This window comes from Oryza glaberrima, chromosome 1 (assembly GCF_000147395.1).
Source record: "Oryza glaberrima chromosome 1, OglaRS2, whole genome shotgun sequence".
Lineage (NCBI taxonomy): Eukaryota > Viridiplantae > Streptophyta > Magnoliopsida > Poales > Poaceae > Oryza > Oryza glaberrima.
Window position 1 is genome coordinate 3,374,402 of NC_068326.1, and position 57,207 is coordinate 3,431,608.

Genomic DNA, 57,207 nt, shown 5'->3' on the forward strand with positions numbered 1-57,207 from the left:
TGAAAATTTTCAAGTCAATATTTAAAAACTTTCAACTCAAAAAACACGTGTGCTAAAAGATTAAAAAAAGTAATACGAAAAAAGCACAAAAAACGCGAAAAGAAAAAACGCAGAAGAGAAAATGGAAAAACCGGCGCTAAAGATTGGTTAACGAAAAAAAAAAAATCTCGCGCCCGCGTGGACCTTGTGGGCCGGGAGTGCGCGCCGGCAGCGCGGGCGCGCGAGTTAGCAAAACCGATTGGGGGCCGCCGGCGCACCGGCGAAGATAGCAGGTGGCCGCCTGGCTGGCCCACGAACGGCACGACCGCGACCGTTGGGCCGCTGCCACATAGCTTATTATGGGCCTAATATCCACAGAGAAATCGGACCGGTGCACAAACTTGGGCTTCATTTTGGCCCAACAAGTCAACAACAGCTATGGTACCTTAGCTCATCATCAGACAGGGAGGCAGATGCTCGGCGACGGCAGCCGCCTCCGCCTCGACGGCTCAAGAGATTCTGCGGAAACCGCCGCCGCTTGTTCCGGGATCCTCGTGTGCAGACTGCAGGGTACCATCGCTTTGATGATGATTTGAGTTTTTCCCAAAACCAACTGTTTTTATCTCAAAACGCGAGACATTTGCAGCAATCATAGGGCAGCACCTGACGTGCGACGACAATGCAATATACTACTTCGTACACGCATAACAAAAATTGTTGTACCTTCTTCGTAAGCATTCAACAATGTTCTGATAATTGCGTGGAACTGAATCAACTGATACAATGTTCAGGGGTTGTGAGTAGCATCAGATAGATAAGGGATATACTAGTTGGTTTTCCATCGTAGAGGTTAGTGTGAGCGCGACAGTCAGCTGGCTGTCGATTGGTGAGAGTTCCGTGAAGTGCATTCTTTACATTTCATCACATATCCAACAAAATAGTGCAGCGCTAAGAAAAGTTCCTGCTTAGCTGACGATTATGCGGTTATTCTGCCTCACTGCTCATCTGGAGGTTTCGCCATTAATTCCCTAGCTTTCCTACAAAAGATTTGGACGACAAAAAATGTCAGTTATAACAACCCAAAGCGTAAAATTGACCCAAAGATGGAAGAATGGCATATAAAACCCAAAAAAAACAGTTAGAGTGTTGAGTTGCTTCAGTTGCAGTAAATGTGGGCATAATCACAACAGAATGCCAGTACTAATGGTCATGCCAGTACTCGAGCGAAACAGAAGATTACCTTAGTTCCCTCTCAATCTCGACATTCCCAGTATCTAATTTTTGCGCATCCATGAGAGCATCACACGCATGTTTGTACTCCTGGTTTTAGAGTAAATCAGGACACCGACCATAATACCAGGATCACAAAACGTTAACTGCAGTGAGTCTTACCTTGAGTAGCATGTGAGCTGCACCCTGACGGTAGCAAGCTTTTGCCCAGTTAGGCCGCATCATTCGGCATCTGTAAGCATCAGAAAGAGCACCTTCACCATCACCCATGAGCAATCTACAGATGCTCCTGTTTGCGTACAAAACTGCAGTCGGTCCGTGAGCTATTGCCTATGCTCAAGCATCAGATAAACAAATCATTCCCAAGCTTAAGAATAACATACAAAAACATTATAACAACAATAATTGATTAGCGTTAACAATCAGAAATAAGGTGCAAGAAATTACCAGATCATATATTTTTGCTGCAGCGGCGTAATTCTTCTGCTTGAATACCAAATCTGCCTGTGCCTTCAAAACGACTTTTCTACTCTCCTTCTGATGTTGATCCTAAACAACGTAAACAATAGTATCTTGATGCAAATCTGAAGTTAACTTTTGAAATTTTGAATATCAGAACATTTATTTAGGATTACAAAGCTAAACCAGTACTATTAACCAGTACTGTTAAGCCATGATCCTTCTATCTAGTACTATTAAATGCCGTTGATATGTAAGCTAAACCAGTTTTACAGCCTAACAAGCATCAAAGACGTGAAGTGGTGAAATAGAGCTCTGCAATGCAAAGTGCATGGTAAGCAACATGAAATATGAGCAGAGAGCATAGCAGGACCTTCAGTACAGAAAGATCAAAAGTGCATATCTGTATGAAACGTACCATTGGCTTTGTATTTTTGACTTTTGCATGAGCGATTATTCCATTAACACTCCAGTTTGGGACATTTGGAATTGGAGAAGTCAATGGAAATAGCATTTCAACTTCTTCCCTGCAATCACGTAATGCAGCATGCTCTATTGGCAACCAACCCAACTGCACAAGCACAACAGAATGAAGAAAAATAGTTTCATACAGCGTAATTCAGCAAGGAACCTAAAACAAACAATATTGGTGAAATCAGTGTATGGCCTATTATCACAATCTGTGGCTTTCAAGTTTCAACCAAACGACTCATTGCGTCCCAAAAAACCATGGTCTGTAGGTTCAAAGCTGGCCATGGGCTTTTTGGACATTGATATGAACTTCTATCAAAATGGTCTTTTGGATATAGGCTGGATTTGAGAACTCGTCGGTTGCTGAAAGGTCATCCATGCTTTGTACAACTCGTAAGATATACTTACACATACAATAAAATAAAAGAACACAGGTTCAGATAATCCATAGGAAACTACAAAATATGCAAATCATAAGTGCAATGTTTTTGTTAAATTAGGCCCTCTTAGGATGTGACAAGGATGAATATTAAATATGGGACACGTAAAACAAGAAAACCATTAGTGTATGATTAATTTAGTTTTAATTATTTTAAACTTGAAAATGGATTTATTTGATATTTTAAAGCAACTTCTATATAGAAAGTTTTCGCACGAAATACATAGTTTAACAATTTGAAAATTTTGCTAACAAAAACCGAGGTAAAATCTGTATCTTAATCATAAACTGACATGACCTTAGACAAAACATTAATAAAACACAAAAGAATCAGACTTATAGACCAAAGTGGAGAAGCAACAACTGACTCAGAAGAATAGAAAACATACATCATCAGGAATATTGGGGTTTGCTCCAGCCTTCAGAAGAAACTGAATGAAGTTAGTATAGCCTCCCTGCGACGCAGCAAGCATCAAAGGGGTTACAACTGTACCCTTGCCATTAACATCAGCACCAGCCTGAGAAAAGCATTGTGCAATAGAATATTTAGCTCCATAAGTTCATGGAACAAATGTCTTGAGTTAGCAAAATTAAAACACAGCATTAGTTGACCAAATATAGACTCAATAAAACACTGACCTTTATGAGTAGCTTCATACACTTCAATGATCGGTAGATAAGGGAACTCATCAGGGGACTACCGGCTCCATTATTGATAATTACGTTAGGCTGAAAGCAGAATATAAGTATTTAGCCTAAATACAGCCTGAAAGCAGAATATGTGAAAGAAAAAGGAAAAGCAATATAATGCTCTAACTTTTTTTTTCTGATTAGCGTTTGCCACTTTTTATAAGTCTAACTGTTGAAGTTAGCAACTTTCGCTGTTGAGAATTAAAGTTGCATTATGTGCATATTTTACAGACTTTTTACTACAATAGAAAAAAATATTACACATGAAACCATAATTATTATAATCAGAGTTCAGATGTAGTCAATGCCACATTTACTCAAATTTCATGAAGCCAAACTGAAGCTACTGCATTGGAATAGAAGAGATTTTAGTGCACATTTAGTGAAGTCAATATCGAACCAGAAGGTCAGCAATGAGGTAGATGAAGGTACAAATATGCCATGATGATCCTAAAGCATTTCAATCATTAAAGAGATGAGTAGATAAAAGAGCAGGATAATAGCTTATATAAGTGCCATGAATTGAACACCTAAACTCCCATGCTCTTTCCCAAAAAAACATCAGCCAACCTTATTTAGAGCATGCCAAATGGCAATTTTAGGACTTAGGAGTATTACTCAAAGGTCAGCGGTATAATAATAATCACAATGCAGGTGGAAGATGCTATGTACGCGGTGTGGCCGCGTCGATCAGGGGCCTCAGTAGCGTGTGCTACGTGTGGTATCCTAACTCTCGTCACAATAATTCATTTCATAACCAAAAAAAAAGAAAGAAAAGAAATAATCCTTTTTAAGACCTAGAAATCCCATATGATCTAAGATCCTCTATAAAATGTCAAAATAAAAACCAAAAGGATAGATTATGCACTGCAATATCTGAGAATGGGTCAATCCAAGCAAACAGAACAGTCCCATCAGTGCAGTGGCGCAGGCAGCGTGGGGGCTGGGGGGTCTATAGACCCCCTACCCCCCTAATAAATCATTAGAGCCCCCATTAAGACCCCCCTAAAATTTAAATCCATATATCTATTAAAGGGGGCTAAAATAGACTTTATCTTAGATTGTTAGAAGGCCCAAAAGGCTGAGAAGCCCCCACTATAATTTTATCCTGGCTCCGCCACTGCATCAGTGTACATCAGCTAATAAGCTAACTATCTAAGTGGAAAGCAAAACAAATATCTATCTATCCAAACTAGCAGTGAGAAAAAGGAAGAGGAAATAAGAAATAGTGGCAACTACATACATCTGCCTTGTGATCCAACAAAATCTTCAGTGTCTTATCCTTGCCATTGTTAGAAGCATGAAAGAGTGGTGTTCCAAGGCCACAGTCTATGTCAACAGGTATCCCTTTTGAAAGCAAGAACTCTGTTACCTTACAGCATCCTGCAGTGAATGAGATGGGCCATAAATCATGGGGAAACTATATAAATTGAGTTATTTGAATAAACAGTTAGTACCAGTACAATGGACAAATCACAATAGATTACATGTGAGATGTGACCGAGTATAAACAGAGCAAACCTATACAACTTTGAGTGGTGATATATAAACTAAAAGTATCTAGATTAGCAACACAACAAAAGATAACTGTGACGACATGGTTGAATTAAATGTAATCTATTAATAGTAATGCAGTATCGTAGAATCTTGTACAACAATATAATTGGTAATATAACAAGGAATTGGATAGTGTTCATATCAAGGGAGACCTGTGCCAGCAGCATGGTGGAGAACTGTGCATCCTCTAACATCTGCTTTTGTTACATCACCACCATGATCAAGAAAATACTGCACCGTAGGAACATCACCAGACTCAGCAGCGGCCATAAACGGTGTTATATCTGTAATAAACAGCACATCAGTACACTTGGCACATTATACTGCCAAAACATAGACATGGCAGCCGCCAATTTCATGAAAGGATGGTAGAGTTAGATAATAACCTTCTTTTCCAGCAATATTCACGTCACCCCCCAATTCCTCCACCAAGAACTTGCAAACATTCAGATGGCCCTGGCATGCCGCGGCGTGCAGCACCCCAATCCCATGCTTGTTAAGAGCTAAGACTGCATCCTGGGTCTTTCCTTTCTCGATCCCAAGGCTCTTTAAAATACCTTCTCGCAAATAAGAACAAAAAGAAGTCATCACAGTGAGGAAGATAATCTGCGAATGAACAGATTAACTAGGTAGAACTCGAAAAAGTGACGAATACGTGCAACGTGCAAGAACCTCACTGAGTCATGTGAACATATACTTGCCACTTGAAAAACATTTGTGTAGAGTACTACCTGCTACTCATCACGCATTACCACTTGGAGAGGTAACTGTAATAGAAAGATGATCACAACGTTGTCGCATTTATCCAACGCAATTACGCAAGGACTTGCTACGATAAAAGCCTGTCAGATTTTGCAATTTCTAGATAAAATGGCATGCATCTCCAGTAATCCATAGACCTGGCTGTTAATTCCTTCACGCAGGGTCAAAAATCCACGCAACCTAAACATAACCGAAAATAAAATGCGGGAAATTCCCAAAGGCAACGAGTGCTAGATACAGCATTTGCAGCAACGCGGCAAGCCTAAAACCCTTCCTTCCAAAATTCCATGGCCAAATCAATTAACAGTACAGCCATCGCCAAGCGCTCCACACAAGGACACACATGCATCACCCAAACCTAAGGGAGGAAAAGCACGCAACGCAGGCGCATGCAAAAGGGGGGCCAATGTATAGACGCATCGATCGGGGGGGGGGGGGGGGGGATCGACGCGGCGGAGAAGAAGGGGAGGAGGAGGAGGAGGAGAGGAAGCAAGCCTACCTTTGAGGCGTCCGAGGTTCCCGTCGAAGGCCGCCCTCAGGAGAGCGCTCTGACCTGCGAACAAACCGAGAAATCGCCATTAGACCACATGGCCGAGGAGCTAGCGACCCGATCGAGCTAGGAGGAGATGCGGAGAGGTGGGGGGAGGCTGGACGAACTGGTGCCGTCGTCGGTGGGGCGGCAGTAGACGAACGGCGCCGCCATGGCCGCGAGGAGGGAGGAAGCTTGCAGGAGAAGGAGGACGAGGAGCGGAGTGGGTGGGGGTGGGGGGTTTTGGTTTGGTTTTGGTGCACTGGACCCGGTGCACTCGTGGGCCTCGTGGACAAGGTGCACGGAGCCGTTTTGCTACACTCGCTCTCGCAGATGGATGGTCTATGAGTATGACATAGGTGGCCCATTGCACGGGGGTTGGGCCCTGTTTAGTTTTTGAAAAAAAAAATTCACACTGTCACATCGAATATTTGGACACATGTATGAAGCATTAAATGTAGATAAAAAATCAATCACACAGATTACATGTAAATTATGAGAAGAATCTTTTAAGTCCAATTGTGCCATGATTTGATAAGTAGTGCTCCAGTAAACATTTGCTGATGACGGATTAATTAGGCTTAATAAATTCATCCCGCAGTTTTCTGGTGGAATCTGTAATTTATTTTGTCATTAGACTACGTTTAATACTTCAGATATATGTCCGTATATCCGATGTGACAACCAAACCCAAAAACTTTCCCCAACTAAACAGGGCCTTAGTTTCGGGAAAGAACCGACCCCCCCCCCCCCCCCCCACCTTGGCAGAAATAAAAGAGAAAAAAACAGGTTGTTTTATGTCGAACTCTCCTAGGTTAGACTCTTTTTCTTTAGACGTAGAGAGTATATCAGTGCAGATCTTATTTATGTGCATCCCTTGCTATGACTAATCTTGTCTACAAACCTACGGTGGATTGGAGTGCAGTAGCCCCTCCCCTATCACGCACTGAAATATGTCCCCTTTACCCCTCTCTTTGCTTGCATCCATTTGATCCCAATACAACAGATCAGAGAGAAAAAAAAATCAGATCCTTCAATCTATATAGGTATCAAGTACTCCATAAATGCCCAAACAGCACCACCCCTGTTGGGGCAAACAAAATGCCAAGCCATTCGATTTAGGGATTTGCTACCCATTACAAATACACCAACAAATCAAACCCTTAATTAGTTGCCTCCAAAGTGTAGAAACGAGACTCATGGTGACGACTATATATAGCCATCTCGTCGACGGTGTTAACCTCCCGTCGGTGCCTTGGTGGATTCACGAGGAATGTACTAGGGTCTCATATTTTCGCTTATACTTATATTTATTAGTCAAAATTTAAAATTTCAACCTTAAATTTAGAGCTAATTCTAAAGGTTTTTTAGGGTTAATTGGATCCATACCATTATAATTTTATCTGTTTTGAGATATACCATTACTATTTACAAAATTGGATCCATGCCACTATTATTTAACATGTGTTTGAGATGTACCACTACACACCCTTTCAATGCAAATTCTTTTTTTTTTACCAAACTGCATACCATTACTATTTGAGATGTACCACTACATACCATTACTATTTTTTATTTTACAGACCCCTTTGCCGAGATTGTGCCCTTAAGCAGGGGCGAACCCAAGGGGGTGCTGGGTGTGCACCGGCTTACCCAGAAAAAGTGAAAAGAAATTAGGCTGCGTTCGGGAGGAGGGGTTCCTCCCCGGCACGCAAAACGAAGCACGCGTTATTACATAATTAATTAATTAATTAAGTATTAGCTAATTTTTTAAAAAATAGATTAATTTGATTTTTTAAACAACTTTCATATAGAAACTTTTGCAAAAAAATACACCGTTTAGCAGTTTAAAAAGCGTGCGCGCGGAAAACGAGGGAGAGGGGTTAGATAAGAACAGAGCCTTAGGGCATCCACAATGTGACCAAAAAGTAGTCCTTATAACTCTATATAGGTACCTTTACCATTGTGAGAGGTGGCATTAGAAAGAGCCATATGATAGGGCATCACCAATGTATATGGACCAAGTAGTCCATATAGGTGGGACCCACATAAGTGGTCTTTTGTTATTTCTATTTCCACAATGTATATAGATAGCAATTGACATTAAGATGGGACCCACACTCTAAAAAAATTACTTCCAAATGCTATAGTTCTCTCATGAAAGAAGCAAAAGGAGAGAGATAGTATATTTTAATCTATATGGGTGGTCTTTATAGCTATGGGTAGCTTATTATATGGCTCTTCCTAATGCCACCTCCCACAATGGTAAAGGTACCCATATAGAGTTATAAGGACTGCTTTTTGGTCATATTATGGATGCCCTAAGCTACCCATAGCTATGAAGACCACCCATATAGATTAAAATATATCATCTCTCTCCTCTTGCTTCTTTCATGTGAGAGAACTATAGCATTTGAAAGTATTTTTTTTAGAGTGTGGGTCCCATCTTAAGCCAATTGCTATCTATACACATTGTAAAAATAGAAATAATAATAGACCACTTATGTGGGCTCCACCTATATGGACTAGTTGATCCATATACATTGTTGATGCTCTAGATCTAGTATTAGAAAGTGCGGGAAAACAATACTGGGTGCCTCGTTGTATGAAGACCAAATCCCGAGAGCCTATACTTGCTCCACACAACCCACCATTCGAGCAAAAATGTTTGCAAGTATGATGCGTTCGTTCGTTCTCTGCCTCTTTGTTTTCGCACACAGGGTTTCTCCTTTCTCGTGCTTCTTGCGGCGTTGGCGCGGCGCCAAGGCAGCAGCGCGAGCGCGGCACATCAACCGGGCGACGAGCCAACGAGACGGCAAGGCAACAACCAACAGTACGAGGTAGCCGCCTTGCCGGCAAGGACACAGGCGCGCAGGGCGGCACCACGGCCGCGTCCAGGTCCAGCAACAGCAAGGCAACCAGGTACAGCGAAGCCACACAGTTCAGCACTAGTCTCTAAGATCCAGCCCTTCAACAGTCCAGCTAGCCTCCATGTATACCATTTCAGATTTTCAGTATTTCACTTGGAGTCTTACATTACGAGGGAAATCAATTAGAATTTGAGAGTTGAAGACATATTTTTCTGATTTGTAGGCAGAGAGCAATTTGGATTAATCACATATGAAGAGGAACATAGGGTGTTATTTCTTTCTTTAGCAAAAAGAAGGCACCAAAGAATTCAGATTCCACATCTCCTAGATCATGTACAGGTCTTCACATTTCTGATGGGATGGGGAAAATGACAGGAAATGAAAGAAGATTAGAAATGAGACTTTGCAATTGGTGTTGTTTATGATGTGAATCCAAGAGCATCTAATCCATTTTTAAAGTGAGGAAGTGGTTTATGATCCTGAACTTCAACATGATCCATCAAAGAGGATGCCCATCTTTACTATGATGTATTGTGATAAATTAAGACTAAACTTACTTTTGATTGTGTGGGCACACCCAGGATGAAAATCCTGGGTCCACCACTGCCCTCAAGGCCTCAATTTAACCACTTGTTTACTCAAGTAATCAAGTAGAGCAATACGACTGTTTACTCATATATATAATCAGGTTGAGCAGTGCCACAGCAACAAAAATATGAAAATAATAAGAACAAAGAAACAAAGAAACACAATCCATAATCCTGTTTTAGCGTTCACGAGCAAACATATAAACATAAATATGGAGGTGCCATAATCTGCCCAAGATTCTTTCCGAACATATAATTTACTGTAGCACGCAGGAGCTCACATCCTAGTCTGTTTGATGTATCCAATCTTCAAACTGGTAAAACAATTCCTCAATCTCCAGTTATATTCCTAGTTTATCAACTTCCTGCCTGAAATTAAGATTCAGAGAAATGGTTCAGTTATATTTTTTAAAAGAAGTTCATGCTTTTCTATAAACTGTTGAGAAGACGAAATAAAAACATGCAAACAAACATCGATTTTGTATAAACTGTAGCATGGGTTATAGAGGGATTCAGGACCAAGTAATTAAAGGGAGCAAGAAACGTTGGTGCTGCTAAATAACTAAATCCTAGCCACAATTATATTCATCTAAAATCATGCTCTTGCCTGATCAAGCGATCACAACGTCAATGTTGTATAAACATAAATGAGCAGAACAATTCACTTCAAACTAGGAAAATTCTGTACAACATGCAACCAAAAGAACAGTATGGCATGCATTTTGGAAACTAGACATGAAATTATTACCTTTTCATGGTTTGTCCAGACAGGTAATATGGCATTTCACTGGAGATGAAGGAGAGTCTCTCAGACATCCTTCTGGCAGTCATGTAGGTGGTGTTCTGATGAGACGAGCTTCCATTCTTAGAATAACCAGTACAATCTAGTAGAATCTTCTTCTTCATGTGGACCTTGATCATCCATGTTGTGGCTTCAGGGACAATGTAGTTGCCCTCGTTCAACAAGAAGCAAACGGTGTAAGGGTTTTCCATGTCAACAATAGGGAATTCTGGTTGGACATTTGGAAGACGGTTTTCACAATCGAGGTCCCAAAGTTGGGCAGCATCCAGTGTGGCATCTTCTCTCCATGTTTCGTCCTCGCACCACGACCACAGGGTTATGCTGAAACTGCCACCACATTGGTTGATATTGACGAACTTGATGCCATGGTGGGTGGCACACACATTACGGGAAGCTTCAGGGCATCCTCGCCCACGCTCACTGTCATAAGGGTTCCCCATAACCGGATCGACCGGAAGTGGTACATACCATAGAGCAGGCTCCTGTGGGTCTCCTCCTGGATGTGCCATTTTGGCAACAATCATCCCTCTCAAGTAGTCCACCCAGATCAAGTAGCGACGTCGGTAGGATAACACTGAATCAGTTGACCACCAGCCGGCACCATGGATATGGTCAATCCGCACATCCCTGAAGACTCTCCAGTCGTCGGAGCCAGAGAAAAACATGTAGATGTTAGCTGCAGAAGGTTGGTATGACCTTCTCTCCATCTCGGCCACAACGAACGAATCCTTGCTGCAGGACAGAACACCCATGGCCACCCTACTCATGATGCGTGGCCGAGGATTGTCTCTGCCCGAAGCCCCCTTCCAGTAGCAAACGGGCAGCCGCATCAAGGAGGGTTCCCCGCTGGCCTTGGCCTTGTAGACGAAGTAGTCGATGTCGATGGGGCGAGGGCACTTGGCGGTGGAGATGATCTCGAGCAGCACGATGTTTGCCGTGCGCAGCGATGACGTAAGGGTAGGACGTGGTCCCCTCCGATGGGCGGGGCCCTTGCGGCCAGTCGAGGGTGAGGAGGGAGGTCTCCGGCGGCACCGCGAGCTCGAACGAGACGGAGATCTCCTTGCCGCCGGAGGTGTGGGAGGCCGCCGACGTGGTGCGGTCGCCGCGGAAGGAATCCCTCCGGGCACCGACCCGATTCAGGATCACCCAGGTTGGGTTGGAGTCGCCGGCGCCGTCCAACGACAGGGTTGAGGAGGACCGCTTCGGCCGCCCGTGGCCGCCGGGAATCTCCGTCTCCTTGGTCGGCGGCGTTGGTTCGCGATGGGATGCGTCGGCCCTGGCCGGTGATGGCCGGTGTACGGCCCGCGAACCGTCGGACGATCCCTTGCGCCGCCTGTGGCTGGGAATCCGTGCCCCCGTCCCCGTCTCCGTCTCCGTGGGGATCCGCATGGCGGCGGCGGCGGCGAGCGTTTGGTGTTTGGTGCGCGAAAGGGGAAAACAAAGGCGAGAGAAGCCGCGATCAGTTTTCGGCTCGGGCCCGAAAGTTGGCTCGTTGGGGTTAAATACACTCTTCATTGCAACCCCATACGGATACGGGGTGACACTGTCCGATTGATTTTCTTTTTTTTTATTTTTGTTTATCAGCAGAATTCCTGACCGTTCATCTACAAGATTGGTGCTTTATCCGGGGTCGCCATTTTGCATAGATAGAACCCCGTTTTGTCTCCCCGTTCCTCCTCCTCTACTCTACCTAAGCGAAACGGTATATTTAAAAAAAAGTAATTTGTGAATAAAATTTTTATAAATGTGTTTTTAGTAATCTAAAAGCAAAGGCTAAAAAATAAACTTTGATAAAAAAGGGTTAATTGGATCCATGTTTTGAGATATGCCATTACTATTTGCGAAATTAGAACCATGCCATTATAATTTAACATATATTTAAGATGTGTCACTACTTACCCTTTCAATGCAAATTCTAAATTTTTCGGACCAAACTGCCCTCGTCTTCTTCCTCCATCTCTCCTTCGTTCCCCTCTATTCTCTCTTCTCTCACCTCCGGCAAACTGAATCATTTATTCTAATTTGACATGGCCTTGGTTATTAATCGTTAACTATGCGCAATTGTGCAATTAATGTGCATACATAATTTACATGTCTAGCCATGCATTTTTTTTGACGCTGAGCCATGCATTGACGAGAAGAGTTCAATTTATCTGAACACATCGCTGAGATTAGCTTGCTCATTGACCTGTTACTGCCGCAGGCAGAGGCATCCATGACGCTGCGCTGGAGCTCAAGCAGCAGCAGCAACTGCGGCGAAGCTCCGGACCCACTCCCTCCGCGGAGCTTATCGCCATCGACGACCATCCCTGGCCTTACGGCAAGTGCTGATGCGTGCGGCTTGCCTAAGGTGAGAAGAGAGGGGGGAATGAAGGAGAAGATGAGGGCAGTTTGGTAAAAAAAAAAGAATTTGCATTGAAAGGGTATGTAGTGGTACATCTCAAACACATGTTAAATAATAGTGGCATGGTTCCAATTTCGTAAATAGTAATGGTATATCTCAAAACAGGTAAATTTATAATGGTATGGATCCAATTAACCAAAAAAAAATAAGGATGGGATTCTGTTAAGCATGTGATGATTTGTGAATTGGTCAATTCATATCAAAATGTTGGGATCCTGGATAAATGGATTCATAGATGGGAGTAGCTTTACATGGTAGTGCTGCACCGTATCCTTTCATAATCTTCTACTACGGTACTGCTGCATCACATTCGAATCAACTTCATATTGGTACTTCGGCGACTTCTGTGATCGAGGCCTCGAATCTTTTGTAACAGTTTTAGCGTTGCCGAGCTTCACCGGCCATGCGTTGCAGCGATGTGAAATGTTACTATCAATCGATGGCTACTCCACAATTGATGATCCCATCTGCACTCGTATTCACACTCTTTCCATTGATCAATGATATCAACCGCATTGAACCGACCATATCATTATAACTCTATTGTTTCTAAAAAATAATGGCTTATTAGTAACCCAAAAAAAATTATAGATAAAACTTAGTAGCATTCAAAAGAAAATGCCATGAAATAAACTAAAAATAAAATCAATTTTAAAATTAAGTTTTAAAATTTAAATTTTAGCTTATAAGTATAAGCGAAACGCTAGGGCTCTTTACTCCTGAGAATTGATGAAAGAAACAAAAAATAGATGTTTATGAAATAATCTTCAGGCCTTCCTCTCAATTCATTCCAGAACAATTCCAGTCAAAAAAAAAAAATCATTCCAGAACAAAATTTCCAGAATTCCCTTGCGTGATAGCAGCATGCGTCATAGCAGCATTAAACACCTGGAAGCAGAGAAAAAACACAATATTTTAACCAACCAAGTTTCAACTCTTGGAAATGAAGATTCACTGATCATGTGCTTCTACAAGCTCACAGAATGAAAGGAATTCTGGAACAGATCCAAACTCTTCCTTAATTGTCCCTTCGCCCCTTCTAAAGCTAGCCTTTCCTTTCCAATCTTAGTACAGTTTTCTTTTTTTTTCCTTTTCCTGATGTACTTTTTATCTTTTAACATATTACTACCACAATAGGGGTTCCCCCTACTTATTTCCCCCCAAAAACAGAATAGAGGGCTATACCACAACGAGGGATTACTGGTAACTGGGGGCAAGTCCCCCACCATTTTGATTTGGCTAAAGAAAGAACCAGAAAAGCAAAAACTACATCAAACATTACAGCACATGAAAGGAGCAGAGAGTTCAGAAAAATGTTTTCTTACCTTAGTGCTCAGACTTACATTTTTTGGAACTACGCCTCCGCGAACTGTTCTTTTGGGTAGAGTGACTTCTCTTTCTTTTCTTGGATGGGTTACCAGAGGTGCTGCTGTTACAATAACTTGAACACCTTTGAGATATTTTTCTTTTGCAACTAACTGAGTTCCTTCTTTTTCTTTTCCTTGGTGAGGAACCAGAAGAGCTACTGTCTGAAGAAGAACTGCAAGAGGAGCTACTGTCTGAAGAAGAACTGCAAGAGGAGCTACTGTCTGAAGAAGAACTGCTATAGCTAGAGCTACTGCCCGAAGACAAGTCACTGATGTAGGGCTCTAGAGCAGAGCAGGTCATTAACCTAAATAAAAAAAATCTTTTAGATTAAATTAATTTAAATTAACCTATATAAAAGAAAATAATAAGCTAAACTAATTCAACTAAAATATACATACGCGTATATTATATCAAATTTTTCTTGAATGAACATAACCATAACTTCAGCAAGAAAATCTCCCAGATACTTTGGCACCATTAGCTCAACCCCGCTATTACACTCAAACCATTGATAGGCTTCATAAATGGAATCAACTAACAAATCAATCTGCAAAAAATAAGATTCATGTTATTATTCCTTTCTCTCTCTCTCTCTCTCTCTCTCTCTCTCTAATTAATAATTACAAACATGAACTTTATGGGGTTATAATCACAAAAGAAACTATGAAATTATTATTAGAAACATGAGCCAAGATTAAACTTACCCACGAATGTTCTGTCGCATGAGTGTTATAATTTCTCACCAAATTAAAAGCCCCCATACCATTGGAATTGTATGTGATACTTTTTTTTTTTGCCCTTCTACAATCACATCGCGAAACAATGGAACATATATCAAATCATTGATCAAATTTGCTGGTAGCTTAAACTTGTTTGCAACTGCTCTGAAACGCAGTTTCTCATCTTCATGCCAACCTTCATAATTCCTTTTAATTTGATATACCAAATTCACTCGGTTCAGAGACAAGAACAATGACATATGTAGGTCAAAAACAAGTTGATGTTCCACCGTAAAAACGTCCACAGCTAAAGCATCAAACATCCGCAGAAGGTGCAGCAAGTAGGGAGGATGACCATTCTTTCAGACAAACATCTCTCTTATCATTGAAGCCAGCTTGGTGCAGTCATGATGCAGCCTGTGTGAGTTGAGCTTTTTCCACGGTTTTTTCTTTGTTCTAACTCTGCCACGGACCACTTTGAAACTATTCATGTCAAAGATCCCATCCCATGATTTCCCAGCAACAAATAATGTAGTGAACAGGTGTATCAAACTTGAAAGAATGATGCATCCCAGTTCAGTTAATTCTACACTAGTTGATCCATCTGGCAGTTTAACAGTCTTTAAGAATTCCTCCCCATGCTTGAGATAAAACTGAGATAGTGTTTTAGACTTTCTTTGACCATGGAACCTTTTTCTATGATGAAGCTTTCTTCCACCATGGAACCTTCGTCCACACCACGAAGCCTAGCGCGCATACAAATATTGGAGTCCTTTTCTATACCATAAGATGATAATGGCTTTCCTGCTTCTATTGTACTCAGATCATACATGAAGAAGTACCCAGAGATATCTAGATGCATCCGTTGCTCTACCTCCTCTCTTAAGAACTCTACATCTTTGTTGGTATCAATCTGCAATGATAATGTTCCATGTGGATGTTTCACAAAAACCTGGATAAATATTATAAACATCTTGAAGTTAAAAACATATGATGATATCTTAAGTATACATTTAAGTAACTAAAAGGAAGTATCAGCAATCAACATTCATATTGCATGCTCTAATAATAAGGATACTTAAAAACATATGATGATATCTTAAGTATACATTTAAGTAACTAAAAGGAAGCATCAGCAATCAACATCCATATTGCATTCTCTAATAATAAGGATATTTTGGTAACACTTACTTGTGTTTTTTTCATAACAGATGAAACATTTGGAGGTTTGTCTCCATAACTTGTAGTAGGCTTCTCATGATGTTCATCCTTGGACTCCATATCCTACAGATGGGAGGTGAAAAAAAAAACTTGAAATAAGAATTCATTGATAGTACAAGGAAATAGAGCTGAATAGATTAATTTGTGCCAAATAAGAAACCATAGAGCCAACACCATTTGGAATAAACAACGTTATCACTCCCAAGCTTAAGAAGAACGCATGAAAACTTTATTTCAACAGTCATTGATTTCCATTAATTTAATGCAATCCAAAGTGGATATTTGAAGTTTGAATAGCAGAACATTTATCTAGGATGATTTCCATTTATAAAGAAACTTAGCATTTTTATCTCCAACATTCTTCATAATTTTGTGGTTAGGCCTGTGGCATTCTTATGACGCAACTCAGGTGTGCTTGATGATATCAATCACTAAAAAAAACATCTAATTTTCACAATAACGTATGGAAAAGCCTGTGCATTAAACAATATTTAGTATGGAAAGACCAAAAGATCATTACTGTACATAAGTACATAACGTACCGTTGGCTTTGTATCTTTGAATTTTGCATGAGATTATTCCATTGATATTCCACTCTGGGACATTTTGAATTGGGGAAGTCAATGGAAATAGCATTTCAACTTCCTCCCTGAAATCATGTAATGCAACATGCTCTACTGGCAACCAACCCAACTGCACAACAGAATGAAGAGAAGTCATATCATACAGCGTAATTCAGCAAGGAATCTAAAAGACACCAAAATTGGTGAACGCCAGATTAAATTCAGAGTACAAATTATCACAAACTGTGGCTTTCAACCAAACAACTCCATATGTCCCCAAAAAAACCATGGTGTGTAGGTTAAAAGCTGGCCATGGGTATTTTGGATGTTGAAAAGGCCTTTTGGATATAGGCTCGATTTGTAGAGTCATTGGGCACTAAAATGTTATCCATGCTTTACACAAACTTTTTGTACTCGCAAGATATACTTACACATAAAATAAATAAAGAACACAGGCTCTGGTAATGATAGGAAACCACAAAGTGCACCTTTTGGTATAAATATTCAAATGATAAGTGCAATACAGCTAGCATAGTCAAAGCAGCCTCAACTTATAATCATGAGCCAACCTTACTTCTAGAGAAGGCCAAATTAAATGGCAATTTTAGGAGCTAGGATAATCCTTGAGGGTAAGAGATATAATAATAATCACAATAATTCATTGCATAACATAATAAAGAAAAATCCTTTTAAGACCTGGAAATATAACTTTTAAATCACATCATCATATGATCTAAGATCCTCCATAAAATGTCAAAAGTAAAAAACCAAAAGTATGGATTATGCACTGCAATATCTTGGAATGGGTTAGTCCAAGCAAACAAAGCAATCTCATGCAAACACGCATCAGTGTACATCAGCTATAATCTAACTATCTAAGTGGAAAGCAAAACAAATATATATCTATCCAAACTAGCAGTGAAAAAAGGAAGAGAAAATAAGAAATAGTGGCAACTACATACATCTGCCTGGTGATCCAACAAAATCTTCAGTGTCTTGTCCTTGCCATTGTTAGCAGCATGAAAGAGTGGTGTTCCAAGGTCACAATCTATGCTGACAGGTAATCCTTTTGTAAGCAAGAACTCTGTTACCTTACAGCATCCTGCAGTGAAATGCAGTGAATGAGATGAGCCATAATCATGGGAAAGAAGTATTATACGAATTGAGCTATGCGAGTAAACAATCACCAGTACAACAGAAAACTGGCAACATATTACATGTGACCAAGTATAAATAGAGCAAACTTATACAACTTTAAGTGGCGATACATAGAAACTAAAAGATACCTAGATTAGACACACAAGAAATGATAACTGTAAAGTTATGATTGAATAAACGCCATCAATAGTATTGCAGTATTGACATATTGTGTAGAGCCTTGTGCAACAATACAATTGGTAATATAATAAGTAACTGGATATCGAGGGGTACCTGTGCCAGCAGCATGGTGGAGAACTGTGCATCCTTTATCATCTGTTTTTGTTACATCACCACCATGATCAAGAAAATACTCTACAGTTGGAACATTATCAGGCTCTGCAGCGGCCATAAATGGTGTTAAACCTGTGATAAACAGCACATTAGTATATACCCACACATCATATTACCAAATGTAGACATGGAAGCCAGCAAACTCACGAAAGGATGATTGAGATAGATAATGACCTGCTCCAGCAATATTCATGTCACCCCCAAATTCCTCCACCAAGAACTTGCAAACATTCAGATGGCCCTGGCAAGCCGCAGCGTGCAGCAACCCGATCCCAACCTTGTTAAGAGCTAAGATTGCATCCCGGGCCTTCCCTTTCTCAATCCCGAGTCTCTTTGTAGCACCTTCTCCCAAAGAAAAACCACAAAAACGCCATTACACTAAGGAAGAGAATGGACAGATTAACTAGTTATAGCCTATAGAAGCCTAGAACATGAAAAGGGAATGGCTAATGTGTGCAATTCGAAACAACCTCATTGAGTCATGTGCACCTATAACCTGTACTTTGCGACTTGAAAACATTTATATACCAGACTATACATCACATATTCACACTTGGACAGGTACAGGAATATGAAGTAGAAGCTGATAACAACGCGTTGTTGCATTTATCCAGCACAAGGGCTTGATACAATTAAAGCCTCAGATTTTTTGCAATTTTTAGATAAGATAAGTTGGAAACATCCGCTAATCCACAGGACAAAGTGTTGCGGCCTTCACGCACGATCAAATCCAGGCAGCCATAGCATCACGGAAAACAAAATGCGGCAAAATTCCCAAAAGCAACAGCGCAGCGCTCATGCAAAAACCCATCAATACGACCATCGCAAGGCACAAGCGCAACACGATCGATCGAGTACACAAGCGACGACAAGGGAGGCCGGAAAAGCACACGCAGGAACATGCAAAAAGGGGGCCATGTATACAAACATCGATCGGGTGGGATCGACGCGTCGGAGAAGAGGAGAAGTCCCAAGTTCCCGTAGAAGGCCGCCCTCCTCAGGAGAGTGCTCGCACCTGCGTACAAACCGAGAAAGATCGCCGTTAATTAGAAGCAGGACGAAGAGAGCCAACCAAGAGGTTAGAGAAGGTGCGGGATCTGGACGTACCGGTGGTGCTGAGGTAGACGAACGGCGGCGGCGGCGGCGGCGGCGCCATGGCTCGCCGCTCGCGGCGAGGAGCGGGGGATGGAGGAGGGAGGGATGGGTGGGGGAGAAAGCTTGCAGGAGAAGGAGGAGCCGAGTAGGTGGGGGGCTTTGGGGCGTGGGTTTTGCGGTCTACTGGACCCGGTGCACAGAGCTCGTGCTCGTGTCGTGTCGTGTCGTGTGGACCTTGAGCTCTCTTGAGTGTACCAAGACCCGGTGCATGGAGGGAGCCGTTTGCTCGGTCAGGAGGTGGGAGAGTTTTTTTTTTCACTTTTTGAACAATAGGCGAGGGAGTAGGAGACTTTGGCCTGTTCACTTTGATGCCATTTTCAACCGTACTAAATTTTGGTAAAATTGTCAAAAAAAAAAGTGGTTATATTTAGTTTGCTGCTAAATTTTGGTAGGATTTCTTATATAGTTACCAAAATTTGGTACCCTTGGAGACATAGTAAAAAAACCAGAGCGGCCCGGCGGTTCGACCGAAAAAAACGGGAACCAAGGACCTCGCCGGTTCGGTTTGCTTCCGGCGAACCGGCTGAACCGGGCGGCTTTTGTCCAGTTTGCTTCAAGGACCGTTCATGCAGTCGACCCGGTGAGAACCGGCTGAACCGGGCGGCTTTTGTCGAAAACCGGTGAACCGGCTGATTTTTGAACCGGCGGTTCGATTAGTGGGCCAAAGAGATAGGGCATGCCTTGTGGGGGATCGAACCTGGTTGGCTTGGTTACAAGCACTCACGCGTTACCATTGGGCTACACTGCTATACTTGTTTAGATGACCTAGTGAAATGATATACACGATAGTAACTAGTAGTCCGGTTCTGCAATTGACCCGGATGAACCGACGGTTGGACCACTGACCCGATGACCCAGCAGCCGCGACGGTTCAAGTACCGGTTTGGTTTTTTCTACTATGCTTGGAGAGACCATAGTTATTAGGACTGGATCGGATGTTGAACCGGTCGTAGCCTTAGTTCACGGTTTGATTGGTCCGACCGATTGAACCGTCGGGCCAACACGGTTTGAATAAACTTAGATACATAGTCTAACCACACAAGCATGCATAGCTCACTGGTGGGGTTCCTTGAGTCTAAAGGGGAGGTTGAGGGTTCGAACCACCTTTTTCTCCTATTTTCTTCCCTCTCCCTCACATTTCAAACCGCGGTTTTTACGCTCGCTCTCGCAATAAGATATAGTCCCTATTTACCCATGGCAATTAAGGATAGACCATGAGTGATAAATTTTAACTGCTATAGCTTAAAAGTGACAAAGGTGCCCATCGGTTGGCTTATTTATGGAATAAGCCAGACGGCATATCTGTGTAATAAGCCACCGTGTTTTGTGTTTTGTGCGCTCGCACGCAAACACATGGCATCATCATTTGGCTTATTTAGGAAAAAACCAAACAACATATTTACTGAAAATGTCAATTAGGCCTAGAGGGGGGGTGAATAGGCTAATTCAAAAAATTCAATTAAAAGCGGAAGCAGTAATTTTCGGATATTTTTGAAATTTTCAGATATATCCGAAAATTTTCGGAGTCAGCACAAATAGCAAAGTAAATCCTAGATCTAGTTGCCTACAACAAGAATATGCTAGCACAAACAGTAACTAGACCTATAGCGGCTCAAACAAGCAAAGCTAGTGGAGAGGGAGGAAGTAAAGTCACCAAAGATGAAGCTCACGAAGTTGTTCCCGAAGTTCGAATCCTTAGGGGATTCTACTCTCCGTTGAGGAGCTCACTAAGAGCCGGGTCTTAGCTAACCCTTTCCTCCGAGAGGTTGCACTAAGCATTCCTCCTTCCACTAAGGGTGTCTCTTCCCTTTCGGAGGTGAGATCCGACATTCACAAACTTCTCCTGGCCAATCACAAGTAGATCGGTGGCTCGGGAGCGACACCTAGCCACCTAGGAGTCCTCAACCTCCAAGAGTAACAAATGAAGCAAAGAACTCCCAGAGATGATGCAAGTGCTCACAAATCTTCACGAAGACAACAACAAGCACTCGCACAAACTCGAATCCACAACTCTCTCACACACACACCAAATCCAAATCGCACACGGGTGAGAGGGGAAACAAGAAAGCAAGGCTCAAAAGTGCTAGAGAGAGAGCAAGCCAAGGGCATAAATGATTGGAATGGAACCAGCAGCACTCACAAGTGAGGGGAGGGGGCTATTTATAGCCACAGCCCAAATCCTGCCCATTATGCACAATAATTGAGATTTTCGGATATTCCGAAAGATTTTTGGACATGTCCGAAAATTCTAGCTCAGCACCAACAGCGAAGTCAACGAAAGATTTTTCGGACATTCCGAAAACTTTTCGGACAAGTCCGAAAATTTCTAGTACTACAAAACATCGTTCTGGATGTTTTCGAAAAAGTCCGAAAATTGCTTTCGGACAAGTCCGAAAATATACAGAAGAGATTTTTGACTTTGCTGAAGTTTTTCGGAAACTCCGAAAATCAATTTCAGAAAAGTCCGAAAATAAACAGAACCACATTTGCCTTCACAGTCATTTTCAGAAAGTCAGAAAATGTTTTTCGGACATATCCAAAAATTCCCAGAAGCGAAAATTGGTTCTGTGCATTTTCGGAAAGTCCGAAAATGGCTTTCGGAAAACTCCGAAAATTTCCAGAACACACCAAACTGAGGAGAAACACTTTTAAAAATTGATTTTGAGCACTTTGATCACTCCTCATATGTCAATGTATCATCCCTCTTAATAGTGCGTCATTCCTATTGACTCAAACGAAAGAAAAAGGTACAATATACCATTTGCTCATTTGCCGCATCACACACATCAATGTTTTCGGCGGGATATGCATTACGCTAACTCATTGAGGACATAACAACATTCACATTTGCTTAAATAAAAATGTTAGTCCTCTCTAATCGTATTGTAATTAATCACCAAAATCATTAGGGGTATAGATGCACTTTCATTTACAATGGAAAATAATTCGTGAATAAAATATTTATATACGTGCTCTTAGTGATTTAAAAGAAAATACCAAAAAATAAACTACAATGAAAAAAAAAACCAAAATCAACTCCAAATTTAAGGGTGAGAAATTCAAATTTTGGCTGATAATCATAAGCATAAATGAAAAGACGAGACTCGCAGTGAGAAAGTGATATATCACAATTCACATGTAGGACGAGCTGCGTCTGCCCACAAACCCACATGTTGTCCGCTGGGCTATTTACAACCATTCCCACCACCCCACAAGCAAACCCACGTATCGTTTACATCATATACTGCCCTTGAACATCAACGGCAATAGCTCAAGGAATACATTCATTTGAGGTCCTCATCTTAATGTTGAGTTCGTATTACATCATTAAAACGTAATATAAGAAATGTTGAGCCATTATCTTTAAAAACCGGGTTACATAATATTAGATCCTAAAACAATATGGGCGATAGTTTTAGTTGATATGGCATCCTAGTTAGGAAAAAAAACACGTGAAAGCATGTAAGTGGATTTGCACCTTAACGGTAGATTTGTGATAATGGAGTCTCTAAAACTATAGTTTTATGAGACAATTTCTTAAATCTATAGTTTTTTTTTGATAGATTGTGCAAAATACCTATAGTTTGTGAAATTTACTCTTTATTATATTTTGGGATGAATGAGGGCCTGTTTAGTTAGGGAAAGAAAATTTTTAGGTGTTACATCGGACGTTTAACCGGATGTCGGAAGGGGTTTTCGGACACGAATGAGAAAACTAATTTCATAACTCGCCTGGAAACCGTCTGACGAATCTTTTGAGCCTAATTAATCCGTCATTAGCATATGTGGGTTACTATAGCACTTATGACTAATCATGAACTAATTAAGCTCAAAAGATTCATCTCACGATTTTTCTCCTAACTATATAATTAGTTTTTATTTTTATCTATATACTAATGCTTTATGTATATGTTCAAATATTCAATGTGATGTTTTTTTTTAAAAAAATTTGTGAACTAAAGAGGCCCTGAACTCATGAATGTATACTTCTAGCGGGAGAGGAGACCGAACAAATGGCTCTATATGAACCGGGGTCTACCTACACACGCCCCACGAGTGCACCCGGTCCAGTGCACCAGCAAAACCCACGCCCATCGTCGTGTTTCCGTACGAAGCTACGATGAGTAGTAAAATCGAGGAAGGCCAAACACCCCCATGGGCCCACCCACCCACGCACCCCCAAGCCAACACAACGCTAGCTCCTCGCCTCCTCTTCCTCCTCCCCACCCCACCCCACCCCACCCCACCCCACCCGTCTCTCCTCGCGGCGAGCCATGGCGGCGCCGTTCGTCCGCCCGCCGCCCGACCGACGACGGCACCGGTTCGTTCAGCCTTCCCCCCCGCCGCACCTCCTCGTAGCTTGATCGTCGCTTCGTCGGGGGGCTCCGGCTTGCTCCTCGGCCTGTGTCTAATGGTGATTTCTCGCTTTGTTCGCAGGTGCGAGAGCTCTCCTGGGGGGCTGGGGGTTGGGGCGGCCTTCGACGGGAACCTCAGACGCCTCCAAGGTTGCTTCCTCTCCTCATCTTCTCCTGGACCCGATCGATCTGTGTAGGCATGATGGGAAACTATTCTAAACATATATTCTTTGCTATTTACGTGCCACTCGAATGGTTATAATTTTTCTAAAAGAATTTAATAAGATAGATGTGATAGACCTACGTTAACTAGCTATAATTTAATTTGTTTTTCTCGTTGAGTCTTGTAGAAGTTGAATTTTAACTTTCATGTTTATTATGAAGTGATATATCACATTAACCTATCTTCTCAATTTTTTTCGTAACTATTAGATAGCATGCAGACAACGAGGGGATGCCCTTTCGCATGCTCCTGTGTGCTTTTCCGCCCTTAGGTTTGAGTGATGCTTGTGTACTTGTGTTGCGTTTGCATGCGATGGTTGTATTGTTGATTTGAACATGGAAGGAAAGGTTTTTGCCTAGCTGCGTTTCAGCATCTAGCACTCTCGTTGCCTTCAGAACTTTGCCACATTCTATTTTCCGTGTTGCTAGGCTCTCTAGATGGATTTGATCGTTTGTGAAGGCTTTTAACTGTTTAATTCCCAGGTCCATGAATTACCAACTTATCTTATCTAGAGATTGCAAGATTTGAGGCTTTTGCCCTAGCAAGTCCTTGCATTTGATAAATGCGACAAATGAGTGATTATCCTCTATTACATTTACGCCTCCAAATGTGAATGTTTGTGATGTGTAGTCAGGTAGTAATCTGAACAAATGTTTTCAAGTTGCAAATTACAGGCTTACAGAGACTCAGTGAGTGTATAGGTGCACATGACTCAGTGAGGATCTTGCGCATTACACATATTTGTTACTTTTCTTTTCGTGCTCTAGGTAGTTAATCCATCCATTCTATTCCTCAATGAGATGACGTTTATTTTATTTTTTTTTCTTTAGGAGAAGATATTATAAAGAGCCTTGATGTGGGGAAAGGAAAGACCCGAGATGCGGTCTTAGCTCTTAGCAAGGATGGGATCAGGTTGCTGCATGCCGCAGCATGCCAGGGCCACCTGACTGTTTGCAAGTTCTTGATGAAGGAATTGGGGGGTGACATCAATATTGCTGGAGCAGAAGGTCATTATTTTTTCTAACTCTATCACCCTTTCGCAAAATTAGGGTTGCCATGTCTACGTTTGGTAGTATGATGTGTGAAGTATACCAATGTGTTGTTTATTACATGTTTAACACCGTTTATGGCATGTGCCTAGTTTGGTGATGTTCCTACTGTGAAGTATTTTCTTGATCATGGTGATGATGTAACAAAAACAGATGATGAAGGATGCAAAGTTCTCCACCATGCTGCTGGCACAGGTCCCCCTTGATATTTAGTCCTTCTTATATTACAATCGTATTGTTGTACAGGCTCTATAATACTGCAATACGTGAATGGAGCATGTTTCAATCACAGCTTCACAGTTATCATTTCTTATGTGGCAATCTAGATACCTTTAGTTTCTATATATCACCACTCAAAGTTGTATAAGTTTGCTCAGTTTATACTTGATCACATGTAATCTGTTGCAAGTTGTCCGTTGTACCGGTCATTGTTTACTCACATAACCCAATTTATATAGTCTCTCTCCCTGGATTTATGGCTCATCTCATTCACTGCAGGATGCTGTAAGGTAACAGAGTTCTTTCTTTCAAAAGGAGTACTTGTCAACATGGACTCTGGATGTGGAACACCCACTCTTTCATGCTGCTAACGAGGGCAAGGAGAAGACACTGAAGATTTTGATGGATCACTAGGCAGATGTATGTAGTCGCCACTATTTCTTATTTCCTCTTCCTCCTTTTCACTGCTTGTTTGGATAGCTAGATGTTTGTTTTTCTTTTCACTTAGATTGTTTGGTTATTAATTAGATGATGTACACTGATGCATGTTTGCATGGGATTGTTTTGTTTGCTTGGACTGACCTGTTCTTAGATATTGCAGTGCATAATCAATCCTTTTGGTTTTTATTTTTTGATATTTTTTATAGATGATCTTTTTCACTGCTTGTTGGACAGCTAGATGTTTGTTCTGCTTTCCACTTAGATCGTTGGGTTATTAATTAGATGATGTACACTGATGCATGTTTGCATGGGATTGTTTTGTTTGCTTGGACTGACCCGTTCTTAGATATTGCAGTGCATAATCAATCATTTTGGTTTTTATTTTTTGAATTTTTTTATAGATGATCTTAGATCATATGATGATGTGATCTAAAATTTGGATTTCCAGGTCTTAAAAGGATTTCCCTTCTTATGATACAAAATGAATTATGGTGATTATTATACATCTTGACCTTTAGTAATACTCCTAAGTCTTAAGATTACCATTTGGCATGCTCTGAACAAGGCTTGGGTGATGATTTTGGCGGAAAGAGTGAAAAATTGGGCATTCAATTCATGACACTAATAAAAGTTATCCTGCTCTATGAGCTATTCAACTCTTAATGATTGAAATGCTTTTGGATTTTCATGTCATGTTTTGACCTTCATTAACTTCACTGCTGATCTTCTGGTTTTATTTTGACATCACTAAATGCGAACTAAAATCTCTTCTAATGCGGCAACTCCAGCTTGGCTTCATGAACTCTGAACTCGGATTTATAAAAATTGGCAAACGATAATCAGAAAAAAAAAACAGTTAAAGCATTGTATTTCTTTCCTTTTTCTTTCACATATTCTGCTTTCAGCTTATAATTTTCATATTCTGCTTTCATCCCAACGTAATTGTCAACTATGGAGCCTGTAGTACCCTTATAAGTGCTCTTGACTGCCGTTCATTGAAGTGCATGAAGCTACTCATCAAGGCCAGTGTTTTATCTAGTCTGTATTAGTTCAATTACTGCCGTGCTTTTATTTTGCTAACTCAAAACATGTTCCACAATGCTTTTCATGATCTCAGGCTGGGGCTGATGTTAATGGCAAGGGTACAGTTACTGGAGCAATCCCTAATATTCCCGATGGTGTAAGTCTGTTATTCTTGGAGTTCTGTTACAGCTCTGATTATTTTACCAACAAGTTGAGGCTACCTTGACTTATCCATAGACAATCCTAAGCCATAGAGATAGCTTTCATGACCTTCCATTTGAACATTTATACCAACAATGCATTTTTGTAGATTTCTATGGATTATTGACTCCTTTTTCTTGTATTTTATTTTATTTTATGTGCGAGTATATATATTGTGAGTGTGAAAAGTTCGTGCAAATCATGGATGCCCTTATAGTGACCAGTGTGTCCACAAATACAGCCTGTTTCTACTGTTTTTCCTTTTTTGTAAGAAAGTCATGTCATGGTGTAAATGTCCAAAAATCCCACGCCCAGCTTTTAACTAATGCCATGGTTTTTTGGCAAACAATTCCAGCTTTCACCAGTTTTGGCATTTTTAGGTTCCTTGCTGAATTATCTTGTATGAAATGAAATGACTTTTCTCCCTTCTGTCGTGCAGTTGGGTTGGTTGCCAGTAGAGCATGTTGCATCACGTGATTGCAGGGAAGGAGTTGAAATGCTATTTCCATTGATTTCCCCAATTCCAAATGTCCCAAACTGGAGTGTTGATGGAATAATTTCTCATGCAAAGGTCAAACATACAAAGCAACACAGTAAGTTATGTATAGTTGCTCTTTTCATACTAAATTTTGTTTGATGCTATGCTCTCTGCACATATTTTCTGTTGCTTTCCATGCACTTTGCATCACAGAGCTCTATTTCACCGTCTCACTCACGTGGTTACCTGATGCTTGTTAGGCTGTAACACTGGTTTAAATTACATATCAACAACAGTTAATAGCACTAAAGAGAAGGATTGTCTGTGCTCTGTTATCATGCATATTCCTTTGAAGCAGATCCTTTTTGTCCCCTGGCTTTGCGAGTAATTGTTAAGCCTTCAATTTTGCTGGAGTACTTGATAACCTGACTTTAAGGTCTGTTCCAAATAAAAGTATTTATTAATAACTATAAGTGGCATCTTGAGCTCTGATTTGGCTGGCATATGCAAATCCTGCTCATTTGTCTTAAAGGAGAAAGGCAGCTCATTATTCAGACATTTCAGTGCCCAATGAGTTCTGACATTGTCATTTTCATACATTTCTCTCGCATGGAAGAAAATGAGGGAACCATGGGCATCATTGTCTGTTACCATTTTGACTTTGCTTTAATCATTAAGTTTTCATGACTTGCACGATTCTAATGAATGTTGCTATATAAAACACTGGAAATGAAAAATGACAGAATTGCTAGTGTTCATTTCGTATATTTCAAGGTTGATGATACAGTTATTTTACTTGTATATATCAGGGTTTTAATGCATATATATTTTTAATAATGTAAATACTACCTCTGTTCATAAATACTCCCACCATCTTCAAATACTCAGACTTTGGCCACTTGTTTTTTTTAAAGAAAATGTATAAGTGCTTATAAGTATGTCATATTAATGAAGTTAGTCGCATCCTATATATAGTTGTGAAACTTTCGTACATTATACTAATAGGGCGATAACAGTTACCAATACGAGAGAAACAGGGAGTTCCGAGACCTGGGCCCCTCCCAGCGCCGTCCCCTCCCTCGGCAGCCACCCTGCGTGAGATGCGGAAACGAGCCTCTTCTTCCCAGCGTCCTGTGATCTCCTCATTGGTGAGCGTCACCAGCAACCGCCTCCGGCGACCACCAGACAGCCATGTCCTGTAAGGTCAGATCTCTTCTCTCTGTATTAGCCGTGTTGTTTTCTTGCCCTAACCTATTTAGGCAAATTATCCCCTGCAAACTGTAGTCATTGCAGCTTGCAGAAGAGGAGAACATCTGCACATACTCGAATCTTTCCTCCCCTGTCTCTTATCCTCCAGCTCAAACATCTTTTCCCCTAACACGATCTAATCTTGTCATGTTTAGTTCTTTTTTCATTTTGAACTTTAGTTTGTGAAAGTTTATAGCTATTAGTTGACAACAATTTTTTGTTTTGTGTTTTTGGTGTGCTGTTGTTGCTATCTGCCACTCTTGGAAACTCTTGCTATCGTGGAGCAAAGAGATGATGTTGTTGCCTAGTTCTTTAGCAAGAATTACTGTCCTTTTAGTTAGGGAAAATATATGCTATCTTTAGAAAGAATAGTTAACCTTGTTAGTTTTTTTTTTCCAAAGCGCATCTTTTCGTACTCATTTGCATTGTTTAGTCAAATTAATTGGTCATTGCTCTCTGCCTCAGACTTTGCACATCGTGTTAGAGTAATTCTTTTTAAAGTTGTTGTCTCTGTACATGTCCTTGTGAAGTTGTGCCTGGACAGTATTGAAGTTGCTCATCTGAAAATACGGACCGGTGCAGTAGTCAATGGAACAAAAGTAGTGATGTTCATAGAGCACAGGCAGCCAGGCAGGAAGGGCTGAATATTACATAAAAAAAAAATCTAACGCTTTGATTTCAGAAGTCCACTTTGCAATGCAAAATTACACATTATACATAAGTATCATCTTTCGTTTGTTGCAATCAATTTTTAAAAGCAAGCACGGGGGTGGCCAGACAATATCATTGTCCACTCTGTTGGGCCAAGCCTGAATCGACAATTAATCTCCTTGCACATTGCAGGCTATCAAAGAGAATCTGGGAAGTAGTAAGGAGCTGGGCACAACTACAACTAGAAGTGGCAAGATGGACAACCTGCACGATGGTCAACAAACGGTGGACAATGGTGCTATCTACTCCAAACATGCCAATGCAGTCACTCAAAAGTCTCATCATCTTTTTTGGCAAGCCTAGGCACCTAATTGGCTGGGGCGTGGGTGTGTAGGAGGGTTTTGGTATCTCCTACTTTGTATTTTTTTCCTTTATTTTTCTTCCCCTTAATGAAATGAAATGCAATTCTCTTGCGTTTCGAGAAGAAAAAAAGAAACTCCTGATCGAAAATACAGTATTAACCTTTCTAGCTATGATCTGTGAAGGTTAACTATGAGGCAACAAATTTCAGTAAGAATTTGAGTTCATGTTTTATGTAGTTTCTTTTCACATTGTGTTCCGAGGTGATTATCTTATTCCAGTAAACTGGACATCTATTTTTTACTTTTTTTTTAATTATGCAGATATTTCACAACTTGCTGTTGTCAATTTGTCAGTCCGCTGAAAAATCCAAATATATTTGTAGTGATGCAAACTTCCGGCAGCAGAGCTTGCTGATCAGCTTGGCCACTCTGTGTTAGGCGAGCCATGCTTGTCTTACCATCCAACACATATCTATTGGGATTTTCATGCACTCCTGTAAATTCACAATGACACCTTTTATTTCTTTTATTTTGGCAATAGCATTATAAATATGATAACAGCTGGAAGTGTCCGATTGATCAAATTTGCAATTTTCTTTATCTTTTTCTCATGATCACAAATTAGCATATTACAAAAAGCTCGGATTGACTGGACTTAAGTTGTCAACGCTGCAGCAGTTTTTTCTTTTGTAAAAAGATAGATGACCGGTTGATAGATGACTTGTATGTGCAAGAATATTCTTATTTTGTATGATGGTGATTATTTTGTATTCTTGCATGTAATCTTCCTTTCAATAATTTCTGAAAATTTTCATTATCAGACGATGCAAGGAGAAAAACCAATGTGCTGGTTGTGACTTGCGAGGCATTTGATCCACAAGGTTTTCTTTTTCTGTTTTTGAATTCCTAGAACTCCATGCATGTTGCACATGCTTTGGGGGATTGAAGACCGTTATGTCCTAAATATGTTTATTTTCAGCACTTTGGGCTTCATTTGCTTGCACAATGATAATTTATAACATTCTGTGATCGATTAAGTGTTGTCATGTTGTTCAGACAAAAGTATTCTCCGTAGCTTATTTGTTTACTACTCTTGACAGTTTATTAGTCTTGTCTATTGTTTAATGAACTTTTCTGAAGTTCTCACACTCTCAGCATTGGTCAATTGTTCATCCACTGTTTTATTGATAAAATCTTCGACAATGAAATGCATATTATGCATATGCTCGCAGCATTTGTATCTAGGTTGTGTTTAGTTTCACGTTAAAATTGGAAGTTTGAAGAAATTGAAACGATGTGACGGAAAAGTTAGAAGTTTGCATGTGTAGAAAAGTTCGAAGTGACAGAAATGTTAGAAGTTTGAAGAAAAAAATTGGAATCTAACAAGGCCTTAAGCATGAGGCCCTATATTATGCACTTGCTCGCAGTGAGTCTAAGCATTAGAAAATGGTCACCTGTTTTGCTGGTTGCGTCTGTTACCTGGGCTTCACATCCCAACAACGTAAATGAATCCGTATACGTTACAGCAGCAAATCAAACAAAGTACGTAAACTGATACATGATTCAATGTTTTCAGCAGCAAATCAGACAAAGTACGTTAACTGATACAATGTTTTCTGTTACCGCCGGGACCATTCCTATTAACGTTTCCATTACCACGATCTAACCAAACACCACCTAAGGTTTCTCACGGGATAATAGGCACTGGAAACCAATCCAGCAGGGTTGCTGACGTTCTGAAGACGTTTTGTATTTCTCATTTCGTTTCAAGGTTCACTACTTTTAGATTTGGCAATTATCCAAATATCCTTCTTAGATTTGTAGTTAACTTTTTTTCCCTAAAGATATGGTCTCTTAACTATTTACCACTTTTACTCATGTGGCATGCCATCATAGTAAATTCGGGTGAAAAAGGATGTGAGACCCACTCGTCAGTCTCTCCCTCCACTTCATCTCTCCCCACGGGTGTTCGCAGCCCCATGGTCACCGTCGCCCCCCTTTCCTCCACCATGCCTGTACATCGACGCCGGCGCGGCCTCGCGGTCGACCACCGCCGACACCGCCCAGCAGCCGACGCCAGGGCCCCCATCGTCGGTGCCGCCTCGCAGCCGACCACCGCCGGTGTCGTGGACGGAGGCGGCGGCCCATGCGTGGGTGTTCACCGTGCTTGCCAGCTTTGCCGCCGTCCATGCCGCAGCTGTGTATCATCACGGTGGTCAGCGCGGCAAACGTGCTACTGTCGCCCTAGGGTGATGGCCGGAGCTGGATGTTCTCGAGGAGACGAAAGCGGATCGCCGTCGATGCACCGAAGACGGGAAGAGTTGAGTTGTTCCTCGATCCATCCAGGCGGGAAGCTCCGTAGATGGATGGAGAACTCGCCGGTGAAGCACAGCCACAACACGACGTACTGGATAGCAAGGAACCTGAACAACTACGGTGGGGGAATTTAACTATTTGCCACTTTTAGATTTGGCAATTATCTAAATGTCCTCGTTAGATTTGCAGTTATTTTTTTTTCCCTCTAAAAAATATGGTCTCTTAACTATTTTCTACTTTTGCCTATGTGGCATGCAAGCCTGGCAAACTCAGGCGAAAAAGGGTGTGAGGCCAACTCGTCAGTCTCTCCCTCCCATTCATCTCTCCCCACGAGCGTTCGTAGCCCCATCGTCATCGTCGTCATCGCCGCCCTTCTTCTCGACCGCTCCTGTACCCATTGATGCCGGTCAAAAAGTCTACGTGCGGAGTCATTGGTCCAACCGTCCAGGCGGTCTGGTGTTTGGATCCTAGGATTGCACGATTGAAATTTCTGGATTGAGACGCTCTTTGGCACAGTTCTAGTAAAAATTTTATGGAGCTGGATATTCTTAGCTTCATAAATCCACGGATCTGGATATACGATTAAATAAATCAATTTATTCTAATTTTAGATAAAAATTTTAAATTTTAAACCACTATAATTTAACATAATTTAACATATAAGCATTAAATCTACTGTGGATCCGAAATCTAAAACTCTACCAAACAGAGCCTGAATATCATCCTTTGCTAAGTTTCGTCGTGTAAAATTAGTTCGTGCACTTCTTTTTTGCAGGGGTGTTTTCTATATATCGATTATATAATAATAAAAAGGCTAAAAGTTTATGCCATAGCAAACGAAACATGAAGTGCTACTCCCCACATCTATATTCCATACTGATTTGCCATGCAATTTTACAATCGAACAGAACAATCAAGGAGCAACATTTCACAGGCTAGAGAACATCGTAAAATCCAGTTGCTTCTGTTTACTCCATGCACAATGTGACAACTGACAAGCATATCATATCATACGGCCGCCGATCTCCAGCTACAGTGCGATGTATAGGAAAGTAGGAATGTATATAATACAAAGGACCACTGCATGAGGAAGTGCTATATACGCCTATCGTATACCCATCCGACAAGAATAAGCAGAAATTCTTTAGCACTCGGACCAATTTTCTGAATCTCCACTCCTGGGCTGAACGGCGTTTGAATGCGCCTGATGGAGACCAACATTTGTCAAACTCAAATATATAAAAAAGAAAAAGGGATGCCATGAAATGCGCTTAACGCAAGAGAATTTTGAATTTGCACGTGAACTCTGCCATTTTTCAGGCAGAAAGTACAACAAATCGTGCGTGGTATTTGATCTTCCGTAAAAAAAGAAAGAAAGAGCACGATATTTCAACAAGCCTGGCTAGTAGTGACGCTGATAGAAGAATTAGAGAGCAAATTGTAAGGCCACACATTGTATCATCTCATCTCTAATCCCGTGCACATTCGGCGCAATATTGTTCATGCCAATAGTTTACCTGCAGGTGCCTTTCTTCACGGTGGCTGAAAGTTCTGTGCTTTAGCTCTCCACGGTTAGTTGTCAGCTCATCTAATATCTCGGCATCGTCACGGCTGCCACAGCTTCCTGAATCAGATGCACCATCCTCCTGTGTGGAACAAAATATTCAGATTAACAACAGAGATGGGGCATCGGAGAATTGAAGAGTGAAACACAATCATCACTGTCCAAGAATGGGAGATAAATTTATACCAGCGTGTGATCGTGGTGGACACCTTCAAGCTCTTCATACTCAGCTGCGTCCAATTCCCGAAGGTCATTTGGCTCAAAAAACTTTGGGAGGACATGCTGCCTGATAAGAATCATAAGGAAGAATGGCAGAGGGAACAGGATCCCTGCTATTGGTATCCATGTTATGCCGAAGCATATCAAGAGGTAAACCAACTGGAAGATCGTGAAGACAGTAATTGTTTTTGAAGGCACTGACTCCATGAAAGAGGCATGGGGACCCTCCAGAACCCTGCAAATGTTGAAGCATAGTGTGAGCTGTTAACCACTGTTTTGACAAAAAATGGATTATCTTACGATTAATCCAAAAGGAGGCACATAGGCTGCACCTCAAGTAGTCAAGCATGCAATTTCATTGTTCAAATGAGGTAAACAGATGCAGATAGAGATATTACTTGTAGCGTCGGCTTGATGGGATGAACATAAGTCTTATCCTTTCCCAAAACTGGTTGCCAGGTAGACTGTCAATGGCCATGTACGCAAAGTAACCCCAGAGGACCGATGTCGGTATCATCTTGATAACTGGCATAGCCCCAACACAAGCACCAACTAGTAAGGATTGCAGCAAGTTACTCAGTCTCTGCTCATTCACTCGAACGGGCAAATGGGCTTCTATATGTTTTTTAGGGTCAAATTCTTCAGCCAATTTATCTTCTTTATTAAAACCTTCATGCAGCATAGCATCCTTCAAGCTCTTTAACTCCTTGTCAACAGAATCAGTCTGCAGGACAATTTTTTGACCTATAAGTTGATTTACCTGAACATTTTCCATACAAGAACAGTGGCATCTACATTTTGAATAGTTACTGAAAGAAAACCAAAAGTATGGGCACTCCTCGTAAGGTGAAAAGTAAGGTGTTCAGGCAATTACATGAGCTTAGGACTAATTTTCTTGACAACTGATGTAGTAATTTTGACAGGAACTGGCATTGACAATAGAAGTAAAATGCAACAAATAAATGGAAGAGGAAATTATATGGTAACATACATCAGTAATGAAGAGTACATACTCACATTTTTTTCACAGTCCATCTCAATGAAAACCCCTTGCATCTTGCCATAGATTTCCAAACTGCTAGCACGATTCATCAGGCCTTCTGTGGCAGTTTGAACCATCTTTTTGCGTAGCAGCTAAGCAAACAAAGGAAGAAGATGGGTGAGCTGATGAGCAAACATGGATATTGTAGCAAACAAAACACTTCGGTCTGAAGTTCACCAACCTGCCCCTTAAGGACAGCAAGACTTCTTGTATGCATCGGAGACTGAGGAAGTACTCCATTAGATGGAGGGATGCCAATCAAACCACAAAGCAGGACCTGCATCATTTTTATACTACTATATGAGAAGAGGAGCATGTCACAGCTTTGGTCTATTACACCACAAAGCAGAATCAGTGTCCTATACTCCTATCAGCCATCACCTTGTACATTGCAGTAGTGCCAGGTTATAATCACGCAAAAAAGAATATAAGATATTATGGATGTTGGATTTTCAATCATACCCATTCAATTGTTGCAACAAATACCAACTCTACTTTAAAATATATGAGAATATTTCTTATTCATTTTTTTGAACGGAAATATTTCATATTCATAAGACTATACTAAAAGATTTTGGCTAGTTTTAGGCTAGAAGTGATAGAGAAATGAATTGTTCACTTCAGGACCAAAAGATGTTTGGTTCCTAGTTAGCCGAGAGAAAAAAAACTTAAGAAGGGCCGCCATAAGCAGATATTTTTTTTAGACGGGCATAAGCAGATAAATTTATCATAGAACCATGGCACATACCATGAATCCGAGGACCAAAATGTCATAATGGTAAGAAGAGGGCTTCTTCAAGTTAAACTCCTTTTGTTGCGCCAATTGTGAAGCCACGCTATGATCAAAGAAGTAAAGTCCTGCAACCATCAAAGCTGGCAGAATGGCAGCAAATATGTATGCTGGGGGAACAGAAAACAGGTCCTGGAAATAAAAAAACCAAAGATATTATCAATGATGCCATGCAAAATAAGCTATACCAAAATTCTAAACCTGAAGACCATAAATATTCACATCTCCAGTATCACAAGCAAGTTTGATTTATTACCTTTGCTATGGTCCAATGATGCAGTGAACTTGACTCCCAGGGAAGTGGACTGAACAGCCTCCTAGGAACTCCTGAAGGAACATCCTTTGGTAATGCGTACGAAAATGCTGTCCAAACAATCACCATAAGTGGGACACCATAATCAGCAATGAAGCCTCTGAGCCACCCTGCAAGTGTCAACTCAAACGCACAATGATCAGTTCATGTACATGTGCTTCTCAATGGTTATAAAATGTCATCATGGAATCATTTACATGCTGATGTAGCATACATAGTAGTAATTTCTTCTCTTTTTACTTGAAAGATGGCAAAAGCTTTGCGTATTTAATAGAGAAGATAGTAGTAATTTCTTGTTTTTGTTTCTAAATGTTAAAAATTTCAAAGAGGAAAAAACACTGTGCAGAATAAGAATCTGTCGATATGGGCTACTAAACACCATCTCAAGCCAAGCCATCCACTCAATAAGGAAAAAAAAGGAGTCCATATGGTTTGCCCCAAAGTTGACAGGCTGACACAACACAAGCTTGCAGATCAGCCCAACCTACGCCTGATCTAAAGTAGGCCCAGTCCAAACTTCAAAACAGCAAAAGAAATGTTTGGCATAAATCTAACGGTTGGATGGATGATTAATGGAACAGCTATTGCTAATTTGATGACCCAGAGCTCAGCTTGCCCGCTAAATTGGACACAATGAGATAAAAGTAAGATGAAAAAGTGACCAACCTTGACCATACACCCATGACCTTGCCCTTCTTGACCTTAATGCAGTGTATAACAGCCCAATTGAAAAGATTACACCAAGTAGGCCGTTGACATACAACCACTGGAATCGATATATAGGCGAACTATGGTCGACACCTCCAGGCACCTTGAATTCTTCTATAATTCCCTGCAATAAATAGGCACAGGTCTAAATATTTTCTTCCAACATACAAAGCACTGAGCTCGCTAGAAATAGCATACTTTAATAGCTTGTTGCAGGAACAGAACAGTGATCAACATCCCAAAAAGTTCTCCTGCAACCCTTGTAAACCTGCTAATAACATTGGAAGCATTGAACATTGCTAGAAGAAACAACATGATCGCAGTCCAGATGCAGACCCTGTCAACAGTAGGCAAATCAGGATAGAATTAAAAAAAAATTCCTGAAAAGCTAACATGATAGTATTTTGTTTCAGTTGTTACCATCCAGCCCATGCTAAATACAGTCGTTCCCCCAGAGCTTGCTGGTTCTTGGCAAAGTTGTAGAGATACGTGTACATGATTATAGTTGGCTCTGCAACTCCAACTATCAACAGAGGCTGCCCTCCAAGAATGGAATGGATGATGCCACATATTGCAGTAGATGCCAGTGTTTCTACTGTGGTGAGTATACCATCTGAAATGAACCACTTTCCCTTTGTTAGAGATGTAATTAAAGCCTAAGGACAGCAATTCCAAAAAAAGCACAACTGTAGTATGGCTCATAGTGGCAAGAGGGTAGGCATTTACTTGTTTCTCTGCTCAGTTGCGCTCCGAAGGCTATGACTGGGAGGGCGGAGGCAAAAAATATATACATAGTAGGTGCCAATATCCTGACGATACATCCAGAGGCAACATAAATAATTAAGGAATGAAACTGACAGCAATAAGAGGGGGGGGGGGGGGGGGGGGGGACACACACAGTGATCTACTGCAAAATTATTTGTTTGAAACAAAATTAACCTGAAGCCAGAGTGGCATCCCTCAAGCCAATCATGCTTGTACCAAGCTGCTCGGCCTTCAATACCAGCGACTACACCCTTAAAGGGAGTCTTTAGTAGATCCATCAGCTGAACTCCACTCAACACTAACCAGAATCTGCAACAGTACTTAAAATTCAGAAATGGTACATATATATTACATATGTAGTATAGCCTAGTAGTTTGAAGACACACATATTGGCATACACACATTCAGAAGCCCCCATGTTACAAAATTTACAAATTCAGGTTAAGGTGTCAAGCTACCCAGATGAGTCAAATTGAGAGAGAGCACGGACCAAACTTACAATCATCACAAAATGCACGCTTGGTGTTAAATACGTATGCAAAGTTTGCAGTATACGTAATTAATTTGTGCTTACTACATTGCAACATTTTTGGTGTACCATAATTAGCATTTGTGATTTGTAATTCGAACTTCTGCATTCGGAGGAGAAAAAAAATGGATTTCAGCATACAATTTCTAGGAAGATTTTACTAAGATACTACAAACTACTTGGTCACTTACTGAGCTAAACATCATGCATAACAGCACTAAAAAATTGTCGTCAGGTAACCGCGGCTAGCTTACAAGTCACAAGCACGTCCAAGTGTCCAACCGCACCGTCCAACACTTCGTCTCCTCTCATGCCGTCATGCGTGGGGTTCAGTCATAAGACCAAACAACACATACAAGTTACTCCAATATTATTACTTAGTGGTAAAAAAAATCAGAAAACAGCAAAATAAATAAATAAATAAATAAATAAAGCAGTAAAGTAGAGACCCAAACTGCAAAATCACGAAATATTTACAAACTTTTAGATCCATATGCAAGCACTCCACATCCCGACATCTACATGCACACGCAACCACCGCACTTGCGAAACGAACAAGCGCCGCGTTTCTCCGTCGCCTCGAACAAAATACCCCCACAAACTTTTACCACCGAAATCGATCGAAACCAAACAAAAAAAAAGCTACGAAAAAAAAAAACCCCAAACGAATCTCCCCACAAGTAGGGAGAGAAACCAGCCGCAAACACCAGCATGCAACACAAAACTTCACGGTTCGAAAGGGAACTGACACCGTGACTGCAAAACCTCCAAAACCCATCGCTCACTCACATCGGACGAGCAATCGAGGCAGCGGCGAGAGGACCCGTACCTCCGGCGGGCAATGCTGACGGCGGCACGGCGCGGGAGGAGGGGAACCCGAACCCTAGACGTGGAGGTGGCGGAGGAGACGACGCGGCCGCGGCGGGGCGGGGCGGGACGGGGTTGGCTTCTCAAATCTCAAGGCCCCCGTGATGTGCGGCTATTTATAATCGAGGGCGAATCGAATGGACGCCGTGGAGAAGAAAATAAAAAAAAGCCGCCGCGGCTGGAAGACAGGAGACGAGAACCCGTTTACCTAGGAGTATTTTTTTGAAAAATAAATTCCAAGTTTTTTCTTTTTCTTTTTGTCTGCTCTCTCATCGGGCGTCACTCTCTCTGACAAATGGGCCCCAGGAGCTGACGCCCGTGGGGCTCACCGGAGATACGCGTGGGGCCCACGCAGGATGAGGTGGCGAAGAGGATGGGAGGCACTAGTGGCTGTGCCGCATGGCAGCCATGACGACGACTCCGTGAGGTTGAAGGGTCAGCGCCTCTGGTCCTAAATGATACTCCTACTCCTACTAGACGGGTAGCATGGTTCTTGCTCGGTAATCCTAACTGACGGTACGAAACTGTATAAAATTTATTTAAATTTAAAAAGGTTATTGTGATTTTTTTAGTGTGCCTGTCATAAACACGGTTACAAGTGGTTTGGAAAACTCTACTCCTACTTACCTATATTCTAAAATAAAAATTGTTTTAAATTAGATACGGTTAGAAAAATAAAATTAAACGGAACCAGTTTATGATTGATTGAGAAATGGTTGATTGAGAAATAAAGTTTAATAGTTAAGGATCATAGGCTATATTCGGCTGGGCTAGCTGCCGCTGCAGCCAGCAGCTGGAAGTCGGTTTGAACTGCCGTAGCCGTAGCGGTTGCAACAGCAAGTGCCTCCGAAAAAGGCTATAATTGATTTAAAAAGAATATTGGTGGAAAAGAAAAAAGTTTTAAAAGCTACAATTATTACATTACAGGACAGAGATATTACGGTGTGGCTGTATGTGAGGCCGGGTGATGGTGACGTGTACCGATCGTTGCGTCATCGTCAGCTTCCCCCTGCCACCCAGGCATCCACTGCTGCAGGGCACCGCCACGTACGCCGCGCAGCAGCCCACCAGCAGCACAGCAGCAGGCACGGCAGATGTGGGTTTCTCGTCCAGCCAACAAGCGCAACGAACAGCTGCTACTACGAGCCTACGATGCCAAAGTGAAAAGAAGTTGTGGAAGAGTAGAATTGCAAGAGCTTTTGTTGAGATGTTGACACATTTGCCACACTGTGTTGATGAGAAACAATAAGTTGTGATTTAGTTTTTTAGGGGAAGGCGTAATTTAGTTTCGAGACGTTTACAGTTAATGTAAAAGATGTCATAATCTGACACAGGATCGGTTAAAATGAAACTTATTTAGAGGGGGACAATAGTGGGTCAGTAGGTTCCCAGTATCTATAAATATTATATATGTGCGAGTGTGTTTTTAATAAAAATTTAGAGGATATTTGGGGTCGGAGCTACGCTAAAATTAACTATCCGTACGATAAAATTGATAAAATCTTGTTATGATCCTGTCTTGCATGATTTACGATTGGGCCATTAAAACATATATTGTAGCTCATGTTTATTGCATGCACCAGAGATTTAGAAGCAACATATGCTAATTGTAAGAGATTTTATCATATGTATAGTAGTGCTTGGGCTATGCGGCAGTTTTTATCTCTTCAAACGTGTGTTTTGGAGCAAACTGGCGGGTGTGAGTGAGTGGTAAGTGTGCACATACGTGTTGTGTGTAATCATGGTTACTTAGATGAGATTCTCACTTCTAAGGGCCAAAATATTTTAGTTTTATTCCGCTCCCGTAAGTTGTATAGCTCTATGGTGAAATAGTAACATCATATATTTTCATGTATTATTAGTACATCTTTTATATAGTTGTACGTGTAAGACTCCACCATCAGGTTTAAATCATGTGTAATTCCTAATACACATAAATGACCATGAGTTAGCGCAAAGGGTGAGAAATCACCCCCTTTCTTTCAAAACTGGAAAGTATTTTCCCTACACCTGGCCAGGCGTCACTGAAACTACTCACGGATGTGTTGTTGCATTCAATGGAAAAAAACACCCAAGAAATGCTCGCAGCTGCTAGGGACGTATCGTCCCTGTTCTAGCTACACCCTTTCAAGGATCTTATTGAACCTGACGGCAACCTCATCACCACAACCTCTTCTTTTGTCTCTACCAAATAAGGAGAACGTAGGACCTCTCAAGCCGAAAGAGAAAAAAAAAACGAATCTCTAAAATTGAAATTTTAAGAGACAATGACTTCTCATATGTTCCCTGATAAAAACTTAAAAGAGATAAGGACTTTTCATGCTCTTGAGTGTACTTCAACGTTTTTTGTGTGGCCGGTGAGTTTCTGGAGTCTTACGATCTTATCTTTTCATTTATGTTTATACTTATTAGCAAAAGTTTCAATTTTTAACCTTAAATATATAGTAGATTTTGAGTTTTTTTAATCGTTGTTTATTTTTCTTAAATCGTTAGGTATATATATATATATATATATATAAAAGTTTTATTTATAAATTATTTTTCATTTCTAAATATGTCGTTTCACTTTTTCATCCAATATACTAAACGATTGGGCTGTTAATAAGGCGCAACACAGCAACTGCATGCTGCCTTCTTTGGGGGTTTTCAGTTTGGATCCTGCAGATTGCCGCTGCAGTGACGTCTCGAATTGTTATGATCTGAACAGAAAATGGAATGGTAGCCTCTTGGTTACGAAGCAACAAGCCTACGTGCGGCTAACAATTTGTATGCCACTCCTTAGCAAAGATAAGGAAAAATAAGAACGCAATGGGCCTGTTCGGCTGTATTTTTTTTACTGTGCTGCAGCCTACCTAAACAGTATTATGTGTGTGTGGCTGCAGCAGAAAGCTAGAAACAACAGAGCCAATATGTCACACTATGTGTGAAATGAATCATGGCAATAAAAATGAAAAAAAAAATTAAAGAAAGTTTGGCAACTTTGGGTAATAAGTGAAAATAAACAAAACGCCTCCAGATGCAAGAGCTTGTGGCATGGGTGACGCAAAGAATACCATGAGAATAGTCCCATAGTGTCATGTTGTCTGTGTGATTGAACTTAGCTTTCCACATTGTAATTATCATGTCTCTAACTTTATTTTCATTTACCTATAATACGAAACCTAGCTTTTGCTTGATCTTTCAAAAAAGAAAATCACATGAAAAACAAAATACTCTTCTACAACATGTGGCTTGTTAGGCACATGAAGGTATGGAGCCACAGACGGGTAGTTTTTTCCGCTCAATGGAATGATTGGAGAAATGCACACACTTCCTAGGCTCTAAATGGTGTGATTTTTGTTTTTTTACAAAAACATTGTATATATGAATTCATGAAAAAAACAATTTAAATATATTTCTTAACTTTATAGTATTTAATTAATCCATTCGTTTGTGCGCTCAAATAATTGTAAAAAAATTCATTCGGTCATTGAGCCTTAAAAAGCAGATCCTAGTAGCTAAAATATCTGTATTTTGTGTATAGCAGTACTTACATTGTACTCCGTTTTACCTATGCATAACAAAATCGTACTACTAAGTACAGTTATTGTGTACAAGAAAAATCGTAGCCTTCACAAGATATTTGCGTGGTACTTTGCTTGGTATAAATCATAAACAGGACGTACTAATACTTTACTGTCTCGTACAATTAATTCTGCTGTAAAATACACAAAAAGTGATATATGTTCGTGACCTAAGCGATGACTGCACCTACAGCTACAGAGTCGCTCAGCAAGGCAGTGAAGGCTCTGGCTATGAAGATGACAACGAGACTGACTCTATGAGACCATGAGAGGCCATGTTGAATTATCGATGCAAAAATATTGATTAGTCTCTGATTGTAAATTTTGATGCTGCCAGCAGGAATGTTTCAAAGGCATGGCTGTAAATTTCATGGGTCAAAGATCACTTTTATTTTTTACGTTTTACCATTTAGCATGTGCATGCAGCCATGCAAAGCAATGCAAAATGCCCAACGAATGGGTTGGAACTTGGAAGAACGGGCTGGCTGTATGATACAGTATATACGTCAGCAGCTGCGGGCATGGTTAATTAGGGCAACAATGAAACAAAGGGCGGCTTGTTTGGTTTGAAACCATACCAAAATATTGGTAATACCAAACCTTAGGTACATTTTGGCACTACCAAATTTTTTGTAGTATAGATTTGAATCCACTCTATTAATTTGGCAAAATTTGACTCCAATCCAAAATGCTAACATGCACTATTCAAAACTATAAAAAAAAAATTGGTAGGGCAAGAATTGGCACCAAACCAAAATGTCCCAAAGTTAACATTAGCTAAGGATAAAATGCGAATAATCTGAAACATGGCTCAGGTTTAACCTCCAGAATGTTTTCGCTGATTAAAAAGTCTGGGCGAATTAAGCCAGCTGACACGTACACGTACGTTTCTGATTATATTATCAGCTGGTTTATTATACTAATCTCGATCGGATCATGCAGATAAATGTCCAATTGTCTGGTCGCCTAATCTGCAGAGAAGGATTGATAATTAATTCCTTTGTTTTATACTCCGACTTGTGATATATTTGACCATTCATCATGTTAAAAGAACAATATAAATTTGCAGAAATACTACTCATGCATAAAAAGCGTTTAATGATAAAACAAATCAAACCAAAATAAATAATAATTAGTACATACTTATCGGAAATACCATTATTTTAATAAAACGAAGGTCAAATACAATATTCATCGAAAATCACCATTTTAAAAACAGAGGAAGTATTGCGCAGTCACTTTCACTAGCTCCGGTAGCATTTAGTTGCATTTAGTTAGCCGCACGGATCAGGTGGTCGGCAAGATTAAGATGCGATTAGAACATAGTACTAGTATAGGAGTTGGCCATGTGTTCACTGTTCAGGGGTACTTAGGTCCCGTTCGAATCCAACAAAAATAAAATTTTGGATAAAAATGATATGTTTTTAAAACTGTTAAATGATATGTTTCGTGCAAAACTTTATATATGAAAGTTGTTCTAAACTTTTCAATCAGCATATATATGCCTGCTGCCGTTGCTAGTGAGGAGTTAGCACTAATTATTTACTTTGTCACGAGTAAGCATCGTCAAACACACTCTCTCCGTTCTTAAAAAAAACTTAATCTTGGTGAAGATATAATTTCTCCTAGCAAAATAAATCTGAGCAACTCTTTATCCAGATTCAATATACTAGACGGCTGTCTAGATTTGTTCGAAAAAAAGAATTACATCTTCTTCTAGATTATTAGAGTAGCACGTACTCCAGTTAATTGGTCGGTGGGAAGTTTCTTTTCCCTGGATCGATAAGGGAAATTTTCAATGGCAATAGAACGAACTAATCCGTATAATTGTAAGGACGAAGTCGAGACATGTATGTATGAGTATGACGTTGGAATCGATATCCCAGTGTCATATAGATGATCGGTAGGAGAGCGTAGCTAGTACCGACTTAGGGAAAAGTATTATTTCTTGACCGATGATATATATAGCGGATGGTTGCAAAGGGAAATTTAAGTATTTGTCACTCTTAGAGTCGGCAATTATCTAAATGTACTTCTTATATTTGCACTTAATTTTTTACCCCTCTAAGATGGTGGCTTCTTAACTATTTGCCACGTGCCAATGTGACAACTCAGGGTGAAAAAACGGTGTGGAACCCACTAGTCATACTCTCCACTTCCCTTATCACTCTCTCAGCCAGTTGACCAGGCAGTGACGGTGTGCGAAGAGGCCCAGGTGGCGCCAGAGCGGAGGTTGACGGCCGCGACGGCCCTCTCCCTGGCACGCACCCACCGACCTTTATGGCGTCGATCAAGTTCTGCGATGACGACCATTGAAGCGGGGCAACGTACCAATCGGGATACTCATGCTGCCTTTCCAGTCCGATCTCTCTACCAACAGCGACCCACGCGAGCGCGCTTCGGTTCGTTGTCTCCACCATCTTCTCCTCTGGCCCACGACCCCAGCCTCCCCTTCTCCGTCTCTGTCCGCGTCAATGTCAGGCCCCTCAGCTCCCCTGCCTGCACCGCGCGCCCTTCTCCCTCACTGCTGAGTTCAACCTCATCTCCGCTACCCCGTCTTCCCCATCTTTTTCCTATTCCTCAAGCTATAGCTCGGTCTTAATTTAGTGGTAAAAAGACATATATGCCTTGCATATTTGCCTTTGTTTTGAGGGCATTGTGTTTTTGTCATATTTGTGCCGGCGTATCTTGCATATGGCGATGGATCTTGCATATATATACTCAGCCTCATCGGTGGTCCATATTTCCTAATATATTAAAATGGCTTATTAGGAAATAAAAATTAATTTATAGGTAGAACTTTTGTATATGTATTCTTAGCGTCTTAAGTCAATATTAAAAAAACTACTTTGAAAATATCTTAAATTTAACGTCAAAATTAAATTTAAAAATTCAAATTTTGTCTTTAGCTTATATGAAAACCGATGGAACCATCAAAATGATAACTAGAAGACAAATCTTCACACGATTGTATGTAGGGCTGAAAACGGTACAGAAACTTTTCGGATTCTGGACCTATTTTTGAAAACGGAATCTATCGGTTGGAATTTTTCGGAAATGGAAACGAATTCGGAAATATTTTCTCGGAAACAGAATTGAAAATGATAAAGGCAATTTCTGTCGGAACTCGGAATCGGCCGGAAAATTTCTGGAAATTTTATCGGAATTTCCAGAAATTTTGTGACTGAAATACCATGGATTTTTTAAGCATTGAATAGTGAATACCATGGTGTTTGACTGTTATTTTTTAAAAAATATTTGTTATGCAAATCTGAAGTTACATAGGAATATTTTTTCCTGCATTGGGATTTATCAACGGCATTATTTTCTTAAATATAGATAATTTATTCCATAGATTATGTTAGTGATGTACTGTTGAGACTTAACAATTGGACTTATATGATTGTGTTTTATGATGAATTGTTGACCGTTGAGACTTGAGAATTGGATTTATCAGTTTGAGGGGTTTTTTATTCGGATAAACTTTCATTACCATATTCGTGCTGGTTTCATTTTCGCTCTGTTTTCGGTTTCGATAATATTCGTTTCCGTTTTCGTATCTGGGTTTCCGATTCCAAAAAAATACGAAAACAAAAATGATAAAGGTGGTTTCCATCCGTTTCCATACCGTTTTCACCCTAATTGTATGTGAAGGTGAAGAGAAAAGAGGGACGAGGGGCGGGGTCGGCGGCGAGGCAGCACAAGCGTGGGGGAGGCGACGAGAGTTATAGCGTGCACGATGGCTGCGACGACATAGGGCGCGTTAGGCGGCGACGGCGTTGGCTGGGTGCTAGGGTGGGCGGCGATGTCTGAGCGGTGGCGATGAAGTGCTGACGCAGCAATTACAATTGCTGGGAGCCTCTGCCTGGGAGAATCGGGGGGAGATGCAGTTTGCGAGAGGATGTCGGGGAGGGAGAAGCGCGATAGGCAGAGACGAGTGGGGTGGTCGGGGATGGGACGTTAGATCGAAAGATCCAACGGTCAAAAATCTACGAGCGGAGTCATGGGTCCAGGCGGTCTGGGGTTACAGAATTTTGTTGGATCCTAGGATTGCACGACTGCACTTTTCGATTTAATATCAATCCTCGGCAAAGCGGAACAACGTTTTGTCCATATGTCAGTTTATCGTTTCGTGGTGTAAAATTAGTATAATATTTTCGTCTAAAAATAAATGAGTACCTGTATCCAACGTTTGACCGTCCAACTTATTTAAAAACTTATGAAAAAAATTAAAAAAAATGTTACACACAAAGTATTATTAATGTATTATCATCTATTAACAATAAAAAAATTAATCATAAAAAGATTTCAAATAAGACAAATGGTTAAACGTAGTGCTACACTTGTTTATGATGGAGGGAATAGATTAGTCCATCCACTTATTTTTTGCACGAGTGTTTTCTATATAAATAAAACGCTAAAAGCTTATGTTAGATCAAACGAAACATCAAGTGCTACTGCATTGAAAGCCCAAACTCCACATCTATATTCCATATTGTTTGCCATGGAATTTTACAATCAAACAGAACAATCTAGGAGCAACAATTCACAGGCATAGAGAACATCGAAATCTACATGTCACACAGCCCTACAGACCTTCAGTAAAATCCAGTTGCTTTCCATGCACAATGTGGCAACTGACAAGCATGTCATATCATACGGCCGATCTCCAGCTACAGTCTGATGTATAGGAAAGTAGCAATGTATATAATACTACAACGGACCGCTGCATTAGGAAGTGCTATATACGCCTATAATATACTCATCCGACAGAATAAGCAGAAATTCATTAGCACTCGGACCAGTTTTCAGTATCTCCACACCTGGGTTGAATGGCGTTTGAATGCACCTGCACGATGGAGACGAAACATTTATGAAACTCAAATAGGTAAAATAAAAAAAAAAGGATGCCATGAAATGCGCTTAACTGAGGAGAATTTACTCTATGCCATTTTAGGTCCAAAGTACAATAGATCGTGAGTGGTATTTCAACAGACTGGCTAGTAAGCCTAGTAGTTGACGCCAGCAGAAGGTTAGAGAGCAAATTTTTAAATAAGCCCACACCCTCTATCATCTCATCTCTAATCCTATGCACATTCGCTGCAATATTGTTGATTGCAAATAATTTAATTACCTGCAGGTGCCTTTCTTCACGGTGGCTGGAAGTTCTGTGCTTTAGCTCTCCACGGTTAGTTGTCAGCTCATCAAATATCTCAGCGTCGTCACGGCTGCCACAGCTTCCTGAATCAGATTCACCATCCTCCTGTGAGGAACCAAACTTCAGATTTACAACAGATGTGGGGCATCGGAGCATTGAAGAATGAAACAAAAAATCGTCACTACAAGCAAATAATCCAAGAAGGTGAGGTAAATGTATACCAGCGTGTGATCGTGGTGGACGCCTTCAAGCTCTTCATACTCAGCTGCGTCCAATTCCCGAAGGTCATTTGGCTCAAAAAACTTTGGGAGGACATGCTGCCTGATAAGAATCATAAGGAAGAATGGCAGCGGGAACAGGATCCCTGCTATTGGTATCCACGTAATGCCGAAGCATATCAAGAGGTAAACCAACTGGAACATCGTGAAGACGGTAATTGTTTTTGAAGGCACTGATTCCATGAAAGAGGCATGGGGACCCTCAAGAACCCTGCAGATGATGAAGCATAGTGTAAGCTGTTAACCACTTTTCTAACAAAAAAAATGGATTATCTTATGATTAATCCAAAGGAGGCACATAGGTTGCACCGCAAGTAGTCAAGCATGTAATTTCATTGTTCAAATGGGGTAAACAGATGCAGATAGAGATATTACTTGTAGCGTCGGCTTGATGGGATGAATATAAGTCTTATCCTTTCCCAAAACTGGTTGCCAGGTAGACTGTCAATAGCCATATAAGCAAAGTAACCCCAGAGGACCGATGTCGGTATCATCTTGATGACTGGCATAGCTCCAACACAAGCACCAACTAATAAGGATTGCAGTAAGTTGCTTAGTCTCTGCTCATTCACTCGAACAGGCAAATGTGCTTCAATATGTTTTATAGGGTCAAATTCTTCAGCCAATGTCCCTTCTTTATCACCTTCTTGCAGCATAGCATCCTTCAAGCTCTTTAACTCCTTGTCAACAGAATCAGTCTGCAGGACAATTTTTGACCTATAAGTTGATTTACTTGAACATTTTCCATACAAGACTAACAGTGGCATCAACATTTCGAATAGTTAGTGAAAGAAAAGCAAAAGTATGAACCCTTAATCGTTAGGTGAAAAATAAGGGGTTCAGGCAATTACATGAGCAGGACTAAGTTTCTTGACAACTAGTAATTTTGACAGGAACCAGCATTCACAATAGAAGTAAAATGCAGCAGATAAATTAAAGAGGAAATTATATGGTAACATACTTCAGTAATGAAGAGTAAATACCTACATTTTTTTCGCAGTCCATCTCGATGAAAACCCCTTGAATCTTGCCATAGATTTCCAAACTGCTAGCACGATTCATCAGGCCTTCGTTGGCAGTTTGAACCATCTTTTTGCGTAGCAGCTAAGCAAACAAAGGAACAAGACGGATGAGCTGATGAGCAAATATGGCTACCATAGCAAACAAAACACTTCGGTCTAAAGTTCACCAACCTGCCCCTTAAGGACTGCAAGGCTTCTTGTATGCATCGGAGACTGAGGAAGTACTCCATTAGATGGAGGGATGCCGATCAAACCACAAAGCAGGACCTGTATCATTTATATACTACTATGAGAAAAGGAGCATATGCCACAATTTTGGACTGATAATGAAGTTAGAACACAGGATAGATGCAGGGTGTACATTAGACCAGAAAGCAGAATCTGTATCCTATCTGCCATTGCCTTGTAGATTGCAGTAGTGCCATAATCACGCAAAAAAAAATCAGATATTATGGATGTTGGAATTTAATTTTCTAAGAAATGCAGGTGTATTTTCAATCATACCCATTCAATTGGTGTAACAAATACAAACTCTACTTTAAAATATATAAGAACATTTCTTATTCAAAAGACTATACAAAGAGATTTTGGCTACTTTGAGGCTATAAACGATAGATAAATGAATTGTTTACTTCGGGACCAAAAGATGTTAGGGTCCTTGTTAGCCGTGAAAAAAAAAAACTTAAGAAGGGTCGCCATAAGCAGATAAATTGTATCATAGAAACATGTCACACACCATGAATCCGAGGACCAAAATGTCATAATGGTAGGCAGAGGGTTTCTTCAAGTTAAACTCTTTTTGTTGCGCCAATTGTGAAGCCACGCTATGATCAAAGAAGTAAAGTCCCGCAACCATCAAAGCCGGCAGAATGGCAGCAAATATGTATGCTGGAGGAACTGAAAACAGATCCTGAAAATAAAAAAAGAGAAGATATTATCAATGATGCCATGCAAAATAAGCTGTACGAAACTTCTAAAATTGAAGACCATAAATATTCACATCTCCAGTATCACAAGCAAGTTTGACTAATTACTTTTGCTACCGTCCAATGTTGCAGTGAACTCGACTCCCAGGGAAGTGGACTGAACAGCCTCCTAGGAACTCCTGAAGGAACATCCTTTGGTAACGTGTACGAGAATGCTGTCCAAACAATCACCATAAGTGGGACACCATAATCAGCAATGAAGCCTCTGAGCCACCCTGCAAGTGTCAACTCAAACGCACAATGATCAGTGCACATACATGTGCTTCTCAATGGTTACAAATTATAATCATGGAGTCATGTACATACTGATGTAGCATACATAGTAGTTTTTTTTTTTTTGAAATAAAGCAAAAGCTTTGCCATGTATATATTAATAGAGAAGATAGTAGTAATTTCTTGTTTTTGTTTCTAAATGTTAAAACTTTCAAAGAGAAAAAAAAACTGTGCAGCAACTATCCACATAATATAAAGGAATAAGAATCTGTCAATATAAGTTCATTAAAAAAAAGAATCTGTCAATATAAAGGCTACAAAACACCATCTCAAGCCAAGCCATCTACTCAAGAAGTATAAAAGGAGCCCATATGGTCTGGCCCAAAGCTGAGAGGCTCACAACACAAGCTTGCAGCCCAGCACAACCTAAGCCTGATCTAAAGCAGGCCCAGTACAAACTTCAACACAGCTAAAGAAATGTTTGGCATAAATCTAACGGTTGGATGGATGATTAATGGAACAGATGTTGCTAATTTGATGACCCAGAGTTCGGTTTGCCCCCAAAATTGGATTCATGAGATAAAAATAAGATGAAAAAGTGACCAACCTTGACCATACACCCATGACCTTGCCCTTCTTGACCTTAATGCAGTGTATAACAGCCCAATTGAAAAGATAACACCAAGCAGGCCGTTGACATACAGCCACTGGAATTGATATATAGGTGAACTATGGTCTGCATCTCTAGGCACCTTGAATTCTTCTATAATTCCCTGCAATAGATAGGCCCTGGTCTAAATATTTTCTTCCAAGATAGAAAGAACTGAGCTTGTTAGATATAGCATACTTTAATGGCTTGTTGCAGGAACAGAACAGTAATCAACATCCCGAAAAGTTCTCCTGCAACCCTTGTAAACCTGCTAATAACATTAGAAGCATTGAACATTGCCAGAAGAAACAACATGATCGCAGTCCAGATGCAGACCCTGTCAACAGTAGGCAAATCAGGAGAGCATTAACTTTTTTTCTGAAAAGCTAACGTGATAGTATTCAGTTTCAGTTGTTACCATCCAGCCCATGCTAAATACAGTCGTTCCCCCAGAGCTTGCTGGTTCTTGGCAAAGTTGTAGAGATACGTGTACATGATTATAGTTGGCTCTGCAACTCCAACTATCAACAGAGGCTGCCCTCCAAGAATTGAATGTATGATACCACATAATGCAGTAGATGCCAGTGTTTCTACTGTGGTGAGTATACCATCTGAAATGAACCACTTTTCTTTTATTAGAAATGTGATTAAATACTAAAAACAATAATTCAACAAATAGCACAACAGTAGCATAGACTCATAGTGGCAAGAGGGTAAGCATTTACTTGTTTCTCTGCTCAGTTGTGCTCCGAAGGCGATGACTGGGAGGGCAGAGGCAAAGAAGATATACATGGTAGGTGCCAATATCCTAACAATGCATCAACATAAGCAATTCAGAAATGAAATCAACAAGCAACAAAAGCAGGGAATACACACTCAATGAATTAACTGTTTGAAACAAAAATCAACCTGAAGCCAGAGCGGAATCCAGCAACCCAGTCATGCTTGTACCAAGTTACTCGGCCTTCGATATCAGTGACGACTCCCTTAAAGGGAGTCCTTAGTAGATCCATCAGCTGTACTCAGCTCGAGACTAAACAGAAGCTGCAACAGTAATTAAAATTCAGAAACAGTACATAAATATTACATGGATTTTCAAGACACGCATATTGGCATATAAAAACATCAGAAGCCCCATGTCATCTACAAAATTTGCAAACTCGGGTCAGACGAGTCAAATCGAGAGAAACCTCGAAACAAACTTACAGCCATCAAAATATCAGATGTGTGCTTAATTGCTTGGTGTGTTACTTATATAATATGCACGGTTTGAAGTATAAATATTTATTTTGCGTGTACTACACCGCAACATAATCTTCCGAACTTTTGTATTCGGAGGAGACAAATATAGATTTCGACATACACTTTCTAAGAAGATTTTACCAAGATGCAAAATAGTTTGACACTTGCAGCACAACTTTTTAGCGTCGGTGCCACAAACCACTTCAAAACTGTCGTCAGGTAACCGCCGCTAGCTAGCTTACAAACATGTCCGAGTACAACCGTACGATCCAACACCTCCTCTCATGCCTCATGCGTGGTGGGGCTCGGTTTAAGCCAGATACATGGAAAACCAATGGCACGCAGTAAAAAAAAAAGCGCACCGCTACACCTACTAATTTTTTCTTACTAAAATTTTGATCATTTGATTTAGGTAGAGGGAAGTCAAAAAAAAATCTACATGCGCTTATAGCATAACACAACCGTGTGTTAGTAAGAATTTAGTAAGGAACGTATACCCTTTTTCGAAAAGAGAACTGGAAACACAAGTTACTCATCAAATAATAGGCGATAAAAAAATTCAGAAAACAACTAAAAAAAAGTTCGAAAAGCAGAGACCCAAACTGCAAACTCGCAAAATTTTCACAGAACAACTTGTAGTAGATCCATTTGCAAGCAACCCCACATCCACATCCCGGCACCCGCATGCACGCATCCGCCGCACTTTGCGAACAAACAAACGCAGCGTTTCTCGAAGAAATTTACCACCGAAATCGATCAAAAAAACATGGAAAAACCCAAACAAATCCCCCCAAACCCAGCGCAAACACCGGCAGGCATGCAACGCACAGCCACCAGCCCACCACCACCACCAACGCGACCAAAACCCAAAACCCGCAGTTCAGTTCGAAATAGAGCGGACACAGTGCGAAACTCCAAACACCATCACTCACATCAGTCGTCGAGCAAATCGATGGCGCGCGGGGTTGCGGCGGCCGCGGCGGCCGCGGCGGCGGCGGCAATGCTGGCCGCTCGACGGCGCGGGAGCGAAACCCTAGAGTTGGAGGGTGGTGGCGGAGACGCGGGTTCTTCCGCTTCTGCGGCGCGGCGACGGGGGAGGGGGTATTTATAATCGAGGGCGAATCGAATGGACGCCGCGGAGAAGAAGAGGAGAGGAGGAGAAGCCGCGGCGGCCAGGAAGACGAACACGTTTACCTAGAATCAAAAATAATAAATAAATAAATTCCTCCATTATTTTCTAGTACTACGTCGTCACTCTCTGACAGGTGGGCCCATGTATGACATGTGGGGACCACGCAAGAGATACTCGTGGGGCCCACTAGCGATGACGTGGCGGGGATGGGAAGCTCTGCCGCATGGTGCAGTAGCCATGACGAGATTGAAGGGTCAGCGGCTTGTGGCCCGGGGGTGTATGTGTGGCTGCAGGTGGGGCCGGATGGTGGTGACGTGGACAGGTCGACGCGTCCCCTTCCACCCAGGCATCCACTGTTGCAGGGCGCCGCCACGTACGCCGCGCGGCCCAAGGGACAAAAGGCCAGCCACCGCGCATGTGGTTCTCGGTTTCTCGTCAAATTAACTGCAAGGAACAGCTGCTAAGATGGCAAAGTAAATTGGAAGTTTTTCATAAACACGCAAAGGTTTTTTTTTTTACAAAAATTCTTGGAAAATAAATTTATTTGAACTTTTTAAAGAAAACTTCTATATAAAATGTATTTTTTAAAAAACTTATTCAAAATTAATTTAGAAAGCGTGCTTATGATAAATAAGAAAGCAGATTAGCTTTAAAATACATTCTAATTAAATAACTGGTACGATAAATTTCGAAGTCCAACCAATATCCACTTTTGGTCTTGCTATGAGCTTGACCACCATAGACAAACGGTGAATTTATGCCGAATGCGCTTACTTAGCTACTTCCGCGAAAGTTGCCACGTGATGCCAATTTTTACCAACCCAGCCAAAGACCAAGGACATGTTTGGAGTGAAGCTAATCTTTTTCCAACCAAAATTTTAGCAGTCTAAATGGTATCGCATTGATGCCTACTCCCTTTGTCCTATAAAAAAACAATATAGTACGGGATGTGACATATCCTAATCCTACGAATCTAGACATCCATATATCCAGATTTATCGTACTAGAATATATCACATCTAATTCTAAATTCGTTTTTAGGGACGGAGGGAGTAGTTTACTATTTATTTTCCGCACTAATATAAATTTACTATGTACCAAATTGTGTAGTCCCAAAAATTATCAAGATTTTGGCTCCAAATCAAACAAGTGGAAAAACTTTGTGCCACACCCCTATAGTGAGAGTGTGTTCTCAGTTCAGCATCACCTCTGCAACATATTCCCTCCATCTAAAAAACTAAACTAGTATCGAATATGATATATCATGTTACTACGAATGTAAACATAAGCATTTGATACTATATTGATGAAGTAAGTCAAAGAAAGTAATTATATTTGGAATAACCCCGAGCGGTAGCTGATTTGAACACGGAAAGTTTGTGAAGATCAATTAGAAGAACGGCCCTATGTGCTTGTCTTGGCAGAACAAGATTCACTTGTCCCCATCTCCAAATGACCTGATCTTCGCTTGTTTGTTCCAACAGAAATCCTTGCAACCAATCAAATGCCCAAAAAAAACTGGGATATTACCGGGACCGTCAAAACTTCTGATCAGAAGATAGTATTATATCCTTAACCCAAGAACAATTGGAGTGGCCGGACTAATTACTGTAGTGGAATTCCGGGAGCTTGTGCTGACACATTGTCAATTTGTTGATAAATAACAATAGGCGTGATTTAATTTTTTTTCGGGGGAAGCTGTAATTTAGTTTTAAGATGTAAATGACTGTGGATAGATGCAGAGGTCCAAAAATATCCTTCTCGTTTTTCAAAACCGGAAAGTATTTTTCTACCCATCGAGACGTCACTGAAAATAACTACTCAAATGTATTGTTGCAATCAACCAAAAAAAACACCCAAGAAATGCTAACTTCGGCTATAGGGACTTGACATCCCACGGTATCCACACCCTGTAGAGGATCTTAGCTATAGCAACTAGCTCATCATCTTAAGACCACAACCTTTTATTTCCTCTTCCATTATCTAAAATTCTAAAATTTTGTTTTGGAAGGATCGCATTTTGATACTTTCTAGTAGAAGAGAACGAAGGAATTCAAGCCAAGAAAAATGAAGTGACCTCTAAAATTGAAGGGACAAGACTTGCTCCTGAATTGTACTTTGTGTTTTTTTTTTCTTTCTGTGGCCGGTAATCACTTGTAATTCAAGCCTGTAATAAGGCACAAGAGAGCAACTGCGTGCTGGCCTTTTGTGAGGTTTTCAGTTCGAATTTCGCATATTTCAGCGACAGCTAGATGGAGTTGTCAGTCACCATTCTCCAGTAACTATTGTCAGTCACCATTCGCCAGTAACGGCTCAAATTGCAAACTACTCTGATTAATTGTATATCTAATGACTGATTAATTGTGTACCTTCTCTGGACTTTCTGGTCCATTCGATGAATATTCAGTGGGAATGAAAGCTCTCCCCGCCCGGTTATCCTTTCAGGAAAAATTTGTCATCGGCTGGACAAATCAAAACCTAGCCTCTTCGATCGGATGAAACCTTAGCCAAATGTTTTGTTGGCCACACCTTAGCTGATTAGCTGAGATCGAAAAAAAAAAATCTATTACCTATGTCTATACTAATCAAACTTCCTGGGAGCTCCGGGTTAAAAGAATATACTAGCGTTAATTTGATGGGTCGTATTATCTTAACTTAGATCATATTCCGTGTTAACTAAATCATGCAATTGGAAACAACACTATAATACATGTACTAATTAGATATTTTTTAGAAGCTATAATATTAGTTAGAAAGATCTAAAGTTAATTTGATGGATCATATTATCATGACCACAAATCATATTGAGAGTTAGTGCTAAATTAGTAAACCATGCAATTGAAAATATCAAATTCTAATGTAATTATTTTTATCTTTGCAATTATTAATTACAATATCGTACACATCTTGGACTGAGATGTTAGTTTTTTCTATTTTAGTTTTATGAGTCAAAATTAATAATTAGTGAGTTGTCGCTGATACGAACTCTTCTTTTAATTCAAACGATTACAATTTCTAAGGTAATTAGAAAGCTAAACATAATTTAAAATTTCAATATTTGTAGTATTGGTAATAATGGCACATCAACATATGGCTGTACAGGTTGGCGACTAGTATAACAATACATGAAAAGCATTCATAATATAACCTTGACAATAAAACAAATCTTTCGGAGGTAACTAAAGGGGTAGGGGTGTGTATATGTGCGTTCATAAGCAATCTTTCCTGAGTCGCAGGACTGCGGGTAGATTATTCAATTCCAGCTAATTTTTATCTTGTTAATAAATATGTCAGTCAATAATTAGATAATCATTATGTCCTGAACCCTTGGTAATTTGAATTTGTTCACCGTTCTAGAGGGGTTAGTTTGCGTGTGTAACGAGCGTATGCATTTATACTGTGTTTCTAAAAAATCCTTTTAAAAGTTTGATAATATTTTGGCAAACGATAATAATGGACCAGACAAATCTTACAAAATCACATGAGAAACAAAATACTCTTCCGCGATACTCCTATATGACTATCTCGTCAGTTCGATCGGTGGAGGTATGAAAACATGAAGTGTGCATCAGTTTCTTTTATTTTTCTTTTTAATTTTTAGGAACTGTGTACCAGTTGTTGATGCGCTATAGGTAAAATATCTGGTCGTTGTGGATATATAGCAGTACTTTACATAGTGCGGAGTATTACGCAGACATAACAAAAGCGTACAAAGTACACCGTCTGTGACTTAGTAGAGCGAGTACAATAAAATCAAATATCCTTTCCCTTAAGAAAAGTCGTGTGTTCTGCTTTGATCTTCAATATACGGATATTTGGTCATAGATACGTGATGTGGATATTGTTTTTTCTTTTTCTAACTATAACTTTTCAGGGCTGTAGACTTTTTTTTTCTACTTTATCAACACAAATCGTCACACTATCTTATGCATGTTGTTAAAAAAATAAAATTGCATGAGCGTGCTATACAAGTTATCACATCAACAGTGGTGTATATAGAAATTTCATATGGGTGATCCAACTTATATAAACTTTTATTAAACACCCTAAATGTTAACCAAGTTAGAAATATAAATTGGTCAAATATGTATCATAATATATCAATAAAAAAAACTTGAGAACGTTTTTTTCTCGGAACATTTTGATTAACCCTGATTTGGATTGATCGACTTGAGAGGTCGATGAGCAGGGCATTGCCTTGCATATTTGCATGGTTGAGCATAGCTATCGGCCTAAAGCTAGGCAGAGACAAGTCGATCACCCACGGAGCGGTGGAGCGTGCACGGCATATCCTGCGGCGGAGAC

At 40.6% G+C, this 57,207-nt stretch overlaps 5 protein-coding genes and 1 pseudogene across 11 annotated transcripts; 1 reads left to right on the forward strand and 5 right to left on the reverse strand.

Moving 5' to 3' along the window:
• Nucleotides 1-693: 693 nt before the first annotated feature.
• On the reverse strand, nt 694-6,334 carry LOC127754061 (palmitoyltransferase akr1-like). The gene is made up of 12 exons (XM_052279526.1): nt 6,245-6,334; nt 6,087-6,140; nt 5,212-5,382; nt 4,978-5,109; nt 4,512-4,651; nt 3,218-3,307; nt 2,968-3,096; nt 2,087-2,239; nt 1,657-1,758; nt 1,372-1,539; nt 1,220-1,299; nt 694-1,016 (listed from the first exon to the last, which is right to left on the reverse strand). The coding sequence occupies exons 1-12, from the start codon at nt 6,288-6,290 to the stop codon at nt 974-976; spliced, it is 1,308 nt and encodes a 435-aa protein (XP_052135486.1). The 5' UTR covers nt 6,291-6,334; the 3' UTR covers nt 694-973.
• A 3,310-nt stretch (nt 6,335-9,644) lies between these two features.
• On the reverse strand, nt 9,645-11,833 carry LOC127754053 (uncharacterized; annotated as a pseudogene).
• A 1,126-nt stretch (nt 11,834-12,959) lies between these two features.
• LOC127754070 (uncharacterized) lies at nt 12,960-19,337 on the reverse strand. The gene is made up of 11 exons (XM_052279537.1): nt 19,249-19,337; nt 19,070-19,156; nt 18,316-18,483; nt 18,082-18,213; nt 17,613-17,752; nt 16,630-16,780; nt 16,058-16,150; nt 14,852-15,818; nt 14,546-14,694; nt 14,105-14,451; nt 12,960-13,667 (listed from the first exon to the last, which is right to left on the reverse strand). The coding sequence occupies exons 1-7, from the start codon at nt 19,295-19,297 to the stop codon at nt 16,131-16,133; spliced, it is 747 nt and encodes a 248-aa protein (XP_052135497.1). The 5' UTR covers nt 19,298-19,337; the 3' UTR covers nt 12,960-13,667; nt 14,105-14,451; nt 14,546-14,694; nt 14,852-15,818; nt 16,058-16,130.
• Nucleotides 19,338-23,481: 4,144 nt separating this feature from the next.
• Nucleotides 23,482-29,782, forward strand: LOC127754081 (uncharacterized). Of its 7 annotated transcripts, none has more exons than XR_008012765.1 (9): nt 23,504-23,617; nt 23,734-23,801; nt 24,705-24,881; nt 25,016-25,118; nt 25,422-25,562; nt 26,701-26,763; nt 27,247-27,400; nt 28,291-28,488; nt 29,377-29,782. XR_008012765.1 is itself a non-coding variant. In XM_052279553.1 (6 exons), exons 1-5 carry the CDS (start codon nt 23,571-23,573, stop codon nt 25,511-25,513), a joined length of 426 nt encoding a protein of 141 aa, XP_052135513.1. In that variant the 5' UTR covers nt 23,482-23,570; the 3' UTR covers nt 25,514-25,562; nt 26,541-26,607. The 7 variants fall into 7 exon arrangements, 2 of the variants coding, with proteins under 2 accessions (XP_052135513.1, XP_052135505.1); XR_008012764.1 differs by having other exon boundaries at nt 28,302-28,488; XR_008012766.1 differs by lacking the exon at nt 25,016-25,118 and having other exon boundaries at nt 23,505-23,617; nt 28,302-28,488.
• Nucleotides 29,783-32,659: 2,877 nt separating this feature from the next.
• On the reverse strand, nt 32,660-38,733 carry LOC127754037 (boron transporter 4-like). Its single transcript, XM_052279492.1, has 14 exons — nt 38,622-38,733; nt 37,438-37,572; nt 37,225-37,307; nt 36,919-37,111; nt 36,697-36,835; nt 36,457-36,622; nt 35,734-35,900; nt 35,436-35,609; nt 34,869-34,964; nt 34,663-34,779; nt 34,044-34,369; nt 33,613-33,880; nt 33,380-33,508; nt 32,660-33,066 (listed from the first exon to the last, which is right to left on the reverse strand). Exons 2-14 carry the CDS (start codon nt 37,539-37,541, stop codon nt 33,007-33,009), a joined length of 2,022 nt encoding a protein of 673 aa, XP_052135452.1. The 5' UTR covers nt 37,542-37,572; nt 38,622-38,733; the 3' UTR covers nt 32,660-33,006.
• A 7,941-nt stretch (nt 38,734-46,674) lies between these two features.
• Nucleotides 46,675-52,853, reverse strand: LOC127754048 (boron transporter 4-like). Its single transcript, XM_052279503.1, has 14 exons — nt 52,703-52,853; nt 51,438-51,572; nt 51,254-51,336; nt 50,947-51,139; nt 50,727-50,865; nt 50,487-50,652; nt 49,715-49,881; nt 49,417-49,590; nt 48,852-48,947; nt 48,646-48,762; nt 48,034-48,356; nt 47,602-47,869; nt 47,357-47,485; nt 46,675-47,071 (listed from the first exon to the last, which is right to left on the reverse strand). The coding sequence occupies exons 2-14, from the start codon at nt 51,539-51,541 to the stop codon at nt 47,012-47,014; spliced, it is 2,019 nt and encodes a 672-aa protein (XP_052135463.1). The 5' UTR covers nt 51,542-51,572; nt 52,703-52,853; the 3' UTR covers nt 46,675-47,011.
• Between the last annotated feature and the right edge of the window lie 4,354 nt (nt 52,854-57,207).

Excerpts from the sequence above, each read along its gene's own strand:
- LOC127754061 (XM_052279526.1), bottom strand. The coding sequence starts at position 6,290 with ATGGCGGCGCCGTTCGTCTACTGCCGCCCCACCGACGACGGCACCA. Across the intron at positions 4,652-4,977 it reads CCACCATGCTGCTGGCACAG|GATGCTGTAAGGTAACAGAG; the intron begins GTCTCCCTTGAT and ends CATTCACTGCAG. Across the intron at positions 3,308-4,511 it reads TGTTGGATCACAAGGCAGAT|CCTAACGTAATTATCAATAA; the intron begins GTATGTAGTTGC and ends TTCTGCTTTCAG.
- LOC127754070 (XM_052279537.1), bottom strand. The coding sequence starts at position 19,297 with ATGGCGCCGCCGCCGCCGCCGCCGCCGTTCGTCTACCTCAGCACCACC. Across the intron at positions 17,753-18,081 it reads CCACCATGCTGCTGGCACAG|GATGCTGTAAGGTAACAGAG; the intron begins GTACCCCTCGAT and ends ATTTCACTGCAG. Across the intron at positions 16,781-17,612 it reads TGTTGGATCACCAGGCAGAT|TTGGGTTGGTTGCCAGTAGA; the intron begins GTATGTAGTTGC and ends TCTGTTGTGCAG.
- LOC127754081 (XM_052279553.1), top strand. The coding sequence starts at position 23,571 with ATGGCGGCGCCGTTCGTCCGCCCGCCGCCCGACCGACGACGGCACCG. Across the intron at positions 24,882-25,076 it reads CAATATTGCTGGAGCAGAAG|ATGATGAAGGATGCAAAGTT; the intron begins GTCATTATTTTT and ends TAACAAAAACAG. Across the intron at positions 25,119-25,421 it reads CCACCATGCTGCTGGCACAG|GATGCTGTAAGGTAACAGAG; the intron begins GTCCCCCTTGAT and ends CATTCACTGCAG.
- LOC127754037 (XM_052279492.1), bottom strand. The coding sequence starts at position 37,541 with ATGGATCTACTAAAGACTCCCTTTAAGGGTGTAGTCGCTGGTATTGAA. Across the intron at positions 37,112-37,224 it reads GCAACTGAGCAGAGAAACAA|ATGGTATACTCACCACAGTA; the intron begins GTAAATGCCTAC and ends GGTTCATTTCAG. Across the intron at positions 36,836-36,918 it reads TATTTAGCATGGGCTGGATG|GGTCTGCATCTGGACTGCGA; the intron begins GTAACAACTGAA and ends TACTGTTGACAG.
- LOC127754048 (XM_052279503.1), bottom strand. The coding sequence starts at position 51,541 with ATGGATCTACTAAGGACTCCCTTTAAGGGAGTCGTCACTGATATCGAA. Across the intron at positions 48,763-48,851 it reads TTGCAGTCCTTAAGGGGCAG|CTGCTACGCAAAAAGATGGT; the intron begins GTTGGTGAACTT and ends TTGTTTGCTTAG. Across the intron at positions 47,870-48,033 it reads CCATCAAGCCGACGCTACAA|GGTTCTTGAGGGTCCCCATG; the intron begins GTAATATCTCTA and ends CATCATCTGCAG.